Raw genomic sequence first — 72089 nt, 5'->3', positions numbered from 1 at the left:
TTGACTATGATGCTTCGAAACGTCAGAAATCAGTTTGACAATATGTATCTTATCATCAAGCTTTGCTGTGTAATCCCATGCATCAAATTACCACAAATGATGAAATTTGTGGGTAGAGATGACACGTTTAAGACGGTACATTCAGTGGGTTACAGTGAGTGGCAGGAACAGCAGTTAGCCTAAGGTGCTTCACTTTTATAGTCACATGTTCTGCTGTAAGAACAGACACACACACACACACACACACACACACACACACACACACACACACTTGCCTTTACACAAAGAGAGACATATCTTCCAGGGATGAGGCTCATCTGCCTGCCCTCTGGTGCTATACACTGTTTTCAGTGTCTGTCAATAAAAAGATGCTCCAGCCTATATGTCATCTTACTTGTGAGGTATGTTTTTTTCAGCATGTCATACCAATTCTTCTTAAACAGCAGCTGATTTATCAAGGTAAAGAAACATTTATACATGTAAAAATGTAATTTATTATTTCATATTATGTGTTAATAAGTATTCCCCTTCCTCTTTCTGTGATACGCCAGGAAAGAGGCATATGTGAGCTTTTCATCCCTGATGTTTTGTAGTGTAGCTTCTGATATATATATATATATATACATATGTATATATATATATATATATATATATATATATATATATATATATATATATATTTATATATATATATATATATATATATAGATAGATAGATAGATAGATATTTAATATAAATGAGAAAAATAATTTTCATTTTATTTTAATTTGATTAAATCCATGAAACTTATACAAATAAGCTGAAAAAAGCTTAAAGATAAACTAACACAGATGTTTTGACAATGTGTGTGAGTGTGATGTGTCTATCAGGGGACGCACGCTTGTATGTGTGAATCTATATGTTGTTAATCGCTTTAATACCTTCCCATCTGTGCAAGCTCCACTGTCGCAGTGCTGTGTGTATGTGAGTGCGGGGGGTGGGTGGTGGTGGGGGGGTCAGCCAGGTCAGGCCTGACACCGTCTTTAACTGTTATTTACTGTGATTCCACGACAGGACAGATACCAGCTTCTACGACTCCACTGATGTATGTTAAGCGCGTTCCAAATTACCCGCCTGATGGATCTATTGATGGCCTATTCCAACCTGTCACCTAGTCTCCATCAGCCTCTCAGTTATCCCCCTGTTCCTCCTCCTCACCCCCTCTCCCTCTTCCTCCCCGCACCCCCCTCGCCCTCCACCCCTGTGGGTCTGAATAAGAAATGAGGAAGCAGGCAGATAGAGACCTTTGTAACCTATGTGCAGGCTGTTACAAGACAATGGCAAGACACTGACCCGCTGTTGCAAAAGTTAAGCACGATCTGCCACAGATAACCACTGCTAGAACACACACACACACATACACACACACACACACAGGTTTGAGCAGTTATGCCTATCCCCAGCCTTAACCACATCCAGTGAATGCCTGACCCTAATTTTAACCTAACCACAATTCAAATATCTACCTTAAACTTATCCAGTTCTTCACAAATGAGGTCCGGCCTTATTAGGACCAGGTTTAGATCCCCATGAGAACTACTGGTCCTGACAAGGTCTGTGAGGTAATAAATAGGTACACACACACACGTGCACAAAGACACACGCCATTGTCCCCAGAGAGACAAAAAGGGCAATGTAGACCATGACCGTTCCTGCTAACAGCTTAGTCTTATCACACCCTGTCATTTATTATTCTCTATACAAGCTCTTGCTGCAGACAGTAGATCCTGTCATAGGGGAGATGAAGATCCCAGCGGTATCTGTTACAGGTCTTGTAATATGCTGTCACCTGTGAGCTACAATGATAATATCCAGTCAGCGTTGATTGAGGCAAATCCAGATTAACATGCTCATAACATAAACTGAAATGATTAGAGGAGGAAAAGCAACTCTTAAAAAGACTATTTAGTTGTGCAAATCAACAGCTACTCAATTTTAATACTCCCTACAGGCTTTAAAAAAATAAAATAAAAATGAACTATCGCTGCATTTTAGAGTAGAGTTGATGATGGGCCCTGTGGTCCCATTAGCCGAAAGATAAGATGAAGATGGCCAATATGGTGCATGTGTTGTTCTAGTAGCTGGGTCTGCTCTATCAGATAAATACCACACTGAATCTAGTTGCACTAATTGACTCTCGCAGGCATTACTGGGATTAAGTTAGCTAGCGTCCAAAGTTCATTACACAGATAAATGCATCTCTTATTCTGCTAAACAGCCCTCGTGCAAACTTAACTTCTACACAATGCAGAATAAAAAGAGAATGTATGTTGTACGTCTGTGCAGCCCCGAAACACCCACGGGTACAAAGTGCATGTTGTCAGTAGTTAGACAGTAATTAGCATATTAACATATTTATTTAAAATTTTAATTATCTGATAACATATGGGGCACTGAAAATCATTGCAATGTTCGTTGGAACTCAACTATTTGCGATGTTATTACTGTGTTTAGAAGTAAGTTAATACATTATAAGAACCCTCTTATATTAAATGACACTGTGTAAATGTATACATTACCTTTAAAGGTGCAGTGTGGTGAAATTGCATGCTGTAGCTGAATATCCCTAACCTCACCCTTCCCTTCCAAGAGTGTTGGTGCACTTATGTGGCCGAACTGAAGGCCACATAAAAACATAAAGTGTAGAGCTGACCAGGCTCCTGATATAAATAGTAAAGGCTCATTCTAGGGTAATGAACTCATACAATCAGGTGATAGTACACTTGTAAAAAGTGGGTTTAAAGTATGTTTATTGAATTTTCATTTTCTTTGCCAAATGAAAAAAAAATGCCACCTAAATTTTACACCCATCCATCGTCTAACGCTTTATCCTCCACATGAGGGTCACGGGCCCACTGGTGCCTTCCTCAGCCGACGAGCAAAAAGGCAGGTTACACACCGGACACACTGGTCGCCCGTCCATCACAGGACTAACACATAGAGATAAACAACCATTCACTTTTACACCTACAGTCAATTTAGGGGTCCAAATAACCCCTGCATGTTTTTGGACTATGGGAGGAAACCAGAGAACCCGGAGAAAGCCCACGCACTCATGGGAAGAACAGTATATGCAAACTCTATGCAGAAAGACACTAACCACAACAACGCTAACCACTACTTAGTCATGTGGCCCAATTTTACACAATAGACCTTTAAATTAAAGGTGGAAAGAAACACACCATTTGAGTGCAGATGCATTGGATGGAAAAGTATCAGCTGTGGGTTATTTAGATGATATCCATCCCTGACAAAATCACAGCAGTGACATCTGAGTTTATTATGAAAGCAATTTAACATGTGATCTATAGTATGTGAAACACTTGCTCTCTCTATCTCTCTCCCACTGTCTCGCTCTCTGTTTCTGCAGTGATGAGTGACACAACAGCAGGTGCTCAGAGAACCGTGGAGAGTGCTTTCATTTTGCCACTTATACGACAAATTACCCAGACAATGGACCCGGCGAGCCGGGACCCTAATTCAATTCCAACTGTTGACTCTGGGCATTCGCCTGCATGCATTCACCAGCCTTGGGAAAGGAGATTCCCCTCCACAAAAAGAAAGATTGAGGAGGGGAAAAAAAGATAGTGAACACAGTCAAACAAAATGAAAGGTAATATTCTTTATTTGGCCGAATATAGCAGCAGATGAACTGCCCTAATATGAGCACAAATATGATTTAGGGATTCCATGCTTCAGATAGCCTTCAACTCAAAGTGATTTGGATCAATAGTGTTTGCTAGGCACAGCAGAAACTGAGAGAGAAAGAGTGAAGACGAAAGAGAGAGAAAGGAGGAAGGATGGAAAGAGGAGAGACACGTGCATTTCACAGTGAGGGAGCAAAAGAGCACCAAGAACAGAGCTGTAGTCAAATTTCACTGGTGTCAAATTAATTTCCGTGTTATCTGGAAATTCAATTAGAAAGCCCCCTCTCCCTTCTCTCTCTCTCCTCCCTCGTCTCCTCCTTTGTGAGTAAGAGAGTGTCGGACATCCCGGCGTGACAGATTACACTGCTCAGAGTGCATATCAGGCCGAAGTGTTGAGGCCCACTAATCCGCCCTCTAATTCTCAATTAGTGTAAAATGAGGCCATAAATCACGCAGACAGGTCGATCGATGGAAACGTTGTTTTAGGAGTGATTGGCAGCCTCCCCAAAGGTTACTGTTTAAGTTGGTTTAAGGTTACAGCTCTCTCCAGGCGGGCAGAATGTGTACGTGTGTGTGTATGTGTGTGTGTGTGTATGCACGTGTTGGCTTGGCTTGTGGTTGGGAGGGCTGGGGGGGTCGAACTCAATCTATATGATGCAGGGCCTTAGTCCTTTGGGGATACAGCAGAGGGACAGCACCAATTTTTAGCCCATCAGCCGTCCAATTTTTCTCCTTTTCATACCTGCTGTAGTAAATGAGAAACAAATTAAATTTCACCCCACTATCTCCACAGAAACCATTTAAATCCTTTATGGAAACCAAATTGTCCCCAGACAAATCGCCCCTGGTTCTGTGAAAATACACTATGGCGCTGCAACCGAAATAAATTTGTGTCACTCTGGATATGGCATTGTCTGTAATGCCATTCATTGGACGATACTGTTGAAAGAGAGAGGGAAATAAAATAAGGGGCACTTTTGGAGGAACAAAAAGGGTGAAAAAGGCTCCGGCTCTGCATTCTCTTTCTTGCTCTCCTCCCCAGCTTTCTGTCTTTCCATCCCTCTCCCTTGCGGCCACTTTTCCCTTGCATTGTGTTATTAATTTTCGGCCAGAGTTTTTGCATTCATGAGGTTGAGATTGAAATGGAAATGAGGACTGGCTGAGTGAGCAGAGTGAGCAGCCTCAGCAGTGGCCGCAGCCAAACGAGGCCCCCAGTGTGGCGCGGCACACCACCACTCAGCCGACACGTGTCAGAGACAGAGGGGGGACTCGACTGCCACCATCCAGCCTCTCATTCCCCCAGATTACCAGCCCCTGACATCAATCACTGCATCAGGGAAACAATGCATAAAACGGCCCCAACAAGGGCGATGAAAAATCACTGACAGTGCAGGAGTGGAGCATGTGGAGGGAGGGAGGGAGTGAGGGAGGAAGGGTGGGAGGGAGGAAGACATGGAGAGTGTGACAGTGAAAAAGGACATTTAGCAGTAACTAAAAAATATTAGAAAATGAAAAAGAGAAAGTCCTCTTTTTATGTAACAGAAAAAAGATAAGAGGAAAGAAAAACATTTTTAACACTATTTAAATATTTTTTTTTCTGTCTTACCATGTGATTTTATATAATTTAAAAGCATTTTATGTAAGTTCTTTATTTTTTTCCAAAAACAAGTTGGAATGCATAATTAACACATCACCTTAAACATGTAAATGTTAGTCTGACAAACATTATTTTCGTGAATTAACAATTATCTGTAACATTCCACAGATATGGCCTTACATTTGCATGTCATTTTACCTCTGTTTGGGTCTCCACCTGTTCCTGATAAAAATGTGAGGCTTCATGCTCTTTACTAGCTTCTCTCTGCTCCATTTGTGCAGTGGATAAACCTGAGCTCTCAAACTGAAAACAGCCACCTGCATAGGTGGGTTTTATCTGCTTTGCATCAGAAATTTAATCTTTTTTTTAATTGCCATTGGATTTATTGTTTATGAAAGAATGTGATAATAATTATATAATCAGAAAACCATCGGTTGGTTGTGGCAGCTATGAAAAGATTACTAATTAATGGGGTTTGTCAGTGTGTTTAAATGTGTTCTTCATATTCTTAATATGTGTCATGAGTTTTGCCTTTAACCAAAGGTTTATGCGTGTCTTTGTCGCATGAGTTGACTTTATCCAGATAACTCTTTTTATTGCTTTTTTTTTGAAAGGCCTCAACTCTAGTATGGCCCTGGTGGGGTCACCTTTTACGACAATGTCACCTCAGATTCATGTCTGTCCAAATAGGGCCCGTTACTGATGACATCACTACTTAAGGGGCCATTTTAGGGCCAGTGGAATTCCATTTCAGCAGCGCCAGACTGGTCTATTATTATGATCATTATTAACTGTGTGTTCTTTTCTTTCTTTCTTCCCCCAGCAGTTGCTTGGTGTCTGCTTTGTGTCATCCACAGCTAAAAAGCTAATGTGCTGAAAGGCTGGTTCTTGTCTTCCTGAGCTTATTGAAATCATGTGAATGCCATTTGTGCTTAATCCTTCTGGGTGTGCCATAAAGAGAAGAGAGTCGGCGGATCCTGAAGAGAGATGAGAGGACCTCAGGGGATTCACTTTGCTTCACCTCGTCTGCTGAGAAAGAGAGGGAGAGAGGTAGACAGAGCCTTAGACAACTGACAGCCTAACCAAACTGCGTCTCATAATTTGATTAGGGTATGATGACAATCTTTATTTATAGTCAGTCTCAGATGCAGGGAGGGGGCAGGGTTTTTTTTTTGTGGCGTCAGATTCACATTAGATGGTGCTGGTTTCATAGCTGGAATAAAAATAAAAATAAGCAGTGCTCATGTAGCTAGAGGCTAATGACAGACAGCAGCATGTCCATCTGATGCCTGGCCCCGACTGCTCCGAAACACTCGTTTGTCTCATTATGTTTATGATCACTCATTTTATTTAGAAAGGGGTCACCTTCCGCTTAAAACCAGTGAATCGAGTCACTGGAACACCCTCCATATGCATGAGGATTACATCAGAGACAGAGCGGTTGTCAGAGCTTTTGAAATAATAATGCGGCAAATGATAACGCCTCAGGACGCTACAACACCTCATTACAGCTCAGAGTTCTTCTTGTTAAAGAGAAAACAGGCTGGAATGAATAGGAAACATGGCGGCTTGAACAACACTGGTATTTATATTCATCCGTTTACATCAAATTGTTGCTTCCCCACAAAAGCCTGAAACAGCAGCTTGGTTTGAACTCAGGGTTAATGAAAAAGTCCCTAGCGTCAAGTTACCTGCTCGTCTGCAGGCGAACCCGTCTGTCGAAACAAACATTTCATTTGTGCGCCACATGTTTCTCAGACAAGACCCTAGTAAAAGTTGTTCAATAAATTTTACCGTCTGTTTTACAGACCTCCCCTTTACCCCTTGTGTCATTTTTTAATTGAAAGTAGATTCTAACTCGGCTATAAACATCATTCCACCCAATGAGAGCTGGTTTAGATCAAATGGTTGTTTCAGTGGGCCACGTGCTTACAGATGCCTTCAACCTCGCCTTGTCTACCAGGCTCTCATACTGTTAAACACTCTAGCACTCTTTTAAGGCTGGGAGATGGCTGTCACTGTATTTTGTCAGCAAAGCATAATATTTCTTCAGGAGTTCTGAACCTGGCACTCAGCGGGGTAGAAATGAAAATAAGGCAGTACATAAACGGGGGGAGTCAGCTGTAAATCACCTAACACGCAGAGGAGGCAGCAGGTAGAGGCACTGCTGGCTGTCACAGCTCTCCCCTGGAAAGCAGATTGGACACCAGCCATCATGCTTTAATCAAACTGCACATAATAGACATGTCCCTGCTCTTTATGACACACAGACACACACACACAATGCAGCACACACACTCATGAGAGAGGCAAGCTTTTAGATTTTCCAGCTTGTGCTATTTAAATGTGCCTTATGTTTATTTGTTTGGGTGTCAGAGGTTATTCTTTTGTGGTATCCTAAAAGCAATCTTTGAAGCTTTAAAAATCAGCAGTTCACACACACACACGCATGCACACACACGCGCACTCAAAGACACATAAATTCTTCAAAGATCGGTTCTCTTTATTGTGATATGAAGCTGGCGTTTTTTGACATGCTGCGTGTCAAACGATAATGTTATTGTTGGCAAGACTCTTTTATAGCATAATTTTATTCTGACTTTTTCTTTCTCTCTTTTTTTTTTTTAATTAAACTGTAGATGTCTCACATGGCTGTGGGTTTTGCTGCTAAGTGCGGTTTGAAAGCTAACACCAAACAGATGGGGAAGTGTTCATATTCTTGCGAGAGCACAATTACGCAGACCACTGAAACAACAGAGAACCTTATCATAAACCGAATAATAAATTGTCCCATTGAGCGGAGACACTGGGGTTGTGTGAACTGAAAAGGATGAAAGTCCACTGACTCCCCTCAGGTCATAACATTGGCGTGGATTATTTTTTAGTCATACGTTTCACAACAGACTGGGTTTCGAAACCATCCCTCATGTACATTTTTTTATTATAGAATCTGCTTTTCAGCTTATAAACCTGTGCTCGTATTTCTCTGCTCAATGTTACAACTTTCAAAATGACAAAAAAAAACTCACAGTCCATAAAAAAGGTGTGACATTCCCCTTGTAAACCTAAACTAGGTATATATATAAAAATAGAAAAAATAGGATTTCTGCAGCACCTCCTGACTTATAAGACATTAACAAATCACGTGGAGATGTGACTAATGATGTTCTCATTATGTGGGTGGTTCATTCTAAGGCACTTGAAGCAAATGATTAGTGTATTCGCCTCAAAAGCAACGTTGATTGTGAAGAGGTTCTTAGAGCACAAGTGTCCTCACAGGCCCTACGGGTCAAGTCATCAAGTACGACTTTAGACTGTCTTTCTTTTGTCTTAATCCTCCACCTGCTACCAATTTGCTCACGCATCCACTTGACTGTAAAAACCTAAAATCAGTCTCAGACGATACAAAGGAGGAGCAAAGTCAAATTAAATAAATAAACTGGCATTTGCTTTTCTGATGATCCACACGTTTGGCTCGTTAATGAAGTGCTATTGTGATGTCGTATCACCTGAAAAGTGACAATGGCACCGCGGCGCTACACACGTCCCAGAGGGGAGGGAGACAGATGCAAGCCCATTTGAGAGCAGGCGCCGAAGGATGGTAAACCAAAGGCAATTGAATTACAGCTTCATTATCTAAAGCCCGCAAAGGTGGTTTAAAGTATATGAATGATAACCCAATATATTGGACATTAGCAACACAGATTGACATGTGACACAGAGGGAACATGGTGTAGAAAGGAACAGATGGTTCACTCTCTCTTTCTCTCTCAGTTTCGCTGCTGTAACATGGTATATCATGTCGAGGGGTGAACTTTATTGATTGAATTCCTGCCCTCAGACATGGGTCTTATAGCTACATGTCTCAGCACTGCTAGTAGCTGTTGGAAACCTAACACCGTGGCACAGGTTGTGCAGCAGGGTGAGGAGTGGCCTATTTCGACAATCACACAGTCAGTCCCATCTGTCATCTGAAAGAGTGCTTTCCTGTTGCCAAGCTCTTGCGGAACAAAGCCTCGTTATCACTCAGTATGTTTACATGACATTAGAAAGAGCCTTTTTTGTTTGTTTGTCTGACTAAAAACGGACATTCAAAGTGCATGTAAACATTTGAGTCCGATTGAAATTGTTCGAGACTGAGTACGTCAATATGACTTGGATTTGAATTACTACTACATGTGTACGTTCAGTCATGCTGACTGTGTACATTCGACACAGTTCCCACCTCATGGTGAAATACAGGCACATTGTTGGATTCCAATAGCAAAGCCATGAGCTACAAATGTAGCTCAACTTAACTGTGCATGGAAACATGCACTGACTAACAAATAAAAGAAGTGGGGATATCATCCTTACCTACTCCATAAAATGATCGTTCTACATCTGAGATTTTACTCAGCTACATAAAAAAAAAAGAAAAGATTCAAAGCTTCATCATCCCACACACGATAAAGAGTTTATTAAGCCTTGAGAGTGATTATGTTGTTTGTGATTGCATTTTGTTATCCTGATTGTAGGGTAATTGCTGTGGTTGCAATAGATTAAGTTCTTGTGAGTGGACGCAGTTATCCCACTGACCACAGTTTAATCACACAGTGACCCCACTTCTGCAAACAGACCACTTAATTGCACACAGAAGGCAGCAACAAATGCTACATCATTTGGTGTAAACTATGAAATGATGTTATATAATGATAACCATCAACAGTGATCTAGTGTACCCAAAGACCTTTCTCATCAATTATCTGTTATTGGAGCCTCTGTATCCTGTGTATTGTGATATTCGTTTACGTTTGATGAATGTTGCACTCGGCGGGTGTTTTGGTCCCCAGGATATCTTTCTCCCACTGATGTACTTATTAATAATAAATTGAGCGAGGAATGTGTGAGTTCTGCCTCCCTCTTCTGTGATTATAGAGACAAAAGAGCATTTGAAATATCCATCTTAATACAAAGACACTTTATTAGATAAAGCTAACTTGCCCAAGACAAATAGTGACACCAAAGCACTGGAGTATCACCACTGCTCTCATTCTTTCTTTGCCTCTCATTCTTTCTTTTTTTTTTCTTTTTCTCACCTTTGCTAAATGAACAATGATTTGTTTTTACCCACAATGTCATCACACAATGATTGTCATCAGAAAGACAAGACGGCAGGATGTGGTCTGAGGTGGGCTAAATAAAATTTGTGCTGTGAAAACCACCAGAGGTTCTTTGCAGAGTCATATGTCATTCATTCATATTACCACATTTGCCACCAGCCGTCCCTAATTCCCCAATCCCCTGCCGTTCTAACACCAACAATACATAATCTTCATGTGTCAGACATTCAAATGAAAATACAGAGTGTTATTTATGCCTTCATCGCACCTCTCGGATATGTGTTTTTTTTTTTTTTCTCCCGCGCTATCAAAGAGCAGTCAGTCACCTCAGCCATATAAATCTCCCTCAAGTTGCACTTTGTGAAAACATGCCGATTAAGTTTGTGCACCGTGGCCGCCCAGGAAGGCAGTAAATTTCCCTAGTAACAAAGTTAACATTGATTCAGATATAAGCACTTGTCCGCATGTAACAACGATAACCTTTTAGTAGATTTGGAAAACATATTTGACACCCATTAAAATAACGAATGATTTTTCTCCTCCCCAGAGGAAGGCCGAGAAGGTGTGTTTGGACAGGACTGGGGGTTGGTGGAGGAGGGGGTTCATTCACTGATTTCACAGCAGCCCTGCATCCTGACTCCTACGGCTCTGCAGCAGCCTGGAATAAAAAAGGCATAGAGCAAACTGACCATTAAATCAAATTTGAAAAATTGTGCTGTTGTTTGACATCACTGGGAAGCAATAAACTGGACAAATTAATCCCCGTGGTTTGCATTTAAATAAACATCTGCTTCGTGTTGATGTAACACGGTAATTATTCAACATAGTTTACTACATAGCATACTTTATTAGTTACAGTTGTATTTTTTTCTGCTTTTGGGCAGGTGATTAATAGATGTATTTTAACTTTCTACAAACAGCATGTTGGAAAATGTAACCAATTGCCTGTATCTCATTACTCATTCCATCAAAAGTAATCCCATTCGTTTCTTAAACATCCCCTCTATATCAACTGTATTTAACATAGAGAAATAGAAATTGATAAGTTGCAGCAGTCAAGCAGCAGTTTCAACATGCTCACTGACCATCAATACATACAATACATAAAAACCAATCACGTTTCATAAGGTTATATTTATAAGTATTCTCTCCCACACACAGTGATAAGATAAGATAAGATAAGATGAGATAAGATGGGGAAATTTATCAGCGCGACAAAGACAGTTAAAAGTAAAGGTATAATAAACATGGATTTTAACAGTTAGGAATATATAAAATTTAGAACAATATTAATTAAGACAATAACATATTAATAATTTTCAATGTTATGGGGACATTGCAGTGTGTTCTAATGCAGACGCTGATGCAACAATATGAAGAAAAAACATATTTTTCTTGCTCTAATCTGAGGTACTGTTCATGAAACTATCACAATCCTCAAGATGAGACACCAAAAAAGGTTAAAACACCATCAAGCTGATGTAGATGTTTGAACACATGTAACTAAGTTATGGTTCAGCAAATGTGTTCCTTACGAAATGTAACTGTGAATTTTTCGTACAAGACAGTGGTGGTACTTACACCATAGTCAGTACTGCAGTACTTTGGCAGAATACACAGTAATAAAATGTACTAACGCTTCCCAAGTTGCAACAACATATAGAATAACCTTGTGTAAACACATACAAATAAGGCTCCCCACCACCATGATGCATGATTGCTTTAGAATAAACTCTGCAAATAAAGTCCTGATCAGCAGGAATTTCAATAACCACAGCCATTTACACTTCATGGACTTAATTAGATACACCTGAGGTCCACATTTCCACACTGCAGCACCTCTATGTGCAGTGCTTACTGTTTGTGTGGTGGCTGACGTAGTTTTAAATGTCTTACAAATATTACCCAAGATGAAAACCCAAACTCTTTTTATTCCGGCATTCAGTCAGTGGTTTCCATTTTTAAGTGTATACATAAGAGAATACATACACGAGTCCATTCTTTTACAGTTGATTTAGCAAGGAATGTATTTTCATAATGTCACATTCAGGTTAGTTTCGACTTCAATGAGTTATGACAAGTAAAGCTCATAGTCTTGAATTTGTAAAAGTATCAAAGAACAAAAGAAAGAACAAGTATGCCTCTCTTATTTTTCCTCTCCCAAAAAGCAGGAACACATGTCAGCTGGTTGTGTGTTCTTCCCAAGGTAAAATATTTTTCTTAGCAAAAGCACCAAAGTGACAACTCCATCACTGAAAGTAGTTTGTCCTCTGCAGTTCAGTGAAAATATTATGAGAAGCTGAAGAAGTAGAACCAAAGAGGAGGGGGCTGGGATGAGTGACGGACAGCTTTGACACACCGGAGCACTTAGACAATTACTAACAGTTTCTGCCAGTCACCACATCTGACACAACACAAACACAGAGAGGATAATTTTACATTACACTGCCAGGCATGGGTCACTTTAAAGGAACACAGGGAAGCCCGTTTCAGCTTGTATTTCAAGGCCAATCATCCAAATTGGCCCCCACAACAGAAACGGCTGCCTGAGACTCTCTCTCTCTGTTTCCACCATACAACTCCCATAACAGATGATAACCAGGGAGAGGGTGCAGATCTTTGAAGTGCAGCTGTCAGTCAACATGTTTCCAGAGTGGGAGAGGGTGAAATGGTGTACAGGTGTTGGAGCAGACACAGTTGGACCCCACCAGGTCAAGCAGATTCAGAGGAGGGGGGAAGAGGGTGCTGGCAGTTATGGTGAGAACAAGAATCTTGGAGCAAAGGAGCCACAACATTTGTTCAAACTCTGATTTAAACCCAGAGAGAAATCGCAGTGCATTGCAAAGGTAAATTTGAGAATTACTTCATAAACAAATTACAGCATTCAAATGTTCCACTGAATGCAGATATAACAACTAGATGTTTTAGGCCATTTCAGGAAGCCTTATTTGTGTTCTAGTTGGACAGGAATATTGATGGTAAACATGCAGAAACTGCTTAGTTAATTCTCAAGCGGATTCTAAAGCCCCTCTACAAGGAGTAGAGGAGCTAGCATGCACGTCCCTCACAAAAAAGATGCTATTTTAAATTAATTTGTTAATTACTTTTTTCATGAAAACACTTTGGCTGTTTCCCCCATCCCTGGTGTTAATCATATGCTAAGCAAAGCTTAGAGTGGCATCAATATTCTTAACTAACTATTGAAAACAAGAACTATTGCTCCATATTTTGGTAACAATGGAAAATGTTGTTCTTGCACATTTCTCTTCTTTCTCTTTTTGCAGTGGTTTGGTTAGCATCGTGAGAAGAAAATTGTTTTTTTTTTGTAAAAATAGCCTTTTACAGCTAAAGAAAGAGATAATATATATAATATATGAATATTTTTTATAATAAATGACCACTTTCCCATTTTATGAAGTAATTTCATCCATCTTGACTATAGCAGCCTCATTTCTTCTTTTCCCATCTCCCAACAGCTGTTCTGTTGACAAAAATGAAGTGGACAGAATTATGGTGTAGGAGTCACATATGTTAATTCTTATTGTTAGAGTTTTTGGATGTGCTTAAAAGAAAATACAGACATTTTTCATCTTTCATTAATTCACTAACTCGCATCCACCAATGAATACAACATGTCATGAAATAACACACTTCAAAGAGCGTTTGCTTTCAGTTGCTCTCGGCCTCTCATTCAGTTTGAGCCTGCATCAAACATCCAATTGACAGACATCCTTGTCATTTCATCATTGGCAATTCACCAGTGTCCACTTTCTGCAGGGGAATGATTTCCTTTTATTTTTAGACAGCAGCTTTGATAACAAGCAGTCAGAAGAGTAGCCACTGAATGTGTGTATACAACAGAAATAATATAATTTCCCGTAGGTACCAGACAGTGCACATGATGCCAAAATAATGTCGGCTGATGATCCCTCCCACTGATAAATGTATTCAAAAATTGTAGCTTCATGAATCCACTGAGTTGACAGGATTCTCTGAAAGATCACACATTATCTACTGACCTTAAATGACAACTGAATGGTAGTCATCCTTAACGGCTGTCACACTATTCCACGGGCTGACAGCGGACTCCCGCGTATACATGACAACACACGGTGGCTATGGTTAACAGAGCAGTGTCTGTTATACAGGCAATATGTTGTATGTTGCTAATGTTTCTTAAGTCATGTGATGCCATTGTTGGGTGCACTTTGTCTGACCAAAAACCAAAAAAAAAAAGGAGATCCAACCTTGTCTAAGAGCTCTGTTTGGGCTCAGTTTGTAGTGTCTGAGCATATAAATGTGATTTGATTGGCTGGTACCTGTTGCATTTTGTTTATGCCGCCACTTAGAAACTTGAACATTTTTCAACTATGCAATATGCAACAACAGCAAAGTGAAGCAAAGATCCACAATGCAGTTCTGCAAATGCTTGACGCCGCTCCATTCAAAGGGAATGAAGCGTGTTTTAGTCAACATCTCCACTGCATGTACATGTGAATCAGTTGTTATACAGAGGTTCAAGATCTGGGAGTGTGTTCCTAGACAGCGGTCTCATGTACTATACAGTTCTTCTAATGAACGATAGGCTGACATGAAGTCCAGACTGAACCCAGGTGCCGTACATCCTGCAAATATTTTCTGGAATGTTCGTTCCCTTCATAATTGATCAAAAACCTGAACTTGCATAAGGGTCAAATGAAGTGGACACTTTTTAATGAACACCATCCTTTAGACTGGGTTATTAGAATCAAGTCTCTGGCACAGTTTTCTTCATTTCATTTTAATTTATTGGCAAAATTTCAATGAAGCTCAGTGACCAGCTGGAGTTTTCTTTAATGTCGTCAGTGTCCAAACAAAAACACATTTCACATTTACATTTATTACAGTTATTTTAAATGTTCACCCTGAGGTTACAGTGGTTCCAAAGGCAAAGTGACCCTTTTCAGGATGCATTTCTTTGACCCGATTTTACCCTCATGTAACTTCAATGGCTCTAAATTTGGAACAACTCAAGTCACTTGTCAGAATCTGACAGTACTGTCACTTTTGTTCACTCCAGCTTGGCCATGCATCCGGGCTAATTGTTCCCCAGATGTGAACATCCACAGCCATCTAATCACACTCCATTCTGATGCCTGTGTCGGAGTCCAGGTTAATCTGAAATGAGTGTGGATTCCGTGAAGAATCAAAAACATTCTGATTCGCTGACAGTCCTGGTTAGCTGTGTGATTTCAGACTGACTGTGCCATCTCCAATGGACCTGGACCTCCTACTGATGAGTGCTCAATGGAAATTTGTTTGAAAGACACTCCTTAGAGATGTTAGGCACACACATTTGCAAACACACTCACATTCGCCAACACACACACACACACACACTGTACATGCATACACAGACTATCAGACAGAGACAGAGTCCAAACTCATAACTGTCAGTGATAGACAGGTTGATGCTGAGACTTTTTGAAGTGACAGAATGGGCTAGGTTTCCACTGACGACCTCTGCAGATTGTTTTGCATTTTCATCTGTTTGGTTTAGCTTGGATGTTCACTGGGAAATCACAATATTCTATTGTCGGTATTTTTACACAATGGCTGTCTGGATTGTTTGACTGGGCAAATTAATAGGTCTAATGGTCGGAATAAATAGGAGGGCAATGTTTTGTTCCAGCGAGCACTCTGCCAAACAGCTGAAAGCGAAGGTAAGAAGCAATTCCCTCCCTGTGTATACATGCCAACACATGAAAGTCATTTAGCTGTACTTATCTGTCGAAAAACAATTAGGGCAAAGCATAACAGCATCTGCATGCTCGACTTCTGTAACATGTTTTCTGTATCCTCCCTCCTGCCAGCAGAACAAGCATTGGCAATCCTCAAATGCTAGGTACACTTCATGAATTTTACATTACTCCTGATCATTATCATAACGATGCTATCAAAGATATTAGGAGCCTTCATCGCTGTTTTCTCTTACACGGGGATCTCTCTTAGATCTCTTGTCAAGACGGTGGGTATCATCCACCATCATCTAGCATATACCATGCACGAGCACCCTCTCCTAATGAGTGTGTATGCATGTCTGAGTGTACAGTATGTAAATCCTCGCGTTGAGTGATCGAGACGGGGATCGACACTGTCTGTGGGTGTGGGTACGTGAGCATGTGTGTCATAAATCTTTATAAAAGAGGCTGCATTGTCTCCACCATTGTGTTGTCTGATTTATCTGGAAAATCAGGGAGTGCTTTTCTTGCCATTATCACCTTTTTTTTTCGTCTCTGCTGTTTAGTCTACCAAAAATTACCCCCACATTCTTTTTTTATTAGTTTCGACAAACCATATTATTCCAGCTGCTGGGAACAAGAACCTACTATGAGACAATGTAGCTCTGCAAGCCCGCGTGAGGTACAGAACATTTAGATATCATGAGAAGTGGATGATTTGACAGATGTGCAATATGAGGTCGAGTCATTAGTATTCTCATCTAATGGTCTCATCTCTCTCCTGCTATTGTCTCCCCCTCTCCTCCTCTCTTCCTGGACGACGTGGCATCCTCTGAAACAGTAAAATGAGGCTGCTTTCTGTGTTGTCCTTCCACCATCGCAGCGGCTCACAAACGGTCTGTAATTATTTTCTACCGGGGACAAGATCAGTGTGGAGAACAAAGTGCACACAAAACACTCTTGTGACAATTGGACTGGTTTGTGCAGTGGATAAGCTGCATGCACAAGCGCACAGAGAGAGAGTCACACATGATCACAAGCAGACAAGCGTGTTTTCACAGACATACTGTATAATCACACACGAAAATGGGTCGTGGATGAACACACACAGACGCTGAAAGTCCAACTTTTGTTTCTGCTGGTTGTCTTGTTATTTTGTGATTTTCCCCCAGAGAAAAACTGATTTACATATTAAGTTTTCTGCTGATTTAAAAAAAAAAAAAGTGTTGTTCACATAAAATACATTCACTCATGTGTTGTTCCATCATTATTAACAACCACAGGGCAAGATGTGCACCCATACACATACAGCATGTATGTACAGGAAACCAGTCAATCTAACAATCACTCCGCACACTGCAGGTTTCTCCCTTCCATCTGCCGGCAGTAAATTGGATAGTCTCCTATACATATTTTCATATGCTGATGGGCACACTACTGGTGCAGGCATCCCGCTGAAGTGATTTGTGGTGCTCATTTGAAAGTGATAGGACGCAGGCAGCCACTGAACTCCTACTCAGTGGTGGCTAGAATCAGGTTGTCTTTATTGCTTTACAGCTAGCGCAGTAACCTGGGCATACTGATAATGGGCTGTTGTGCTAATAGGCAGATAACACATCCAATCCATCACCGACTCCCCAGAATGTGTGTTGTTTGCTTTTAAATAACAAATGCAGGCCTGTAGCCACTGAAATACAGCCGGCTATTTATAAGAAGCCGTCCATAAGTGAACAATGGATCCATTAGATTGTGCCAAGTTCGTTTTAACTATGGGTAACAGGCGTTTTAAAGCAAGAACACACAGTTGTAACTGACAAATGATGTAGCACATAAAGTCATAAGTGCTATGTACAAAGTTGCTCATTATTCACTCTGAACTCTTTTTCTTATCAAACTGTCAGACTCTGTGGTTGTTATATGACGTGATTATCCTCCTCTCTCTCCTCCTCACCCCACATATCCCCTCTTCTGCCTGCCCCGCACTCCTCCATGATTACCACACTGCCTCGAGCAAGTGAATTTCAATTGGGGCCACCTATTATTTTCCCCCCATGTGATAGTAATTATTTACAAATTTGTGAGCATTCATTTGAAATACAGGATGTTCTATTAGAAGTTATGTGTAATAGTGGGGGAAGGTGGCAAGGTCTTGGTTTTGAATATACTATTAGTGCAATTGGATTAAAACACAGCCACAGGTAGTTAAGAAGTCCAGGTGGAGGAGCCCTGAGACACTGTTAACCCAATCAGATTAATATTACAGATTGTCATGACTGCCTTTGTTTTCCATTTGCGAAAGGCTTGGGGCACATAGCGTTGGTACTTGGTGGATGTGATTACCCACAACATATAGGGTACACAGAGAGCATTGCTTTGGGCACTGCTGTATTCAGTAACCATGAGAACAGGCCGGATTCTCGCCCATTGTATTTCTCAATTTGGCGAATCTTCACGCAAATTACTCAAGCTGGTCTCATTTGGGTGGAAGTACAGATTACAGAGGGAGAATGTAATTGCAGGAGACGTGAGGCCGCTCTCTGGGAAAGCAGTGAGACTGATTGCACAGGAAGAAGTATTATTGGTGATGCATAAGGAGCCACTCTAATGTAGCACTGCTTAAAATTCTATAGAAATCAATCAATGATTCCTCAATGAAATAATATGGAAATCTTATCTTTACATATTTAGGCTGATCATAAATGGGACTGTGCATTTATAATTATAAGATATATACCACTGCAGTTAGTGCTTTTTGACTGACATACGCAGCTTTTGCTACTGTATGGCACCAAGCCCACTCTCGCTCTGAGAGCTGGTATTCCCGGTTAGTCCGACATTCAACATTTTATTCAAGTTTCAGCTCTGTGATTATAATTGACTGATCACTACAAACGTGAAATATTACTGTTCATGTCAGACAGTCAGTCAGCAATTGTGACAGGTGCATGGGATCAGGTTTTTTAACAGTGAAGAACCAAAAGTCAAAAAACTATCCATCACTCAAACTGGCACCATACTGTACAGTTTGATATAGTTTTCAGTATTCTTTGGCTTTCTTCACAAAAAATTACCTCCTGGTTGGCGCAGAGGTGGATTGATGTGCAGCAGTTTGCCATTAAAGAATCTAGTGGAAAAGATTCTAATACTGTTTCAAAGCCTAATCATAGCTTCACCAACTCACTCTCCAAGTACTGTACAAGAAGGGACCATCATGAGCAACCTGATCCCACACACACACACACTCAATTGTGTGAAATTCTCAATTATTCTTGTGATTTACATCGTGTTTGGAGACAAAACAAAACAAGCTATTCGATTTACTATCTCGACAATCCAATATTACGAATCAATATTTACACACATCTTGTCACATTGTAATAGTTACTGGAGTTACAGAATTTACCATAAGAAAAAAATCCGTAGCAATTCCACTGAGTAGTGTCCCTCCCATCTTCCTCCATTTACTCATCTCTATCTCTCCATCATGCGGCATCTGTGGCCAACATGCTGAAGGGTGTAGAAAGAGCTTGTGCAGTTGATTCAATATCACACACCTAAAACAAAACAACAAAAAAACAGCCCAGTATTGCCTGAAAACATCCAATAATAGCCAATTAGATCATCAAAAACTCTGTTGCCAGCAATACAACCTCATACAAATACACACAGCCAAGGATAAAAAAAAATGCTAAGGAACCCTACGGCTTAAACTTTAAAGTTCCTGCTTCAAAAACTACATAAAATAAATAATCTGACTAAAACCATAAGCCTTGGAGACCTAGCTCACTGCCTGATAATAGCCCTCTTTCATGACACTATCCATCCAGAACATTAGGCATGTGTTCTCAGGCCTGGTGGGTGCTATCACATAGGGCAGTCTTAAATGATGAAGGGAAGGCTGACCTCCGCAGGGAACTCAACTGCCTCATGCTTATCAGACTGTAGGGATATGAGCCCACATAAACAATTCCAAAGAGGAGGCACGATTGTTGCAAACAGCCCAGTCGCACTCCCGGGGCAGGGTGTACAAACAAAATGAACACATACATAATCTATACACACATAAACATGGGAATGAGTACACACATACAAAGTGTCTTCGGTTCCTGCTCTTTGGTTCATCATTCAGGCTTTTTTTTTTTCTTTTTTTTTTGAGGCAATTGCTGGTTTCAAACAGGATCTATAAAAGATGAAACAACCTTTGCACTCGTCTCCCTCTGATGTTGGGAGACATACCTGCAGCCAGTGTTATTAGTTACAAAGCTTGTATTGATATGCACCATGCCAAGTGCAGCATGTTGGCGGGTAAAAGCACTATCTGTTTCTCCCACGCCTCTACCCTTTGGACAAACAGACGCACTCTGGGCTCTAGCTGGGGCGTTGTGTGGGATATGTACATCTAATTGGGTCTCAGAATAACGCCAGGGAAGAGGAAGGGTTGCCCAGGTTTGGCATCCTAACTACGCAGGCTCAGTGAGAGAATTCAAAACAGGAGTGTGAACTTGACTGAATATATGCATTAGTGTTCATTTCTACACAAGGGTAATACATATTTCCCCTTTCATGTTCCTGTATAAGCACTGATTGCAATGATAAAGTCAATCCTAACTGATATGCTGCTGAGCAGTCATCATAACAAGCACAACTCAATTTAGCGCCAGCCAATTTCCTGCCTCCCATTGAAAGTCATCTGGTGTGGGTTGTGCTGTTAAAATCACAATTGAATTCATCTTTCATGGCTTCATCTAATAGAAGCCCCCTCTATTCAAATCCAACTCTGTTAATGTGTTCATCAATACAGCATAAGCATGCCTGTAGGGACAGTATAGTAGCTTAAGGGCCGATTGTTTTTCATCAGCGTTCCCCACGTTGTGTAACGGCACCGCTTATTTGCTGTGCAGAGAGATACAGTCATCATGCTCAGCCAGGCAAAAATAAAACACTTAGTTCCTTCCAAAGATGATTATAACGGCACATTCATTTTTCTCTGTGTGTTAATGTGCGTGTATGTGTGTATGTATCTCCCCTGCGGGTTTGCAGGCGTCAATATCACTCTATAAATTCCTGCAACACATCCATAATAACTCTCGATAGGGTTCTCTGCCCTTTACTTCAAAGATGTATCTTTGTGTGTATCTGATTGCTGGCAGAAATCAGTAATATCCATGAGGCGTAGCTGCAGAAGTGAAAGTCCTAATGATTATATTTATTAGGCAAGTGAAGCTGTCACAGCAAGATAATATGATGCTTTACTCAGACGCGTCCTGTAAATAAGGGTAATTAGGTACTCTGTTCTCTTCAAAGCAAACAGCAGCCTTGCTGGATTTACTGATGTATCTTTCACTGGTAGATAACCATCACTGCTGTGTCTGAAATCAAGGGTGTCCATGCAAATGCCTGTAAACACACAGAGAATAGGAGCTCTGGAAAGTCTGGGTTTATATTTATCACTGCTATGGTTATACATACCATATTGAATTTATTAATGTGCATTTATATGAAAATGTCATTTATAAAGGATTTGAAAGTGTGTCAAAATTGAATTGTTTTATTTATGTACATGGTATTTTATTCAAATTTGGGTGCCCATAAACGTTTTATTAGTGTATAATAACGTAAGTGTAAATGTTAACATGATAACCAGCTCACTGATGTATGAAATGTATGGAATTTGTCAGGAAAAGGTGCAATTCAAACAATGGCACAATTCCACAATACGAGAGGTAGATTATGACTATTTGGTCTGTGGCAATTGACAGGAGAAGCATCCATCTGTCCACATGTAGCCTCAGTCTATTTATAAGGCTGCCATTGACTGACAACTACTCCTTAGGCGTACTATAAAAGACTGCTGCTAGCTGAGAGGCTGCATGTGTAGCTATTGATTACCAGTCAGAGGAGCATAAAACATTTGGGAAACTGTGAGATGAGTAGCAATCAGGAAAGCTAGCTTTCCTTCAGGCAATTTATAGACCCATTTGCCTTTACCGTATGAAATATTCTCCCGTTTTTCACCTCATGAGAAAACAATAAGTAACCCATTGTGCAGAGAGGATTTGCTGGAAGTCTGGGTGCCCCCTGAAGGCATTGCTCTTTGCCACTAAAAATCCTTGCAGGTTGAGAGGTCAGATGCGCGCATATGACATATTGTTATTTTACATGGCTGGTGATGACCTCAGTGAGCCTTCATGGGAATTCTTTACTTTTCCTGAATGCATTTATTCCAATTTATATTCATATTTACCTCATTATTCCACATATATATGCTGCGCTCAGTAGTGGAATGAAGTTTAGACGATAACATCGAATTAAAGGCTTTGATTCATCCACAGGGTCACAAAGTCATGTAGAAGCGTGTGATATACAGGCAATGTGATACACAACACTGTTGAACTCAAATGCATATTTATTGATTTTTGATTTGAAAATGTGCAACATATATTTAACTTTTAATTATGCAAGACCATTCTGATATGCATATGAAACCAAAGATCATCACACACAATTAACCAACCATTTTGTTTAATTAACATTTCAGTCAATATAATATGTGATGTTTTGTGCGAAAGGGAAAATCTGCATCATTCATAATCACTGAAAACATGAATTGGTTGGTGAACAATCACTGAAGCTGCAGATCCAGCGAAGAAGAGGAGCACTTATGATATTTCATGAGAGTTTGATGGTGAAGTTGCAGTTTTTATTTCCTTAATCACCACAATGCAAATGAGGAGTCATCGTATTGTGCATGATATGATTAGAGAACCCGTCAGGTCAAATGAGATCATTCTTTCCAGAGCGTGCCCTCAGCCAAGCTTGATTAATTTGGTGCATGTTGTGCTGGCTTATTGTACCAGTTACATCACTTTTTTTTCACTCATTTTGTTGTTGGTCGTGATGAATCACCACTGAACTCAGAAAATAAAAGAGATTTTACAACCCCAGTTAATAAAATAGCACAGGCTCTCTTTATTTATTTATTTATTTATTTATTTATTTATTTATTTATTTATTTGTTATTAATTAATTAATTAACTTACTTAATCAAATCAATACATTTGGCCTTTTTGATTAATTTAGGTACTGCATGAAAAATGAATGACATGATTTATTCCTTCCTTCACTCACTCATTCTTTTTTTAATTTATGAATTCATAGTGTGTCGTGTGCTGAGCTCTTACAGGGTCATTGAAAATCTTTTTCCCAAAAAGTATTTGCCCCGAGTCTCACTGCCCCATCTATCCACATTATATACATACAAATATGCCATTTTGGTGCATTTAAGTTAATCATGGGGCGGTGTTGTTCCATGATGTTGCCATTTGCTCACAAGGTCACTCACTGCAAACCGATACAGTTGATTATGTCAGTGATGCACTTATTATGGACAATATTTTTCTACTTTTGAGTGTTCAAAGTATGACAATGAAACGTTTTGGCGCAGCTCAGCTCTCTCAGATTTAGCCAGGTTTCAGTTTTCTCCAGGTCTTAGCAACAGTTAGATATGAATATGTAATAGGATACGATACGACATGAGAATGTTACAGTATGAGAGGTCTTATTCATTAGGTTTGTCAGACCCTACAACCCTTCCTCACACTTACAGCCCAAAATGGCTTGATGGAATGATCTTTTAACAAGGTGCAAGGACTTTTTAGCTGACTTTGCGAGTCAGTTCTCTGTCAAACAAATGTTTTGTTTGTTTGCACCAAATCAAAACAACAAGCTTCTGAGAGATCTGCCAGCAGAGTGTTGAAAATGAGAAATCATGTCAATGACCTTTGCACCACTTTGGTCCGGATTAGCATGAACCACCCTGGGCAAGTAATTGTGGTAAGTAACTCTGTATCATCATACATTCACACAAATGTTGGGAACATTTTTCTTTTTTTCTTTTTGAGAAAGTCGATTGACATCATGTTTCCTTAAGAGATTTGTTTTCTTTTCCTTTGATTTGCTCTCACTGGGAGTTTTTTAATGGCTAATTTCACCACTCCTCTTGATCCACTCACTGTGACAAATGCCATTAAAACATCACTGTGGACCACCTGCTTCTCAACAGTACAAGACGAACATGCATTAAGATGAGGAATGTGAATTTGAGACCTCCTGGCAATCTGAGCTAACTGAAGCTAATAGCCAAGGAATTTACTCTGATGGTCTGTTGGGATGGTTCGCAAACATTTACTGTTGACATCTGTTTCAATTTCTCATCTTAATCATATTTGCTTTTCCATTCAGATATGTTTTTTGTAAAATAAAAAAAAAAAAAAGGACATAACCTAAAATGTTTGTTCTCACAAGGAAAGCTGTATCGACTTCATGGTCTGTCTGGTAGAATGGGGTGTATTGAAGTGCAGCTCAGATAAACAGGCAGCCCTGCTGGAAATAAAACTGCTGTTTGGTTGAGATTATTGATCACATTAATATGCGATGATTATTTTCTCAGGGTGAATTTGTTGTCTAAATACCAGTTTGAAGTTGTGTGATTAAAAAAATAATATAACAGCTTTGAAGATAACTCCAGTAAGAAGATTTGACGTTTTAAGAAACATATTTTTGAAAACATCTCTAAGTGAAGTGTGTGTTACTCAGCACTTCAATGGAGGACATTTCAAAATTAATTATGGTTTTAAAACGTAGCCGAATATTTATTCGCACCAAACCAATGTTGGAGTACAGAAAGCACAACTGAAGGAAAAACAGTGAAACAAAAACAATGATGCATAATTTATTAAGGCATTTTGCAGGAAAAGGCCACTTGACAGTAGAGTATATGTGTTTTCTGTGACGTGGGCAGTTCAAAGACTGTTCATACACATTTATAACAATCATTGTTTGACTTGGACTATGTATGGAACGTATGAAAGCCTGTGTCTGCCATTTGAAAAATAAAAATATATACAGTGCTACACATTTATGAGACCACCACCAAAGCTCCAGCTGCACTAAATTAACAGCATTGGTAATAATCAAAATGTTTCTGTTTGTGTTATGGGTAATACACCTGCATGTAGAAGCTCTTTAATCGAAATTATTTAATGCAAAAAAAAATAGTAAAGCACATTGTTATTTCCTGATTAAGATGTCAAATTATAGTTATTCACTTGCATTTCTAAACAGAAAAAAAATGTTTTAGTGGTCAAATGTTATGCTTTATTAATTTCTGCTTTCTCAGAGCAGCCCAGTGTGCCGGCTCAAATTTGGTTATAAAAAGCTGAATTAAATAAGTTTTTTGCCAAATAAATAACAATAACATTTTTAGTTTTAAATTATGAGAATACTATCTCATAATTATGAGATGCTAAGTCACAATTATGAGAATACTATCTCACAATTATGAGATACTATGTTGTAATTATAAGATACTAAGTCATAATAATGAGATGTTAAGTCATAATTATGAGATAAGTCATTATTATGAGATAAGTCATAATTATGAGATCAGTCATAATTATGAGATGTGAAGTCATAACAATGAGAATACTATCTCATAATTATGAGAAAGAATCTCATAATGTACACACAGTACACACTTGGCTCTATTACTATACATCTGTACATTTAATTGTATTATTTATTTTACATTTACTGGCAGCTATATGTATATCCTATGTTCTTCAAAATGTGAGGCGACTATTGTACGTTCAATTAAGCACCATATTACACTGATAGTTGGAGACTAGCCCGTATTGAGAGGCACATATTCCTTGTATTTTTAACCTTCAAGCCAAACACACCACACCACATTTAGAAACGTAGATACAATGGTGTCCGCTGGCTGTCACTTGCTCTGCGTCATAATTCTGCTGGAGTATGCAGAATACCAGCTATGAGTTGCAGCCCGAGACACGGGTGGACGCTGGGATGTCATTTCCATTGAAGCAAGTTTATTTAAGCCCCAAAAAACCCTTCAGGAACAAGGCACAAATGATGTTACCCCCGTCTCTGTTACCAATCATTCCTATGAAATATTTTCTGTCATAGCATATAGGTATTTGCATGATGTTTACAGAAGTAAAACAAGTGTGTTTTACAAGTGTGTTGAAATCTGAAGACTTTCTGTGTCCTTCGAGCAGAGAGAGCAGAAGTGAACAAGGTGTGAAAAATGCTCTGGTCAGAAATACTTGGATGGAACTGCAACGACGCTCCACTCCAGAGAAACCCACTCAATCCAGAGCTAACCAGAAGATTGAGGATCAAACCAAGACAAGTCAAACATAGCCACCGTGCACATGTTCCATTTTGCCTACGGCATCTGTATTGTGACTGCAGTTTGTGTGAAACTCAAATAAATCACTATGTGTGTCTACAATAAATGGTTGTGATGGTGGTTGATAAAGGCAACAGTCGAACATGACTCAGGCAAGTTCAAGCAACAACTTCAATAATTCTTCTATGTCACATTTTAATATTTGTTTTGGTTTTAGTCTCAGTATTTACAAATGGAGCTGATAATTGTCATAATGACTCTAAATTGATGGGACATTACACTGCAATAGGACAGAAAATATTGTGTTTTTGTTAGATAACTAACTTGGATTACAACAACACAAGCCGAAACACTGAACTGAAAATAAACTGCTAATGAGTGAAACATAAACAGCCAGACGGAATGTGAACTTAATGCTCTGCTGTTGTTTTGCTTCTTCTTTTTTTTTCTCAATTTTCAAAGTTTAATGTCTTGACACTCTCCGTCTCCACTGAGGGGAAAAAAGACAGTGTTGACCCAGACTTAAAATGTTAGTTTTAATATAGTTTTGCACTGTTGATGACTCCAGATACGTTTATGAGTGATAGCCAACAAAGCAAACCCAAGTCTAGCCCAAACAAACTGGGATGAAAGGCGCCCTTTGATCCGCTGCCGACCGTAGTGACATCAGCACTTTAGCTCGATTGTTTTCAGCTGAGGTTTCTCTGGGTGGCTTCACTTCAAGCTTCAGCTGAAACTGCCGGAACAGAACCAAAGAATTGGATCGCGAAGAAAAAACTCTCAGCTTAACCAAACAGACGATTATTTCCCGAGTTGTTTCAAGTAGCTTCTCGAGTTATTGTGATATAGCACGACTAAAGCTCCAACTTCATGTCTTTGAGCTAAATACTCACTGTCTTTTCAAGCCTGTAAGCTCTGTCATTTCACACCACCAGCAGCTTTAAGTTAAAGCTGTGAGGGCTCACATTCCGTGTGATCATAGTTATGTGTGACATTTCAAAGAGGATTATAAGAATGAAATGTGATAAAAAAAAGTATTTTCAGGTGACCCCTGAACATTTGACCACTGATGCGCTATAGTGTCGCATACCACCGAGACTCAGACTATAGTGAGAGAGACCAAGAAGGACGCATTTCTCTTGAGGATAATGTAAAACGATCAAATCAATTGTTGTGTAATAAATGTTTAAAGGTATTTGAGCACAGCTGCAGACTGGAACAACGATTAATGTGTCCACATTTCTCTCTAAAAACAACAATTACAATCAGATGCAAGAAAAAGTAAAGAGAACGTCAACAATAAACCCAAAATGTCCTCTAAACGTTGCACACAATACCTACACAAATACACACACACACACACACACTCCTCTATTAATAAAGTATTGTGTGTTTGTTACCTGTGGCCAACATAAATAGCTTTATGCGCTTGGACATGTTGACAAAGCAGCCATGGCTCATTGGTGGTTGATTGATGGCTGTGTGCGCCTTGCTAATTATTAGTACACATAAAAGGATGCTGTTATTTCCAGACCTGGCCCAGCAGGCCCCAGCTGGAGGGGTCACTGAGTAAATACGGAGCCATCAGTCTGTGACTATATCACTCAATCTTGATGTATGAGCAAAGAGGTACAAATTAAACCTGCAGCGACATTCGAGGGGGTACTGCACTCAACAGGACGCCATTTGGGCTAATTCCTGTATGGGGTTCAGACAATAGGCCACTATACCACATGGTGTAATTACTTTGTGTACACACATCTGGAATGAAGGAAAAAAAAAACTTAAAAAATAGGGAGAGCAACCGTTTAACTATTTTAGATGTGCAAAATGTGGGTTGAACAAGTGGAAGGAGTGGGCAACAGTGTGTGTGTGCATGTGACCTCTATAGGACCCTTTCTGGCATAAACACTGACCTTGTCAAGACCAGTAGTCCTCATGGAGACCAAAACCTGGTCCTGATAAACAAGCACCTCATTCCTGAGGAACAGGTTAGGTTTAGGGCTAAGATTTGAATGTAGTTAGGTTAAGTTTAGGGATGGGCATTACCTGGTTATGTCTAAGGTTAGGTATAATGCTTTGTTTCGGCCGTCCAAGTGAATGGAAGTCAATGCACAAACCTCTCTCTCTCTCTTTTTGCGCGTGCGTGTATGTGTGTGCGTGTGTGTGTGTGAAAGAGAGACTTTCGTGTGTCATCTGTTCAAAGTTAATCAACACCATATAGGAACAAGGAGAAAAGATCCTCTCTGAGCTCATGAAACAGGCTGCATATTATGTATCCAGTATCCCACAAAATCTCTTGTTTGCCTTCTTTTCCTCCCTCTGTACTTCCAAGCTTCCCCACTCCAGTTACGGCCATCTTGCTTCTATTTCTCGACATTACAGCCCCACTTATATTATCTATGTCATTTTGATGCACTCAGGCAGAGAGAGCCGTACCCAGCTTGAGCCTCCACATTCAGGGTGCATCTGGATTTTATAGCAGCTGACTTTTTTTCTGCTGGTGTGATGAGCTTGGCTGGGCTAACCCAGTCTGTGTGAATGTCAACTTTTGAAAAGATATTGATATTGATCCACAGGTTGAGACAGTTGCTGAGCATCAGCCACAACGTGGTGTGAGGCATGGAGAGAGTGTGTATGTGCATCAGGCCAAAAGTATTCAAGACATTAGGGAAGAGGATTATCTCTTGACAGTTGCTGTCTTTATTTTTATTTTTTTTCTGACTTTCCGAATAATTTATAAGGCTTATTGTCCTGTGTGTGTGTTCATGTTTGTGCTGAGTTACAAAGTATGTTGCCCCAACGGCCTCCATGAATGACACTCAGTGTAACTCGTGCAGCTTAACAAGTGAAAGTATTTTAAAACTTCAGTACAAATATTTATAACTTTATTGATAGTTTACTTGTACAAGATGTACATTCATAATTTGTGAATCAAACGGGGAAAGAAACAAACTGTACGATGATTCATGTTTAGGCATGCTTGCATATGAAATGATAATCATTTTTAATGGGTACAACAAATTCCATGGAGTATTATTCAATTTAACCGTCCCTGAAATGTTTGTAAACTTGGACACGCTACATTTTTTAGGCAAACAATGCACTACAGCCACACCTCCTAATTCAAACACTTAAAAAAAACATACAAAAATAAATGCAAAGCCATGTACAAATGTACACTTGTAGTTCAACTATTTCATCTTTCATAAACCTTTAGACAAAATAATAAATAAAACACCCATATGTTTAATTTAAAATGGAGACATAGATAAACAATTCTAAATGGAGGTCTGTGAACAGAGATGTTGTTGGAGACTGTTAGAGGTACGTAGATCTTAAACAGACCTACATGTATATCGCAGCTCTGACAGCAGTGTTGAAAAATCATCTTTGAATTCCAAAACATGAAAAATTCAAAATTAAAGAAAAACATCCACCATGGCTGGAAGAATTTGTTAAATACAGTCTGAATTGTTTTTGAAATCAACAATGAAATGTCACATATAACATGCAGAAATAAGGGAATTCTATTGTAAACTGCTTGGTTTGGATTACATTGCTGATTTGTGGATTTTATTATGGTGACTAACCAACATCCAATCGTAAAATGGATTTTCTTTCAGGTAAATGGAGTAGCAAAGAGAATTGTTTTTTTTTTATTATTTCTGCAGCTCAGAAAAATGTTCTCATGTCTTCCTCAACAAGAGGCAACTGCACCTGATGCATACAAAACAGTTTGAATACATAGGAGGTTTTGGTGCCATATGGCACCTGGTTTCAAGGAACCTCCCTCCAACTCAACAAAATATACACTGCTGTAGAAAAACTGGCGTGTTTGGCAAAGAAATGTAACACTGCAACAGTGCATGAAAGCAACGGAAAATCATTGGGTCTCTTTATCGTTGACAACTAACTGCTAGCTGTTTTTACTTTTTTGCTATTTACAGTATTGCACTTAAACTGCGCACCATTGCATTTCAGTTTGACTGATGCTTTCTTCTTTTTTTTTTCAGAATTACAAAAAAGAAAAATCGCAATTATACCCTTTGTCCAAGATAATGTCCTTTTTGCTGATCACATGACGATATCAAATTCCCCTCCCCCCTTATAATTAGCAAAGTAGTATCTGCTTGTAGTGCCATTTGTAAACACCCACATACAAGACCTGAAGTGCAAAGGCTATCTTCATTTCTTTACCCAGGATACAACACAACAAACAGAAAGAAAGAATAACGACAGAGGGAGAACGCTGTTAGGGAAAAAAAAGCAAACCAAATCTTGCCAACACATGCCCAGCAACACAGAATAATGTCTCTCCCCTCTGCAGCAACAAGAAAAAAAGGAGTTGTTGTTGCTTTCACTATAGCACAAGTCCATGAGAAGAAGGATATCAAACCGTAATAGAGACCGTTCATTTTGAAGATGTGTGTGTGGGGGTTGGGGTTTGTGGACGTGTTGAATGGCAGTGTTAAAAACAGTTGTCGAGCGGTTGTGTCAGGTGTGGATAGAGGCCAGTCCCAGAATGGTCCTCCATTAGAGCTCATGCACTTGGCAGCAGCAGGGAACACAGTGGTTGGAGACAAATATGGCCTTTTTTTTTAAACTTTTTTTTTTCTTCATTTTTCTCATGAGGTGTGGATTTTGGGGGGGCATAAAGGTGAGAGTTGTTCCAATGCGTCGGTGAAGTGGTGCGTGAGTCTGCTTCCCACATGCTCAACCCCTTTGCATTGTCAACATGGCGGCAGCCAGCGGCAGCAAGGCTCTGCTTTAGGCCCTGCTGCTGCCTGCCAGTTTGCTTTGTTCTAACGTCTTCTGGTGTGACAGGGCCCCGGCCCGGCCCTCACACAGACATCCACATGTGTTTGTACGGTCCTTGGGATGTGATCTGTGCCTGGAGTGGACTGAGCCACTGGCCCCGCAGAAGTCCTGCCTGTTGGGCGAAAAGTAAAAGGTGATTTCATCGGTATTTAATTACCGTTCTCTACAAGTGGTTTGTTTTGGCAGCTGGTTTTGTGACAATTTTCTCACTCCCTCCTCCTTCTTATTTTCTTCCTCCACTGTTCTCCCCCTGTCTCTCTCACACACACTCTCTCTCCCCCCTCTCTGTGTATGTGTTCCTCTCTTTCATTCTCACTCAGTGTTTTTGTTTAGTTTAGTTTTAGCTGTGAGTGTCACGGCCCTTTCACAGGCCCAGTCTTGTGTGAGAGGCGATTATGGGCATCAGGCGAGCGGAGGGGCAGCCCGGTGGGGTCAGAGTCCCAGAGCCTCGGTGTGTTTTCTTGCCTTGAGTCGCAGGTCGGCGATGCTCGAGTTCTTGCTGTTGCTTTTGGCAGCTGCCGCCACTGCTGCCGCTGCAGAGGCTGAGTCTGCGAGAGATGCGATTGGTAGTCCGAAGGGAGGGGGAGGGAACATCAGGTAGGGAGCGTGAGCAGTCAGGTGAGGGTGCAGGTGGGGGTGGGAGTGGGTGACTCCGTCCAACTGGAGCTGGGCTTGGACCTGCAGGACAGCAAAATGTAAAGTTAGTCAGCATCAACGCCTCAGGCCACATACGCACATGTCTGTGTGTGTGTGTGTGTAGGTCAAGGATTCAGGTTTCACAGTCTGACACTATTAAATCCCCCCTTAAATGTTACCCCCTCAAAGCTGTTGCTTACAGTGTGTTTTCTAAGAAAATAGTTCTCTGCTTTAGCCCTTTTTTCATGTCAGCGATTCTAAAAGTTAATGAATCATACATTGCTCTCAGACACCACATCCAATTTAATCATCCAGAATCAAAGTCTTTCTAGGGCCCAGAACAGATTTGTTTAATTCAGACTGAGGACTCGGTTATACCCTTGGAAATATGCAGTCTTGTTATCCTGATTATGTATTCAATTGCATAAATAAACAATTTTGCACTAAAAAGACATTCACATATTTGGACTTATAAATATTTATCCAGACATATTCCTGAGTCAAGGGGAAAAAAGAAACCATAAGGAGCATAGAATATCAGTTTTCACATTCTTGGCAATTATTTTATAAGAAGTAGGTGAAAATTAAGCATCCACTCACTTCTGAGGGAGAGAACTGAGCCTGTTGCCATTTCTCATGTGTTTCAAACACCACAGGAAGAAGTGGGAAAACCAAAATATTTCATGCTTTCTTCTCCAACCAAAATAGAATGATATGAAGTCAAAGTTTTAACTTGACTAAATATTATTTTTCACTTTGCCCCCTTTCATATTGGCCTAAAAAGTACTGAAAATGACTTGTAGGTCTTGAATTGAACCACAAATTTATCGTTGCTCAGCAGCGCTGCAACAGTATCCAAATAAAACCTCCTGCAGACTGCATCTCCACACAGTATCTCATTTACCAACAGTCAGGTGATAAACTGCAGCTGTGACCAATCATTTCCAGAATTGTGGTTGGAAAACATGTGATAAAATCACAGAAAACCGATTCAAAAAGCTGGCGGTTGACTTTTGTGAAGCAGTCTTGTTTGGGGGGAAACGAACGCTGCCCTAACAACTGGGTGGTGAAGTTTTAACATGTCTGTGCATGAGGGTGTGTGTTATATCTTTATTTACACGCGCACGCTCCGAGATTTTAACGACGACCGTGGCAGTTTTTCTTTAAATGTTAGTGAATACTAATGAAGGAAGAGAAGGAGTCACATGACTCAACGGTTTCAGGCCAGATTCAACCATCAGACTACACCTTATTCAACAAAAGACCAGCCATTCACTTGTTTTATATTCATAATGCTGCATTGCAGGCCCACTGCTTGTTTCGACCTTAAACGGTGAGCCTCTCTCTGTATGCAGGCCGCAAGCCTCCACCTCTGCCAGTGCAGCTCAATGCCAATATCCATAAGAGTCGACTCCATTCCTCGCTTTCATCATCTCTTTTATGTGCTGCACCGTTGGCTTAATTAGGCCGCTGCTTTTCACGAGGGGTCAAGCAGACAACAAAGCAGCGGGGACACAAAAAGCAGAAAGCAGCAGATCAAATGTCTGTCCACCTCTCTTCTCCTCTGCCTGTACAGCCTGACCCTCTCCACACAGCCACCAGGTGAAAGGTGCACTGAGGTCTGAGCTGCTCCCTCCCACGCTGACACACACACACATCCACTGGGTGTCTTATCACTCGCGTCTAATAGCTACACATGGCCTAGATTCATGTGGATGTACAAATATAGAAGGCCCACTTTGACTCTGAGAAACACATACATGTAGTTCCATTACAGATTCCTCAGTCGTCACCCAACCGTCTCAGGATGCTGTAAGTAATCAACTTGAAATTGTGCCTGCATGTTTAACTTCTACATATTTGATACAGCCTGATTCATTCATGCCTGTAAGTGCTAAAAACTCAGTTGTTTTGTATCACTTGATTTTTTAAGGCATTTGCCCAACAAACAGCCTGAGACGGTGTTAAGTGACACTTTTTTTTATCAATGTGTTTGTGTTTACTTGTGTTTTTTAGCAAACGTCTGCTTTGTGTCTTTGGAAAGGAGGGATTCCCTCAATTGATTCCTGTGCTTAAAATCAAGATTAAATCAATACAATCTCAGCGTCATCAGCCTCTGCTAAAAATAGGAGAACATGGCCTACCTGTTGGAAGGGCATCCGTAGGGCACCCATATTGACATAGGGTGCTACTCTGCATGCGTCGAGGTGACTGCCACTGCCCAGAATAACACCTGGAGTGAAGGGAAAGATGTCTGTCAGACCGCCAGACAGTTGTTGTTATGTGAGATGAGGAGGTCACAGGTTTGTTTTTTTCCACATGCAGTTAAAAACGGTTAAATATAGTGTCAAATTGTACAACTAAAAATAACCCAGAAAGGAAGAAAAAAGGAGAAAAAAATCAAATATCATTCAGAAGGTACAAGGAAGTGACATTTACCTTTGTGCATTTGGTTTTCCTGTTTTCGACACTTTGCTCTTCTGTTCTGAAACCAAACCTGGCATTGGAAAAGAAAATGATCCATTAGACAAATCAAAGTCTGATCTCATTTGTTTTATTGTATACACCAAATGTTATTTCAATACTTTCTACTGTGTAGCCAGTAAAGAAAATAATCTTATTCTCCATGTGTACAACATAAATATATGTATGTATATTTATATATACATACAATGGTAATGTAAAAACAGAGCTAAAAAAAATAAGCTAGGAAATTAAAAAGATGATGAAATAACCACATGGTCCTTTAAAACTTTATAAACCTCTTATTGAGTCTCACAGTTAATTCTTATGAGAACATAATGGTGTTAGGTAATAAACACAAAATGAGCAATAAAATCAGCAGCAAATAACCACGTTTTCCGTGAGGAAGATGGGGAATATTAAAGCGATAAAACGAATATAAAATGGTGATATTTCGTCAAGTTATTTTTAAAATGAAAAGAACAATACGAGTACAAATACATCCCTCATTAACCTGCACTTCCCAGTTTTGCTGAGTGTCTTTGAAGCTGCAGGGCTGGAGGCTACGCGGCCTATTGTTAATCATCATCAACCTAATTTGCCTCGCTGAATAACATTATCTTCCTCACCCTCGACCTTCGCAGTGATTATCATTTACAAATGCGGAATTAGCGGACCACAAAGGGCGCGCGGGCTGACGATGACGACGACGACGAGGATGATGATGGTGATGATGAATCAAAGGTGCCGTGAAGCCATTTTAAGTCGCGTGGGGCGACGATCAACACTGAGTCGATGAGGCTGCAGCTGCAGCAGCAGCAGAAACACAGTCAATAAAGTGCACATTAGTGACTGAGGACAGGACGTGAAGATAACTACATTTATCTTACAAACGTAGTTATTTCACTATCATATTATCATATAAGATTTAATCATAAATGAACCGTAAGTATGATTTCTACCAACCCATTATTATTAGTATATTTTGGTTATGATTATTATAATTATTAAATTAGGACACTGTACATTGTGATGATTGTTTGTTTGACCGGTGAGTTGTACAGCGGTAAATGACGCTGGACAAAAAAAAAAACATGATGTTTATGAAAATCCCAGGTGATTTTGCATCGACGCACAGTAATCCCAGCTCAGATAAATCAAGACTAATATTAGACGGGCCCCGAGATCAATTCCAATTACGCGCCAGTATGTTAGGCAAAGTGAACTACACTGGTTCAGACAGTTATTTCTTCATTAAGGGCCACTCAATGATGCGCTTCACAAATACCCTAATCTCATTTCCTTTTTGATTTTTTATCAGAGACAGTGAATAATGACATTTAATTTAGCAGCGCGCCAGAAACCCAAAGATATTAGTCCTAACCGAATTACTGCCTGCTCCTCACCAAGCTCTCATAACTTTCAATTAGATTCATTGACAGCTGCTCGGAGCGCAGGTTCACAGCCTGCAACAGCCCCTGCTGCACTTCACTCTCACTCACAGCCGCAGAAGGAAGGGGAAAAAAAACAAGAACGCGTCTCTGTGTCCTGTTAAAGTGCCCAGAAATGAGCATGTTTATTATTTCTCCCGAGGAGCAAAAACGACGCGTGTTTTTGATCACAGAAAACACGCACAGTCAGGGTTATATAGATCAAGCGTGTTTATACCATCAATTAATATTAATTCACACGCGGTGTGCACTTTATTAGTGATAACTGCAGTGCATCGCGGTCCGACCACGTTTTGCTCATATAATAGGAGTGGATGGGCTTATAAAGCTCTGCGGTGGCTTTTATTCATCCGATTAGATAGAGAACAGCAGCAGAGTTGGGCCAGAATTGAGTTATTTCTAATCTGTTTTTATGGGGACACTACATCAAGCCTATGGCAGATATTACAGAGAAAATGAGGAGGGATACGAGTTGACATAAGAGCGCGTCCCCTGAAGCAGCCATTCAGGCTCTTCATTCATTTTAATCATTGGTTGGGTTTTTTTCCCCCACCCACTCACATCCACGAGCCTGCTGGGATCGTATAGGAGTAAAGGCCTAGTGATGGACGTTCATATTGGTTGTTACATCCCGAGTAATTCCCTGCACTTGTTTGATATCGCTGCCTTTATGAATACAGAATTTTCCTTTTTTTTATGATTCTAGTCATTTAAACATCTTGTTGATTACACCAGAGACGACGCTTATTAGACAAATGTGGTTAAATATTCAGTCTAAATTTTAAATAGTTAACAGTGAATGTTCAATGTTTTGGGTTTTTATTTAACAGAGTTTTAAAGCAGTGTCACTGAAATACTGGGTCCTCACGAGGATATTGAAACAACAGTGATAACAAAAAAATCTACTGTGAAGGACCATGTGCTCTGTAAATCCACAGAGGAATATTACAAGAAATATAATCTGCATTGAGACTAATTAGCTCTTAACTTTTATTTTTATATATATATATATATATACATATATATATATATATATATATATATATATATATATATATATATATATATATATATATACATATATATAAATACATATTTACGTATTTAATATGTCTACACATTATGTCACTAAAACAAATGGCATTTTATTTGTTAAAAAAAATGTTTTAAACGTTTGATAACGTGAGCAACGCGAGGCCATAATCAAAAAACTAAATATTTGTTTTACAACAAAGTAAAAATGTAAATAAATGCATTACTGTGTAAACATACCCGGAATACAAATGTCTCATAGTATTAATATTTTCATGTGTGAACATGCTGGAGATTAAAACATTTTCTTTTCCTCCTTTATGAGCTGCATTTATTTTATTTTATTTTTTATTATTATTATTATTTAAATGATGAAACAATGAATGTAACTCGCACAACCTACATAGATGAGTCGAGAGACATGTTCTGGGGGTCGCCAAATAAATTAGCAGAAATGTTTTTTTTATGATTTGTGTGAACACTTTGTGGTTGGTTTATCAATCATATCTCGTGACAGTGTCTGGTTTACCTATTCAAAGGGATATGTTCACAAAAGTTAGACATAAAAATGCTCTTTAAATTGATGGTTTATCATCGTCAAAAAAAAAGTTCGCGCAGCATTGAACTATAATGCCCGTTCTGAAAATGACCTATAATGTCCTTCAAAGCACCAAATGAGGCTGTGACTGACAGAGGACTCCGCCGTAAGAAAGCAGAAGGAAAGTGTGAGTACGTGCAGGAGGGACAGATGCTCACCTGCACTCTGGCCTCGGACAGTCCCAGCCGCTGACTCAGCTCCTCTCTCATAAAGGCGTCCGGGTAGTGCGTCTCGTCGAAGAGCCGCTCCAGCTCGTTCAGCTGCTCCAAGGTGAAGTTAGTGCGACTCCTCCGCTGCTTCAGTTTGCCCTGTGGGTCCTCGTCCTCCGACTTCACGTCCTCCTTTTTCTCCTTACACTCGTAAATCCCTGTTAAACGGCCCATGATTGGGGAGGAAATGGACAGGAGATGCGTTCAAACGCTGGACATGACAGTGTTCCGAGGGAGACGCAGAGCCATAACCATGGGCACACGTTACGCACGCACACGCACACACTCACTTCAACGCACGTATGCGTACCACATGTACATTACTGGGCCCCAGTGTTATGGCGGCCTATAACAGGGGCCCTATAGACCCAACACACACACATGTGATTCTTCTTGGGGCAAAGCACTGACTTCCATTGATTTGGACAGTGTGCAAAGAGTTACCCCCTAACCTTAACCATAACCAGTTAATACCTGACCCTAACCTTAACCTAACCACAATTTCAATCTTGGCACTAAAGTTAACCAGTTCCTCAGAAATTAGGTTCTCTTTTATTAGGACCAGGTTTTGGTCTCCATGAGGACTACTGGTCCTGACAAGGTCAGTGTTTGTGACAGAAAAGATCCCACAGAGGTAACACACACACACACACACACACACACACATTCATTCTTCAAGAGAGGCCTATGGCTGCATTTCCACATTTCCAGCCTCCATAAGTCAGTGTGCTTATGTGTGTCAGTGCCCTTATAAAAGCAATTCAGTCAACACACACCATGTGAGCTTAATAAGGCAAGAGTCGAGAATTAAGCCCGGATTAAAATGGGTAAGATTTAGACCTTTTAACTCATGCAGGTAAAACACAGTGATTTTACTTTAGGTTACATCAAATAACGTGTGATATCTAACATTTTCGTCTGATGCTTTTCTTTTCTCCTTGAAACATTATGTAAAAGTGTATCAAGTTGTCAGTATATACTGTAAATTATTCCATTTTAATTGGGGCTATGCAGCACTATTACCACTGTCATCAGTGTGATGCTGTTATTATTAGTAACAGACGTGACAACTGCTGCAACTACTCATACGTTCAATCGCATTTTGTTGTTTGTAGTTGTTGGTGTAAAAGTTTATATATATTTTTCCCCGCAACTAAAAAGCATTTGATTATACGAATAATAGCAATCATATCCTCATATCCTACACAAAAGCAGCCTTAACGAAAAGTCTGCAGGATATAAGGAGGAATAATACAAGAAGAAAAAAATACATATATACAATTTGACTACACCATTTGATTTACATATCGTAAGTTAAGGATGACACATTTTTGATTGTGTTTAGTAGCAGATTGTTTAGATTTACAAGAAGTCAACAGCTTAAAGTGGAGTTTGTCTGACTTCGGGGTAAATCTTTGACAGTTTTAACATGCTACAGGTAAAACTGTGTGAGAACAGCGTTGTTGTTATAGTACAAGATAAAATATAAAATATGATCTATCATTTTTATAACTGTGTGCAATTGCAAATGAAGGTGAAGTAGCAAATGTTTGCACACTCAAAATAATAATAAAAATAATAATGATTATTATTATTAGCGAATATTTATGTGTTGTCATAAAATGTTAAACTCCATTACAATGATATTGCAACTCATTTTAGACACCGCAAATACAATTGATATAATTATATTATTTAAAAAAAATGAAATGGGATTTTGTTTTTCGTTTGACCAAAGGCTAGAGGTCTGAAAACAATCATCAAACAGTTAAAATCACGGTCAAACTCAGGATCCGCCTCCTGCTTTGTAAAATAATAGTTTTAAAAAAAAGAATAATGCGTAAATGATGTCCATTTACCCGAAATAAATTCGTAAAGCGATGGAAAATAAACTGCTTTTACGCATGAATTTGTCAGAGGGAAAAAAGAAATGTCGATGCAGGACAACTGAACTTGAGACATTTCCCCGACGCGAGCCTTAACTGTGCATTTGTTAAAATAGAAATGACAAGAAACAAGGGGGAAACACTCCTTACCTTCTGTCGCCCTCGAAACACTAAAGTCCTTGAGTTTCTCCTTTTCCAGGTCGACGTGGTCCTTGAACAGATGCACGGGGCAGTGGCTGCTCTCCGTTATGTCCTGCAGGTTTGTCTCCGGGCTGCCCAGCTCCCTCGCCCTCGTCAAGCCGCTCTCCAAAACTTCCCTGTACGTGATCGCCTCTTTGCTGCTCTCCTTGGTTTTCTGATCGAAAGATTTCGACACGAATGCCGTCAGTTCTTCCATGGCTCGGTCTCGGCTCGGCTCGTGCTCAGTAGTGCTCAGTCCTGCGCAGGGAAATCCACCGTGAATCTACCTTGTGCCTCGTCTGTGCAGTCTGCACATACACACACACACACACTCTCACACACACTCTCGCTCTCTCTCTCTCTCTCTCTCACACACACACACACAGGCGGATGTGCGCTCTGGTTTGGAGGCTGGCAGCAGATAGGAGGGGTGGAGAGGAGGTGAGATCACTCCTGCTGTTGTGACTGTGTATTTGAGAGCACACTATTTATACACGGCCACCTCAGCCCAGCCCCCCCACCCCCTCTTTTCTCCGATCTGTGTCTTGAGCAATTACAGGCCGCCTCGACTTTGCAAAATTCAACTTTCAGCAGCTTTTTTTCCCCTCCTCCTCCTCCCCCTTCTTCTTCTTCTTCTTCGTTTTCTTCTTCTTCTTCTTCTTGTTCCACAAATCAATGATGGAGCTGATGGAGGCGGTTAATTGAATTATGGGGTCATTAAAATGGCTCACTCCTGTGAAAAAGCACGTGTATGGCTGTTGCCTATAAGTCGAATTAATTCTGAGTGTGTTTGAGGGATCGCCCCTTTAATAACATACCCTCTTTTTTGGGGTTATTGTTTGTTGAGTTGACAAATGTGCTTTGAAGCTGACCTGCACATACCTGTCTATAGAAGGATTGAGTTCATATTCCTTAATCCTGTGTGCTGCCTGTGTGGTGAGATTCATAAAAATCATGTCATAATGCAAAAGTGGCACATTAATTACAAATATATAGGGTTGCACAATTTTAAATATTTCTTGAAACAGCACAATATTAAAGTTAAACTTACTTAGTATCCGAAAAAAAATAATATGTTTAGGCCATAAACTTTGTTTTTTCAATAAAGAAATGCTGCAGGAAAAGACTCAACAGCGTCACACAATTTATAAGATAGTGTTAATATTTGACTGTTAAAAAAATCCGCGTTCCTGGTACGTATTCACGTGTGAGCCTTCGTGGTTTACTGTTACAAAAATGGGCTGCAAATCAATAGATATCAGCAGTGAAAAAATGCTGCCTCTATTTACAGGGTTTTCATGGGAATAAGTGAGCACATAATGGCTTCACGTTATCTAAGTCGTTCATCAGTCCAGCACACAAACACAAAAGGCCGGGAGAGGAGTGTGATCCCCTGGGTCTGCCGCCCAGAGCGGCCCGCCACTGTGAAAGTCTCATATCTCAGCTCCATAATGACTCGGTTTGATGTCTCTCCATTTATCAGTGAGCGCGCTTCACATCACTGCGGCTGACGCACACGTCGAGGTCTCTCCCTCGTGCCATGAACTGCGCCTTTTGTTGTTAATAGACTTAAATCCTCTTTAAGACGCAAATCTGCGCTCCCATGTCGTGTGCCTCGAAACCACACCACAATAAAGTGGCGTTTTACAAAAGGCGCCTGTGCGTGTATTATGTGTCTCTGCGTGGAACGAAATAATCAACCAACTGGGGCTTGGTTAAAATAAAATTATTAAAATGTCTCTAACTTTTACGCGCGGCTTCACGTTCCTCCGAACTTTGAGGATCTAAAATATTTTCTTTGTCTTTTTTCGTTCAGAGGTCATTTTAATGCGTAATATAGATATTAAATATACCACGTGCGCATCATATAATGCTATTTTTTTCATTATATTACAAATAAATAATAATGTTGATTCTTCTGATTGTTGTTATTTTTTTCTTCAACAAAAACACGTCTAACGACACGACTTCAAAAAAGAATCCATACATCACCAAATCTGTAATCACTGATATTAATAACTAAGCACCCTATGTCTTTTCTTTTAGGGATATTTTTACATTTTGTGTAATTTAATGTACTTTTCAACACATTACACTAAGCTGCAAAAACCGCACATGGTCCAGCTTGATTTATTTTTCCAGAGGTTTAAAACGTAACGCCTGCGATAATAATCTCATCGCAATGTTGTGGTGTCCAATCAGCAGCAGCCTGTACGAGCATCAGACGGAATCCAGGAGGGATGATGCGCTTTACGCGCCGACGCTGGTGTCGCTACAGTTTAGTGGCCAAAAAACTCTTAAAGGGGCCTCAATCATATTTTCACTTTGCGGTCATTCCACCACGAACACACGCAGCACCACCGCCTCTCCTGCTGCACGTGCGCAAAACGTGGCTTGTTGTTTTTAAATAATTCATTAACTCCTATTTATTACCAGTGTATTATGGACAACAGGACCACAGTGTCATAGAGTCATAGATATGTGGTCAGAAAGTAAAACAAAAAAAAACCCTAACAAATAAAACATTCAAAAGAATAATATATGTCGAACAATTATATTATTATTTATGTATGTATGTATTATTAATTTTATTATTCAACACTGTATTCAAACTTCAAATTAAATTAAATGATGTGCATTTTATATAAAAACATCTATTTCTAATTTCTATATTTATTCACTATCAACCACATTACATCATCACATTAATCACAATTTAAAATGTATGCAGCCCCAGTTTTATGTTCAGAATGAAAGGTCCATTGAAGCTACAGAGGTTTGTATCACTTTATTTAATTTATTAATCAAATTAATACAAGGATATAGTCACAATTTTACAGATTATTATAAAATTATAAAACATTAATCACAAGATCTAGGCTTTTTTCCCATGTTATTTAGTGAATCAGTACGACCTCTCTCCCTCTGCATGTTCGCTTGTAAATACACGAGAAACGTAGTAATTGCCGAGTTGCAGTAGGTGCCAAGCACTTTCTTTTACTGTCCACAAGCCTGCTCATGTCCTCATCGGTCATTTGCTGCTCATTAGGGAGCTGAGGAATTCCTTCTCTACCTGCTTGTGATGGCTTTGGAACATTATCAAGACATCAGCAGACTTAAATGAGTCTGTGCCAGCTGCATGAGAGCAGAGAAGGGGAGAGAAAGAGGAGGAGGGGTGAAGGGGAGGGAGAAAGAGATGTGGAGAGGGAGCGAGGGTGAGGGGACATACTGTAGCCATGCAAAGCAATGAGAGAATTAGGCTTGTGTTGCCCTTCCTGACTGTACAAGTAATGTTAACCATTAGCAGTGAGGTGAAGTAGTGCTTGTGTGGGGATTTAGAGATACGGGGAAAGATATACAGGAAGGGTCAGAGCAGCAAATACTACACCAAGCTGTTTCAACCTGTTCCCTCTGCCAGACTAATCCCTCATGTGAGAAGGGATGGATGATCCTAAATGCAGGTCTTGGCTTCTGGATGATTTCCAAGATATTCCGCTGCCGACAACTCCCCACCACCACCCCTCCCCCCTCGCTCTTGAGGCAAGTTATTAACAGAGTCATTCACTTACTCACATTTTGTGAATTGAAATAATATAGATTATGGAATAATTATTTATTATGGAAGTGTAAAAAACTAAACAGATAAATGTTTCTACACAACAATCCTCATCTCTCAGCACCATTGTTGTGTGGAATCATAATATATGACAGATGTGATTGTCTAAATGTTTTACTTGGCCCCAAGACAGCAGAATGAGTTTTGAAAAAAAAAATTACTTAAAAAGCAACTACTGCACCTCTAGAGTCTAACATCATTTCCATGACCATAAAGCTTTTTTTAGAGCAGAGCTTATCTCCAAATATCATCTTCTCATTCTATAGGGAAAAGGGGAGCAGCAGAAAAATGCAATAAAGTGGTACACATTGAATCTGATTCAGCATTGCAGAGGTGCTGTACAGATGTGGTATACAGAAAATTGGATTCTTCCCCTGGTGCAGGAAAAATTGAAACCTTGTCTTTGTGAGGAGGAGGAGGAGGAGGATTTTAACTTGTGGCCACGTTAATGACAGTGAGTGTGTGTTTGTTTATTAGAGTCCTCTGGCTTGTCTGTGGGGTGCTGGGACCTCGTGGTTTGTTACATTGTCTGGTGCCTTCATTTAGGTCCTTTTCCAGAGCTGCAGTGGTCCACAGAGACTCCTGGCTGTTCTGTGTTCAAATGCCTCGTCTGCCATCTAAATTAGGCTTTCGGGGCAAAAAAATATGAGGAAAAAAATTCAACATGAAAAATACCCCAATGTGCTGAACATTAGCTCACACTCAACTGGGATGTTTTGGGAATATGTTGGTTCTCCTTTTTGGATTTTTATTTTTCTCTGTGTATTCTCTAACTGCTATCTACCCACAGGGCACCGGAGCCTCTTGTTGAGGAAAAAAAAAAAGCCGTGAAATTGACATTACACTCTTAAACGGAGTGAATATGTGCAAGGAAAACACAGCAATCCACTGACAATGCTTGAAAGTCAAATATATTCTGCTTCTCTCCCTTTCCATCTCCCTTCATAATAAGCCACAGTGAGCAATTCAGGTTAAATCTACTCATTAATTACCCCTTAAAATCATTTCCTTTCATTTATGGCAGGGAAAAAAAAGAGTGTTTTTCACAAGACCCTGTAAAGATACTGTTGTCGTTGGTGAAATACTCCAGGGAAATGCAACAATTTATACAAATCAATAGTGTTCAAATAATTCATGACTGATCACATGGTGTTTTAGCTCCTTATTTGCAGTAGAAAACCATGTTTTGTTTGGCTCCCAGAGGGCAACATGAAAGACCTGGGGAGAGGCGGGTAGAATTGGGAATGGGGCCGAAGAGAGTGCATGAGGATAATAGGAGGACATTGATCATTTGGTGCACAAGAAGACAACTGAACCTGTGAGTCAAGGCTAACAAGATGTATCATTTATTTATTATTTAGATGTGTCTGGGATTCTTGTTCACATCGTGTTACAACAGGTTTGCATCACCATCTTTAGAGGGGACACAGTGTGGTGACCTGAAAATGCAACTTATAACATTTTCTAATTTCTATGAAAGAGGGGAAGATGAAATAATGTACACAGAAAAAAAAAAACATACACAACTGCCAGTCTGAAGCAGAGTTTGCTTAAATCTTTAAGTGCTGTCCCCTATTGTGTGTTGTGTGGAGCACATGAATCCCAGTTCGGGCAAAGTTAGTCACAGCTTGTAATGGAAATTAATTTCGTAAATGTGGAGATGGATCAAGTTCCCTCTTGGCAGGGGAACTGTCCCACAGACATGTTAACAACGTCTTCAGAGACCAATGAGGCCAATTTACAATAAGTATCTATTTTATGTTGCTTGCTTTGTGTGCGTATGTGTGTGTCTCACCACAGCAGGCTATAAGGGGTCCCTCTGGTGTCAGACCAGCGTTTATGGGGTGATGCTGCACGTTCTCAATCACACAATTAAAGAGTGGTCTGTAGAGGGAAAGAGAGGGAGTCGGAGAGAGACTTACTCTGTTTATAGAGATGGGGAAAGAGGGATAGCATCTTTTACACTGAGTGATTTATGTTGTGGCACTGAGAAAAAGAGGAGTCTTTGATAGATGACTTCATTAGAATTAATTAACAGAACTGAAGGCCTGACACAGACAGAGGAGACAGAGGTGAGACAGAGAGGGAGAGAGTGGATTTGAGGAGAGACTGGGGGATAAAAAAGGTGAAGAGACACAAGGAGGAGGTTCACCCTGGAAAACAGAGAGGAACAGCAGAGGGTGAATGGGTGAATGGAGGACAGATGCAGAAAAGACTTGAGTATAGCACGTATGTTTATGAAATGGGCGTAGTCTTCCGGTTGCAAAACAAATTCCCATTTTAAAGCCTCGGGATACAGTGCATGTGAGCGGTAGCAATTAGTTCACAGATGTCACCTGCAAACAGGCACCTACTGGACAATTTCAGCTGTCAATCAAACAAGTATCATGTATTTTCCTCAAAAAGGGAACACAATTTACAAAACTGACATCATGTGCCATTAACCCTTACAACACAGACTGCTTTTTTTCCATTACTTTGTTAAAACGTCTTGAGGCAATAAGAATGTGAAATATAGAGTGTCTCATATCCTTTTTGTCAGCAAAACCTATGGGAAAAAAAATTTTCACCAACTATATATTTTCACCAACATATAAAGCAAAAACTACTAAAGTTTAAATCAGATTGAATTTGTGAAATCTGGAAATATGTCAAAGTTCGAAGTTCACTTGGTTCATTTCTATGAACAAAAAGAAAAGAAAAATGGCCTATTTTGTGACTTTTGCACAATTATCGCTACTCCCGTTTTTGTTTTGTTTTTGTCTTTTAAAAAAACAATGTGACATAAAATGAATCATAACTTTAACTCAACAACACATGACACAAAAAAATGCATTTTGTAAAGGATGTCCTTATAAGAGTTGTGTATTATTCCCATGGCAATTTACCAAGCGTGCACCTGTGGCACAGATCCGTGCCATGTGAGCACTAAGGGTTAAATAATTAAAGAAACTAGCAACAAAGACCTTCCTCAGGAAAATGTTCGGGGAAAAAAGTGAGAAGACAATTTATTCCATAGACTCCTATACAAATTAAGTTCTTTTTTGAGTCGTCCCCTCGTGGCTAGCTGCTAATTCCGTCCTACTTCCTGGGGGGCTTCACATTTCAAACTGGAATCCTATGGTGGAGAGGTGTTTTCAGACAGCACTGTCCTTCCATGACATAACGCACTGTGATCTGTTTACGAGTAAATCTGTACATGTACATTAAATTCAACACTTGTGACAAAACCACAAAACTCATGTATAAGCTGTATATGTGGGTGTGTTTGGCGTAAGACTGATCTGGCATGTGCCGCGGGCTGTGTCAGTTGGCTAAAGAGCCACATCACTGCCTCTCTCCTGTTAACCTTTGAATCCCTCGTCTCCTCCACAGAGACAAATGCCAAAGCTCCTGTGACTCCAGTCAAACTCAAGCCCACCTATTGCAGACCTCAAAGCTATAGTTTGAAATGTTCAGATGTGGTGTTTAGACACAGAGCACAGGTAAGAGTGGCATGCGATATTTTGGGCTTATAATGGTAACGCCTCAGCTTTGACATCTGAGGCATCTGCTGGACACACTGACTTTAGCGACGAAAGATGGTAAGCAGTCACATGCAGGTGGACAAGGGAGGATTGGATTAACGAGAATGAGACATGCAATTTTTTTATAATTTTTTGTCCATGTGCCAGCCATGAATAGATTTTACATACTATGATTTACCGATCGGCCATTATAAGTCACACATAAACGTATGTTTCATATGATGCCAGTTGAGCTGCTGTGGGCTGGGAGCACCTGTCACAGGACATCCGTCCATCCTCTCGTTGTAGCTGCTGAGATGCAGAGCATCCACCGTGCCAGAGGGGGAGCTGTGTATCTAAGAGCTGGCCTAATTACGTCACTTCCAGGTACCTGGCCAATCACAGGACAGTGGGAAAGCTCTCGTTGGCTGGCCAATCACAACACAGTCCACGCTCTGGGGGTGTGATTTTGGTCTGAAACAGCACGGCTGATGAGAGCGTGAGTGAGGAGATATTTTGATCGGCTCGTTTGCAGCGACTAGGAGGTTTTTAACCATAAAAACAAGTTAATATATGTAAGTAGACCTCCATAACTAACATATATGTGCGATACAAGCATTCGATGTCGCCTTTAAGTCACTTTAAACATGGTATGGTTTAACAAGGCAGGCCAGATGGACTGGTGTAAGTATTTCAGAACCTGCTGATGAACTGGGATTTTCATGGCATAGGCTGGATATAAAAATTGACATAGTGTTTCACCTGGACGATAGCAGCTGTCAATCAATCTGGCCTCCATTCATATGTGCTGTCTTTATCATGTACCAATAAGTGGTACAAAAATCCAAAATCCTAAAGGTAGCAACTGTGACCTTTGACTCCTCAGTAAAATGTTTACTCGTTTTATAAATGAAGTGAGAAATGGGCCAGAGAGTGTATATATACATAAGTGGGCAGCACAGATGCTACTGTTACAAACTGTAAAGATTGTTAATTGTTTTACTTACTCCACCTCTCTCATCCCTTCTACACCTCTTCATATCCCCTCATCCACCCATCCATCCATCCACCCATTTCAGCAGCAATGAATTAAGGCAATAAAACATGGCCAAATAAATGAGTAATTAGTAAGTGCACGGTAATAACCCCTAAGCTGAAAGATGATTCCCCTCTTGATATTAAAGAGATAACACAGCAGAGGAGCAAAAAGCAAATGGCCCAAAGCCTCCAGCTATGCTCCCCTCCAAAGTTGTTTTCCTGGAAAAGTAGGCAATTGACAAACGGTGTAAATGCTGTTAATTACCAGCACCAGCACCCCAAACAGTCATCTCTGCCTGTAACTAATAAGTAATCAATTAGCTAATGAATTGGTCATTAAGTGAAAAGCTAATCTTGGCCGAGGATTTTTTTTTAAAATGATTTTTTATTTTTTTTTTTGCCTATGATCCTGGCTAATTGCCGTTGTCATACGGCCCTCTCAGGTTTCAGCATGCCTAATGAAGCTTCATTAGATCATAACTGGCACTCTTGGAAGATTCACAGGCAAACCTGCTTCCCAATTATTTTTAATTGCCAGACATTCTGCACAAACAAGTGCTGCAGCACCTTGCAGAACAGGAGAGCTCAGGCTGGCTGCGCTATGTTTCCTTCATGACTTCATTTGAAGCGATTAGAGCATGGAGCAGGATCGTCACCGAGCTGCTGTTGTCTGTGGTGGATTTAAAGAGCTCATCAGCTCGAACTGCTGGGTTCATTGTTCTGCTTCCTTCCTCGCTTTGATTTGGACTGTGGAGAAACGCTGCTGCTTTCAGCGTGACTCAATGGCTCTGCATCGCCATCGTGCACAGACACTGATGGACACACTGTGTCTGCCTCTAAAAACCCACACAGATACACACACATGGAAGCAGACAAAGAAAGACTCATGCGTTTATGTGTGGCATGTCGATGCAATTACAAAACACAAATAAATAAACACACTCACATGCAGCCTGCACCATCATACCTGTACATGTGTCAGCTGACAAAAACAAAGGAGAGAGAGCATCCCACCCAGGAATGAATAATTACAAAAAGACAAAAGAACCTTTTTTTTTCTCCCTCCTGTAGCTCCTTCTTTTGTGTGTCTCGTAAACCCCAGTGTAGTTCCCCACTAACAAGATGGAGGATCATTCTCTCCGTGGTGCACAGAACACGTTTCCATTCTGACCCTGTGCGAGTATCTCTCTTTACCATAGAGGCCGTGTGATAAAAACAGAACTGCTGACAGTCTGTCAGTCCTGCTGATGCATTTCAGTTAATATCATGAATTTGCCTATATCTTTCCTTATTTTATTGCTCTAGAAGACAAACGCAAACAATGCATCATCAGTAGCACGAGCTGTTGTTTTGCTACGAGGACAAAAAAGGAAGTGAGTCTAAAATCAATTGCTTGTTCTCAAAATAATATTTGTCAAGCAGACTCATTTTTGCTGCAATGATATTACCACTTGTGAGTATCAGGATTATGTGATATAAACGCTGAATTAATACAGTTTAATATACAAACAGAGGCGTATTCATCTAATCACAGCATAGTTGTTTTGTTTTTTTTGCCATGGAGAAGGCAGCCAATGTTTCTCAATTCCACAGACTGGATTTTGTGGCCAAGGCCTTTTATTTGCATTGATGCCAAACAATTCACCCCAGATGCCTTTGTGTACATACATGTCTGCCTGCACATGTGGGCTGTGCCTATCTCACTGGCACGCTGAAGTTTGATGGTGGTTGGAGAGCACTCCAGATGTCTATCAATATTTAGCAGTAAACATCCCAGACAGGCGGGGAAACGTGGCAGCTGAGAAGATGAGGTGGTGCAGCGATTAACTGGTGACTTTCAGTTTAACTGGTTAACAGTTGTTGTTTTTGTGGTTGTTGTTGGATTCCACTCAACAATAATTGGAATTTCCTTAAGTGTTCTTAAACTGCAGTTACTTTTTATTAAATGTAATGTCCCGACAATTTAAATCGTGGTTTCTGATTTAAAAAAAAATACTTGTAGGAATAAAAAACTGATTATTGGGAGAGAAAATGAAAACAAAGTGGCGTATGACCACCCCCAGTTTGGATTTAGCTCAAATAATTAGGCTAAAAAAATAGATTTGCTTTTACAAACCAAAAATAACCACATATTGGTTCAACATCCTGAATGCAAGAGAATTGTTTCCATACCTTTTCTCACTCACTATCACTTATTTAAAGTTGCAAAGCAGTTTTACACCTTGCGGCACTATATGAATAATGCTGTTTACTTTTTTGCTGTAATGAATGTATCAGTGAACCTGTTAGTGTTAATATTTTAATTGAAATAATGCAATGAACTTATATTGAGTTTGAAGATATTTACTATTCACAATGCTAGATTAATATCTTTGAATTTAAATGACCAGTTATGTATGATTATGTAGCACACACACAGGATTGAGCAACTATTCATTTTAGGACACTGCATTGACTGCCAAAGCAAAGCACTATTCATAATCTTAATCATAACCACTCAATGCCTAACCCTCACATTCACCTTAACCTAACCGCAATTCACATCTTAACCCTAAACTTTACTGGTTCCTCACAAATTAGGTTCTGCCTCATTTTGGTCTCCATGAGGACTACTGGTCCTGACAAGGTCAGTGTTTACACACACAAAACACACACACATTGAATTAAATTACAACACAAGTAATTGAACGTTATGATGCAGTGGAGAGCATATGCTCATTCAGCCAATCGAATCATTAGAAAAGGACACAGTAGGCCCAGGACCTGCCAGGACTGCAGCTGAGGAGAACATGTGAGCATCCGAATTCCTCGTCCCTGAACATGACGGAGATGAAATACGCAAACATAACACATAATGAATCACACATCATTAGTATGACAGTCCTTCATTATGCAAATCTAACATGTGCTCGGTGTGTGGTTGTAGCCAGGTCTGTGCCTTGAGAAGTCCTCACTTGCTCGTCTTCCTGAGCTCTGACATCCATGCACGTCCACAGATTCTGTCTGACATCGGGCCCTGTGGTGAAAAGCTCCTTGACCGGCCTTGATCCACAGAGGAGAGGGTAAGTGGAGGGGAAGTGAGAAAGACAGCAGCAAAGACAACCTGTCAGATTTAAAGGCAAACAGACATTAGGCTTTTCAGAGCTGCAGTTGCTCTCTATGTCTCTCTCCCCCGCTCCATGCTTTATAAAATTTACATGATGCATCAGAAAGGCCACAAGAGCCTCTTTGATTGTGGAAGTATGTCTGAAAAATACATCAGTCACCATCTTTTCTGGCAGAGAAGCCGGGAGACAAAATGAAAATACACTTGGTGCGTTCATGCACCGTCTCATGCTGAAAATGTATGAACAACACAGTACAGACAAAGGCGAAAGACAGACAAATATAGTCGTAGGCAGAGCACACTGAGACACATTTACTCGCATGCAGGCTTCACTCTGTGCGTCTGTGAAACAGTGGGATGTAGCTCCTTAGTGTCATCTCCAATCCCTGTGATCTAAATGTATAAGAATTGATGGTGCCTTCCACCAAATGCTGTTATGGGGGACCTGGTTTGTTTATTTAATGAAGCCAGTGTCACAGCGGATCTGCGTCCTTGCCTTTGGAAACGGTGGCAGGTGTTGGTGACAGATTTCCCTCAAACAGGGCCACTGAATTAACAAATCAAATTAACATAACACTGGCATCAAATCTGGGGGCCTGTTTCTCTGGCACGGCTGTCCCTGTAGTTCGCCTGTACGGACGCTCCCCTCTTGTGACCAGATGTCCCCCCAGTGCCAGCTTCCTCTGCCCAGAAACCACTGAACTGGGCCCAGGCTGGAACTGAAACAAATCATGGACAAGGACAGAGGATATTACTCACTGTGTGAATAAAAGTTTTGCCATCCCATTACTAAAGCTTTTACTTGTTGATGTTTACCATATGTTTTCTGCGTGTGTGTGTGTGTGACACAAATGATGTTTGGCAGTTTTTTTGGTGATAATTCTCTCACTATAGGTAATGAGATAGAGGGGATGTAAGATGATCACTTGCTCATGCCCAGTGACTCTGCTGATGTGTGTGCTGTGAATGTAAAACACCGGCCATTCTGTTGATTGGAGAGTTGGAAAAGATTACGGTGGATTCAAATCACCAAGGGGAATGTGTGGATTTGAATGTATGAGAATGGATGAGGAAAGACCGTGATGGAGTGAAAAGCTGCTTTGTTAAAAAAGCAACTGAGGTAAAAATCTGGAAGCATAGTTTGTGAGAGCAGTTTTTTGATCCATTAGTAAAAAAAGAAAGAAAAAAGATTAGTTTAGCCTCAAATACATAGACAATAGTGAATGTCAATATTTGTCATGTAGAAAGATACCCAGCTATAAAGAATAGCTACTTTCATAATGTTAAATTATTGATGCATCAAAGTGTAAGCAGTCTTTAAACTCTAAATCTATCTTTTATTAACTGTTAGGCAGTTAAATTCACAGTAACGTATCATATTTTATGAGCCAGCCCTTTTTGGATATAAAAAAGCTCCAGATGAATGCAGTGTGAAGTAAAACACACAATATTTCCCCAGACTAGACTGAGCTGAACAGAACTTTTCAGCTGAGTGAATGTGAATGCTGCTGCCTGCAGATGTAATGGAGGTTTATGGAAAAGCAGAAGCGTCTAAGTTGACTGTAAACTGGCTGTCACAGTCATTTATGGCATCCCTATCCATTGACCTGATGTTGTGGATGTGCTGGCAGCATAAACACAGGCAGCCCAGAGACTGTCTCCCACTGCTAAAAACAGTTAATAGCATTTAGCCATATTAAACAGAATATTAATGGATTTGGAATGAGACCACCAAACACCATTAAAACCTCAAAGTGAGTCAGTATGCAGATATAGCTTCCATTACAACCGTTTACCTTGCCTTTTATTCACTCTCTGACAGTGGTAAACAAAAAGCAAAGGCCTTTAAATGAACACTGCTCTCTTATGCAAGCTTTACAAAACATTGATTAATACAGGTAAAAGTGATTGTGACGTTACATATCCTAATCACCTAATCGTGCAGGAGACTGCCTCTGTCAGCACCACTTCAATGACAGTACATGTCCCAAGGAAAACATTTAGCGTGAAGGCACACGTCCAACTGACTCAGTGTTACGCACGCCATCACAAAATGAAGCTGGACAGTGGAGCTCAAGTTAGCTGCGGTGTAAATGACATGAGTTCTGATAGAATGCAAGATGAGGAGGGTTTTTTTATTCATAATTATTGGTTTCAAGCTTCTACGTATGCCTTCACAATTTGTGGATAAACAGTGACAGTTTGGAGAGTTATGCTAATGGATGTGTACAGTGACAGTGAATGGCTCAGTCAATCATAAACACCTCTCATCTCATAATCACAAGCCAGAAGCAGGCCAGGGATGCCTCCTACATACACCACAGCACAACACTGCCAAATATAATGATCAACAACCACTGACAATCTGTGGCAAACGCAAGTACATATGCAAGCGCACACTTTCAGATCAACAAACGGGACTGAAGATTCAAACTTCTCAAATTATGTCGTCACTGCACCGTCGCCAAACATCTTATTTTAGCGTTAGCAAATTGAGGAGATTGGCTGCATTTAATGACAAAAGATAACCCAAATCAGGTGAAAAATGAAAGTTTGCTGATCTATTTAACAAAGGAACACCCAATCTGTCAGAGTGCTCTCCAATTCCTTGCTGCTGGGAGTTTGGGGGAAAACACAGTAGCAGCCACAGTGCCTCCTTCAGCTCTGTCCATTTCCATAAATGCTGCTGGCTGTCTCACCTACACCAGGAACACTGCTAGGCTAAATGCCCCGGTATATAATTTCCCTCCTTCTCTCCCCAGCCATTCTGAACCAAATGTTCATTACCATGCAGCCTGCCTCGGAGAAAGAGAAGGAGAAAACGTCGACGAGTACAGAGCTGAGATCATTGACAGCTTGATGTGACGAAGGTCAATTGAAATAACAGGTTTTTGTGTGTTTATATTCTAAATGGGCCACTTGTGTTGGCTGCTCTTGGCTCTCTGCAGAAGCAGAAAACAGGCCTATGTGGCTATGGGGCTATGTTGAAAGTCTGAGGCCGACACACGTGCGCGCACACGCACACACACACACACACACACACACACACACACACCTACATGCACATATACACATTGCACTGATTTTGCATTGATTTTGCGAAGACTTACTTACACCTTTACCATAACTATTATTTGCCTAGCCCTAACCTTAAGCTTATCCTTATTGTAATAATTGAATAAATTACAGTTATGGACACTTGCATAACAAAGTGCTCAAGATCCGACAGAGTAAAGAGATTTAGTTCCCCGCAAAAATAGTAAAACCTGGACCACACACACATGCACGAGCACACACAAATGCACACATACTTTTACCCGCTGTAATGAGCAGGTTATGCTAAGGCACAGGCTGCTAAAATCTGTAATTATAATCAACCTCTCTCTCCACCTCTCTTCCCTCTCCCCCTCCTCTCCATCTCCCTTCCCTCTCTCCCTCCTTTCTTTTTTCTGTCTACATCAGTGAGCAGGCATTGGGGAATCCTTTACTAAGCACCGCAGGTAATGAGTTTATTGATTAACATGCAGAGATGAAGCAGCTCGCTCAAATTAGTGTTGTTCTACATTATTAGATGGACTCGGGGCACTTCAGAGTGCTACAAGAACATTACTTCATTTCTGTCCCAAACCTCACATTTACATCAACCCTTTTACTTAACATTAAGAGGAAACCCTTTCTGTGTGAGCGTGTACGTGAGTGCGTGCGATGGGAGTGTGATGTTCGTGTCCACATAGTGACTGCTTAAAGACAGTTAAGTTGCACTTTGATCATGATTTGATTTGATGAATGCCACTCTCTGGGTTTTTGTTTTCGTATGCAGGTGGGGTGTGCACACTGTCAGACGACTGTCAGCTCTACATCTGGCAAACCATCTGGATGAGGAGGATCACATGTGACCCACGTACCTGCTGTGTGACCCCACTCTCTGACATACAGTTAATGCATTACAAGTTGTAAGAAGCAGCAACTGATTACAGGGACTTGTGATAAAGAAATTGTTGGATAGAATGAATGGACTAATCAAGTTTCATATTAACCCTTAACCTTAAATGCAGCACAAAAATAAAACATCTTAGTTGCAGGCTGCACTTAAACTCCGAAAACATCCCCAGCTCTCCAGAACTGTTGCTGGAATAGTCTATGGACTTCACAAACTAATGCAAGGCAAATTAAAACTTTTGTGTGGAAAATAATGACAGGTATGACTGCCAAAACTTATTGTATTATATGCACAGATATAGTATATTATAGACAATAAAGTGAGTATTTACTGATCAAATGTTGTAGAGGAAATAAGCAGCGTCAATATTCAAAGGTTTGTTTATTACTTTCAAATGTTCTGTGGAAAATAGTATAGTATAGTGAACAGACAATGAGCCAATAGTGAGTAGGGAGAATATATTCTGTCAGAATCACCAGCCAATACAAGATGCAAAAAATCTTAAGAAAGTCTAAAGAAAAGTTTTTTTTCAACTAGGTCATTGTTGAATTGTAAAGTAAACTTGCAAGATCCAATGGAGAGCAACTTTCTTTACTTTAGTACTTGAGGTGTTTTAGAATTGTGCAGAAAGAAATCCTATAAATTGCACAACAACTGTGGAAATACAAATCTAGGAAGAGAAAATTAAAGTGACCCTAAGCAAGGTGCTAAACCCAAGCTGTGCCATACAAGTGGGCGATCCTTAAAAGCAAAGGGTTCCATGGATAAATAAAGGTGTGTCCAGACAGTTGCACAGAACTTGATGAGAATAATTTCACCTGTAATTTGTCAAAGGATCAATTTCCTTCCATAATGCAGGACAAAGGCTACACAGAAACCTCATCTTCCACGTGACCCCCCACTTTTTCCTCAAAATAGCCTCCTGTCAGTGACACAAACACATTAATATGAATTCATTTAAACAGCCTGTCATGTACTCTCAATGTATCACACACTCATCTTCTAGGAAGGTTACCCTCACTCACCACTCAGCCAGAGGGGAGTCCCTAAAGTCAGGCTTCTACCTTTACCACCTGGATTCTCCCTCTGAAGGTTCCTGGTGCGCAGCATGTCAGAGGTGCTATGAAGATACAAGCGAAAATGGCAGAGCAAAGAAGTGGCGTCAATCTCTCACTGCCGGTGCCTCTCTCTCGCCACTTTGATGTGATGGCTGCTCTTTGCTTTGTGATGTGAAGGAGCTGTCAGATTAGTGGGCCTGTCACGGCTCTGTCTGCTTGTCTGTTGGGCTTGACAGAGCCTGTGATGGAGCTCAGACTAAACAAAAGGGTTATCACTCTCCTAGTTCTCGACCACACTACTCTTTCATTTATGGGGGGAGAGGGAGGAGAAGACTTCCATCCTCCATGCCTAGGGGAGAGAAGGAGGAGAGCATGTCACCCTACAGCCACCATCAAAAAAAGATGTGAGCAGGAGGAAAAACCAATGATTACTGAACTGATCTGTAGCTGTCGGCATATGCATATCTATTGCATCATATTCTTTCAAAATACAGAGATATTAAGTTTGTTCATATTCTGTTCTAAGACAGGTAATTCACAGGACCAAGGTACAGAATACAGACAGACGAGACCGCACATGTTTACAGAGTATATTATAACAGACTGATTAAGATATTTGAACTGTGCAGGGCAGCATTACACCTCTGAGTGTACAACCTGCTGGAAATAATTAGAAGAAGATGATTCTGGAGCTCCTGGGTCATACTTTGTTCATCAATGTGTCTGCATAGTTCGGCTGGTGACATCAAATTATTTTCTTTATTTATTATTTTCATTTCTGCCGTGGTCAGCGGGGTGGACCCTGCGTACGAACGAGAGCGCACCTACAGTTTTAATCTGCTCAGACCTTTGACTACGACACCTTCCAGTGAAACTGGTAACACGCACTTGTTTTGGGCCAAAGAAAACAATGAAGCAGACAGTGACCACAGATGTGTGCTCAAGATTGACACTAAGCTAGGATGTCCACTGGTACCAACACATGTACAATTCAATGCACAAAGAATGTAAGAACAGACAAATAAGGGCAACTTCATTGTGGGAAGTTGCCCAGGCACACCAGACTGATGTGGTTCCTTGTTTAGTAAGAACAGAACCATGGGCAGTATAAGCTCATTCCAGAAATGTGAAGCGGCTCTCTTTGTGGACACAGAACACTGTGGAGCAGTGAAAGAAGCAGTGGCAGGTCAGGATGAGTTGAGGCAGAAAAGAACACATGGTGTAACTAGAAGATACACAAATCTGAGACTATACAATGCGGACAATAAACAGTGTGAACTGGCCTGGACATATGCCACAAGAGGTAACACAACAGTCTGGCAAAGACTGAAGAGCCAGCAATTTATGGTGCATTCTAGTTGTAGCCGGAAGCTGGAATTTCATAGTTCCTCGTCAGCAATTTCAATTGTAACGCTCCCTCAAGTTGGATTTCCAAAGTAGGGGCAACCTCTCAAACCCCGACATTAGATTCCAAGATGACTGCCACTTTTATGAATAGTAAAAACACTACTTTTACTGTTACTTCCACTTCAGTCTCATTTTACATTAAGTCAGTTTTGTACACATAGTACTGTTACATTTTTATCTGCAGACTGTTGCTAAGCTGTTCTGTGTAGTGCATTGTTATTGAATGGTATTGCTAACAACGGCAAGCCCGAGATACGTCTGCGTCCATGTTTCTTTCCAACTGCAAAATGATCAACTCAGAGGTGACACCACTCTCAGGTCTGACTTTGACTTCTGATATAATAAATGGAGCACACCATTAAGCAGGGCAGGAGTGGAGTCTTGATGAGAGGATGAGCTGCAGGTGTTATGTATAGGTGGGACCTCAGGAAATAGGTCAGCTACGCCCACAGAGGAAGAGAATCCTGCCAAACTGTGACATATTTTAAAATTAAAGGGTCGCCAACAGTCTGGAGTTGCGTTAACTGAGAATTCTCCGTCACTGATGGATCTCTTTCTACCATGATGGAAAAATCTGAAGGCTGTCCATCATTTTGTCGGATTGAACACTGTGGGTGATCTACAGTAACTTCAAATAATTCACACACACAACACTGTCATTAACCACTTCTAGACCACCTGTAACAGTGGCGCCGGTAGCACTAATCCTGTACAATTAAATGTGGTCCTGCCTGCACAGCACCACTGACCTGTATAGACTACATCTATGAAAGACCTCGACACCATACTCAATGCAACGGACTGGAGGCCTTGGAGTGCGTGAGGTGCAGCTTTGCCACTGGTACAGAAGCAGATGCTGCGGGATCTCCTCAGGATGAATCGAGTGTTTGCAATCGGGAAATCCCATATTCAGAGAGTCTTGCCGACTTGTGATCACCTCCCTCAGAGAACTGTTCCATGACTTCAAAACTTTAGCTGAAGTGGCACTGGTGATTCCAGTCTCAAATGTGAAAGGGTAAAGTTTCAACATTCAGACTAATATTAAAATGCCTGTGAGAAGTCGACCGACACAAGACAGAATCGCCTCATCAGCAGTCGCTCTCTCTCTCTCTCCCTTGATGCGTGTGATTTTGCTGAAGTGATAACCAAGTTAAAGTTTAAGTTTTCCCTGCAGAGCAAGAGGAAGGTTTAATTCAGAAGGTCAGCTGTGTTCAGTTTAATTTCTTGTAAATAGTTTGCTCACATTTTAATTGTGATTGTCTAATTCTGTATCTATGTATCATTCATATTTGTCGAGACATCGCAGGCCTCCCTTTGATGTCATGGTTTTAAGGTTACCATGGTAAGCATTGGATAAAATAAATATTTGAAAAACCTTGTAAATGTTATTGTGTTTGGGTTGTTTTTGAAAATTAAATACTATTAAATAAACTATGTGTCATAAGCAATAAAAACCTGTAAAAAACGGATAAAAATAGACTATGATGGATTTTTACAACCCTGTCCGTCAAAATGAGGGAGAGCTAAAAGGTCTAGTGCAACCGCTGTACACAGTATTAACTGTACTCAGATGTATGGACTAAGTACATATAGAAGGTCTGTAATGTAAGCCCATGCATCCTCCCTGTTGAATGGACTTCCTCTTGAGCACAGCTGTGACTTGAAATGAGGCGTAGAGAAAGTGATTCATTCTCCGGACACCTGGCTTCTGAAGTATACAGGTGTGTGTTTGTGTGTGCATGCAAGCACGTGTGTATGTTTGAATGAGGTGTAACAGAAGGCTAATGAAGAAAGAGTGATCACTGCTGACACCGCCAGGCTCACACGGAAATATGAACTTCCTGTTTCAAGTAATTCCTATTTCCTGTTTGACTTGTACTGTAATTAAAGGTCGGGGCCTTGACTACAGTCACTGCAGCCTGTTTTACTGTGTGCACCACTGTACTGAGACGTTTGGCTCTAAAATGCACTGTCCAGACTTCACATATCACCATCTGTAAATCAAAAGAAATGATTAGAGAAATTGCCTCAAGCAACAGATAAATACAGGCCATCCAGGAACTTGTAAAACACAGCTGACTTGTTCGATATGCTTGTTTTCGATTACTAACTTTTGGCACTGCTTAGTTACTGTAAATCTCACACTTCAACTGTTATCCAGTCCGTTGACACAGACATGGCTAACTTAACATGACAAACAAGCTCAGAGAAATGCAACATAGATGTTAAGGTTTTGACCTCTGGATGAAAGTAAACTTAAAGTCAGTTCTTGAGTTTCTCACCGTATTTTAACTTTAGTTAAACACAGACCTGAGTCTTGTGTCCAGGGGAACTTGACATTGCCTGACACGCACCTAAAGGGTTGATGAAGACTGTTAAAGCTGCACATTGCGTAAGGTTCTCGTCACCTGAGAAATTATGTAAGGATTTATTAGGGCACTGCTTTCTCATGTGCTGGACGAGACATCTGTTATTTAAAAGTTTTTTTTTTTTTAAAATGAGAGGGAGCAGCTCATGACAGAGACAGCAGGGTGAGAAAGAGAGAGACAAAGAGATTGAGAGCGAGAGAGCATATAGAGGTGGCTAACAGTAAAAAAAAAAATCAAAATGAATTTAAATTCTTATGAGAGAGGAGGAGATAATGAGGTGTTTTGATGTGACACAAAAGACGGAATGATCTAACAAAGGTAGTCAGCTAGGGATGCGCTGCTGCACTACAGGTCAACCTGCTCTCTCTCTCTCTCTCTCTCCCTCTCTCTCCCTCTCTCCCTCTTTCTCTCACACACACACAAACACACAAACAGACACCCAGCTTCGCACAGCTATTCTTCATGACACTTCACTGACTACCATTCATTTGAACGGCCTAAACAAAGCATCAGCCTGAACGTTAGACCTAACCAGTTCATTTCTAACCTTTAACTTTAACCTTACTACAATAGAAATCTTGTGAAATAGAAAGGTCAGTGTTTATGCCATAAAAGGTCCTAAAGAGGTAACATATACAAGTACACGGACACAAAAACACACACATTTGTCTTATAGGACACTAATAGACATAATGCTTACCCTAACCTTACCCTAACCTTAACCATCACAACTCAATGTCTGACTTAAACCTTTAACCTAACCCAAACCTAATTCCAACCCTAAACCGTACTGTTTAAACTACTCATTTCAACATTCAAGTCAGTCTAACCATTAACCCTGTAGAAAATTATTCATATCTGAAACAATGGAAAAAGAATATTTCGCATTATTGTTTTCAAATCATGAATACTATCCGGGAGTTTTTAACAGGGTGAGGATGTTTTGGCAGGTTTTCACAACTTCAAAGGGGTTTAGTTTACATGGTTAGGGTCACGATAATGGGCTAGGAAATGCTGTATGTTCCTATGGTTATGAGTGTCCTCATAGCTATGGGGAAACAAGTGTGTGTGGTGGGGAGAGTAAATCTGAGTATGTCTGCTTTTCGTTTTGTTTGGGGTTTTTTTTACTTAACATTTACATCTGCATCCCTGTCTCTTCTGTCTCTCCAGACTGCTAAGTAAACACACATACACATACAACATATATGTGTTTGAATGTGTATGTCTGTATGTATATATCTGCAGCATTTCCATTTGAAAGCTTCCATCTCAGCAGAGATAATAAGGAGCAGTGTGTGAGTCTCTCCCCAGAGGAGTGAGTGACAGTCTGAGGAAGCGTGGCGATACACTTATTCACACCGATGGAGAGATCAGAGTGAAACATGGCAGACGTTGTCATTGCAGCCTCACGCCACAGAAAGGGACGCTTCCTAACATCGATGCTACAGTCCTGTCTGGCAGACAGTGACGCTCTGAAAACAAACAATCACACAGGACAGCTTGGAAGTGGCAAGAGGACAGATGAGCATGAGACAGGAGGGGAAGGGAGGAGAGTGCTGGATTGATCCCACTTTAAGCTCCTTTTCTAACCTGATTTTGCGCCTTTCACTTTTCTTTCCTTTTTTGTATGTCATCCATTTATCTTCATGGCATTCCGGTGCTATTCCTGCTACAATCCAGCCTCTATACGTGCATTGGTAGTAGAGCTGAAACAATTAATCGATGAATCGATTATTATTGGTTACTAAATTAATCAACAACTATTTTGATTTGAAGCTTTTTTCATGATTAAAACAAGATTTCTGATTGTTTAAGCTTCTTAAATATGAATAGTTTCTTAATTTCTTTGCTCTGAATAACAAATTAATCATTAAAAGTCAATCATTTTGGTTTGTGGACAAAACAAGACATTTGAGAACATCATTTCCAGGTTTGACGAACACCGATCAACATTTTTTAAGGTTTTCTGATATTTTATGGACCAAACGATTCATCGAGAAAATAATCGACAGATTAATCGATTATGAAAATAATCGTTAGTTGCAGCTCTAATTGGTAGCAACATTTAATCATTTTTGAGATATTCCACTGTGGACCAACAACATGGTTCTGCAAGGTGTGAACTGTGAAAAATAAACAAGGATGGGATTCATCACAATGTCAGACATGACCTTAAAGGCCTTAATCAAATATTGGTTTGACAAAGACTACAGCAAATATTTAACATTAAGCTTTGTCTGTCCATTCACTTCAATAAACTGTGCAATCAGCTATTGCACATTCACAGTCCAATTAGATGGCAACAAGAGCATGGAAATTAGCAATAAGTACAAAGACTAGTTAGTTGATTGCAAAACAAAACCTTCTTTTTTGACCTTTTATTGTTCATATAGGACTTTCTTTGGCACTACTATCTGATACAAGCCGGCACAGTTGTTGAGAAAATGAACATTGTGAAAATAGAGCATAAGTCCTTAATTTACCAGATGTTACTGAACATGTAAACTGATTAAAAGGTGTTGTGTTCTCCTCTTCTGCTTCTGTTTCTCTATTGCTTCGGCCATGTGATTAGCATTGACATGTTTCACCAGGGACTCTGTGCTGGTTTCATGACTGTGTTAGGTACGATGTAATAGGGGTCTAATGGGGTCAAGTTCTAAATTGACAGTCCATTCATAAGAATCAATAAATACAATATGCATGACGAAGGAAGGAAGGAGGGAAGGAGGAAAGGAAAGAATTTAAGGATTTAAGGAAGGAATCACCACAATCACAATCTATATTATGCATATACCGATACAAAATGTGCATGTGTGTGTAAAGGAGAGAGCGAGAGAGAGAGAGAGTGAGTGAGAGAGCGATGCCTTAAGTTCAGGCTGCAGTGGGACAGTGAAATAAATCAGGCCCAGCTGATATGTGTTTACCTTCCCTAAACCCCGGGAGACTTTGGGTAATTGAGCATATCAGCAACAGAAACTCTCTCTCTCGCGTGCGCACGTGCACTCTCTCTCACACACTCACAGACACACACACACACACACACACACACATACACACCCTAGTTGCTCACTGACGCATGCACTGCCCTTGAAAGAAGTGGTGCACTTATGAGTTTTTAGTTTCATTTTGTTTAGTTTATGTTCCGTGAATGGCGTTAAAGACAGACCTGTTGTGTTTGAGATGGACAAATTTGGCTGCGGTATGAAATTAAGTAAAACCATACTCACAGTGTGGTTCATAAGCAAATAGATTTAATATTTGACAGTAATATTCTATATCCATGCTACACCCAGAAGCCACTTGAATTAACTTAGCAGATACAGATGGAAACAGGACAGAGGCGTCAAAAAAAACAATTGGTTAGTCGATTAACAGCACATTCATCTGCAACTATGTTGACAATTATATTCATATTGTCATTTATTATTTTCAGAGAAATATGACTTTTTTATTGACACTCAAGCCCAAATTATTTGATTATTTTAAAAATAAACAAATTAATCTATAATGAAAACAGCTATTAGTTCACGCTTAAAAGACTGCAATTAAAAAATGTTGCTCATTTAATCCACATTATGTAAAATGTATTAACATGTTTTAATTTAAAGGTGCAGGTAGGTGCATTTCTTACCTGCAGAAAGGCGACCTCACCCTCTATTTCTGTCCTAAGTGACGCTAAACTAACTAGTGTAGCATCAAAAGAGGAGCATCGATTATTATATTGTATACAGAGTAGATATATGCGTCGAATTGTAGGAATATTCCTGTAACCACACTTCAGAATCATAAACAGTGTAAAGTGGTTTTCAAAATGCTATATCACACTCACCAGCCACAGCATTATAACCACTTACCTGCTGATCAGTGTATTAAAACCTATGCATTAGTGTATTTGAATAAATGCATGGATTTATGTGTGTATGTCAGGGATTTCTGTGTGTGTGTGTGTGTGTGTGTTTCTGTCAGCGTGTGCATGTTGATGGCATCCCTGTAGTCGCAGCTCTGCTGCTCTTGTAATGTACCCATGTAATGGTGTAATGAAAATTCATGATGAGAGCATGTTAACTGCATTAGCCAGTCTCCCGAGTTCCAGCACATGAATAAAACGAACAAGGGGAGGGAAAAAAAAAAAACAGGGAAACTCATTTTGATGCCTAATTATTTTTGGACTTGACAGCCTGGCAGCGGCCTGGCCTGTGTATGTATATATGTGTGTGTGTGTGAGAGAGAGAGTACGTGTGTGAGTGCAGGTCGTCAGTGTTGCTGAGTAGATGCACAGCGGTAAGCAGGGCCCTTCATTATGGGCCATAATGAGTACATCCACCCCAGATACAACAGCCTAGGAACCTTTGTTGCATTGTTTTGTTCCAACACTGTGAGCAACAAATCAACACATTTTACATGGCTCAAGCACCTGCATTTCTTTTTCTCTAAATATGTAACGGGCACCTCTTGCTGTGGTGTATGTTTCCCCACGCACTTTCCTTTCATTATGGTTTGCACACATATTTTGACGTGCGGAGATCATTATCACCTGCTGTAAGACCATCACATTAGTGGGAAAAAATGTGTTTTATAATAATTTTGCTATCATACACATGTACAGACCTGCTGACTGCAGCCATTGTTCTAAGTGTGCATGTTACTGCAAAACAAAATGTTATATTTCAGACAATTTTTAATGTTAGTGAAGTGCTCCTTTACAGATTTTAAGCTTATTTTAATGGCATTAGTGTTTGTACTTTTGTTACTGCCACAGGTTATCCAGCCTCATGAGTGCATAAGCAGAAGACTGTTAACTTGAGGGTTGAGCTGCATTCAACCATAGCGGGTATTTCTTTGTGGTTAGTGACGCCAGTCTCTGTAATCCGTGCACGGTTGTTGTTGGTTTAGTGGAGTCAGAAGCTGTTTCGCTCAAAACAAAAATAGAATCTCCTGGATACTGTGGTTTGTTTGATTTAGCAAGCAATGTCTCAGAGATACAACCCGAAAAGCCTAACTGCTGAATATGATGAGGATCGGTAGACCGTGAATGAGAGAGTTTTTCTTTTCCTTTTTAAATAAATCACTTCCTTTTTGCTTTTCATACTCCTGGAAATGCATATGCCCTTCCTAAGGTTAATTTAAAACTGACCAAAGGTTTCCTACCTTGGATAATCACAAGCACCTGGGTGGCAAAAATGAGTGTGTATGCGTATGTGTAGTAATCAACCCCATGGGGACAGACTGAATCCTTCCTGCCCATGATAGAGATGCGCTTCAGTGCAAAGGATATAGGCACAAGATTCCCGAAATCACAATCTTCCAGGATTAGGCGTGCAATGAAAGAGAAGCTGAGCATCTGGATGGCCTTTATTGGTTTAAGATTGTCCTTATCCTTACCACATTAACCTCCTGATTGCTTAAACAGACATTATTAGATGCTTCCACTGGAACAAAAAGAGAAGAGGAGAAAATAGAGGCTAACAGGCAATCATGCCCACCGGCCCATGTCGGGAATTGGCCAAGGACACAAAGACACACAGAGGGAGTAAGAGAAATGAAAAGGAGGGGAGAAAAAGGAGAGGAGGAGGCGGGAGGAGAGGGGGAGAGGGTGTTCGATCGTCGATTAAAGTGCAATTGTGCAATTTCATTCCTGTTCCAGCACAATGAGGAATGAGATTAAGCTCAATTTGGACCTGTTCAAGAGATCCCCTCACCTCTGTCTGAGGTGCACTGTGCTACACTGACACACACATACACACGAGCAGGCACACGCATGCATACACACACACACACACACACACACCTACACACCCCTGGAGCCCCTCACCATGTCAGCACCCCTCCAGGGAAATCAGGCGTCTGGAGACAGGTCAGCCCTGGCCCATGTATATATTCATGGGCTTAATCTGGCATCATTTCTCTCTGCTGCCGGAAAAAGAAATGTATTTAATTTACACAATCCCCATTTGGCCTCCTCGCCAAGGAGAAATACATAGGGAAAGTAGGCCCATAGTCAGGGCTTCACCCCTTCAGCATAAACTCATTTGCAGGAGTGTGTGAATATAAAAGTTTGTGCATGTTTGCGTGTGTCTCTATACTGTATGTCAGCACGCGCAGCAGTATTCTGTCTGTGTACTGCAGAGAAGAGGAAAAAACATCTTATCATATTCCAGACCTGTACAGTACACCCAAGCAGTGGCAGCTGTGCTAGTCAGTTTGAATGGGAGGATGGGAGTTGTACCCAACAGATGCTGCGTGTGTGTATTAAACAGATTAATTATTAAAACATGCTTGACAGATGAAAAGTGGGTCCTCGGGCTATAAAGGAAAATGTTTATTCTTCTGCCATAGACTGTACTACACTTAGCTTCTGCTCTCAACTTATCCAGCGCCTCAATGAAGAGAGTAAACACTTTCTCTACTCCGTGTGGTTGGAATCACGTACATAATCATTTGAAATGGCCGCCTGGGATAAACCTTCAAATGTGAATTTGCGTTTTGTGATTGGGGTGAAATATGATTAGCGTGCAATTCTGGCATGCATGCGTGTATGTGTGTGTGTGAGTGTGAGTGCGAGCGTGAAGTTAAGTAGCCCGAGGACAAACCCAATCACCTTTTTTCCCCACAGTGCACCTAATTAAATCAAGTAATGTTATCCCTGCTCTTGCTGCCCACATGTTTCTTTTTCTTTTCACCTCAAAAATTAGTAATTGTTCCTCACTACTACTACTGTGAATATTTGACTTCAATATATTGAATCAGACATTGGGAGTGGCTGCTATGATTATCAATTACATTCAATAAAGCTATTTCCTATCACAAGCCAAATTAGAGATAAATGATTCTCACTACATCACTGCAATCTCCATGTCGTGAAAAAAAAAAACAGTGTCAAACCAGTGTGGTTGTTAGGCAGGTCACTCATTTGTACAAAACTGCTATTGTGATGTATTAGAGCACTTGAATGTGTGCATTTCATATCAAGCTTGTTCAGACACAGCAGGGATTCGAAACTCAGGCTACTTTGAGTTGGTTATATAATCTGAATCTTGTACATCTTTTCACTTTCTTTATATTAATGGAGATGCCAGTTTTTTCCCATGCCACTTATTTGGCACAGAATAGTGATAAAAATCGAAGCTATTATCTGCATTTTGTAAAAGCCCTTACATTTGGAAATAGTATTAGAATTTATTCAAAAAGAAAATTTATAATGAACAAAAATGTTGGTCCAGGCCTTTTAAACTTTTCAAACCACTGACTGGACGCTCTTGATTCAACCTGGATTACTGTTTACTGTTTTTTAATTACTACCTCCCATAAGCACCAGAGGATTGAGGGATACCAGTCGGGCTCCCGCTGCCTCATTTCTTTTGTTTTTCTTAGAAATTGTTACAAATGATCTAGATTTTATTTTCCTAAAATGGTGTCTACTGCTTTTTATACTTTAAATATTATAGGTGGTTGCATTCAACAATACTGAGTTTTCTTTTTGTGACTTTTCTTTAGTGTCGGACTGAGAGAAATGTAAAGTTGGTCTGATGCAAAGTTGGACTCAAAACTAAACTGGAACATACCACTTTCATAAAAATGTGGTGCTTGCAATGAAGTACAAATACAGACAAAGGTTAGTGTCCATGAAAAATATGTTAACGCAGGTTTTATTACAGCAGAAACAGACTGTCTCTCTCGTGGCTGTAAGATTCCTGCAAATATACTGTACATCCACCAGAATGACTCTATAAGACAAAGTCTGAGCAGTGTTTGCTTTACTTATTTTAGACAACAAGAGAGCAACGCATCAAAAGAGAGTCCCAGGAGAAGATGGGAGTGGGGGTGGTGAGGGGTTTGCAGCCAGACACATCTGTCTATGGCACAAGGAAGAGGGAGTGAGACATACCACCTGCTCACGCCATTTCTCCACTTCTCATCATTCTGTGTAAATAGGTGACAAATTATTCAGTCCTGGATCTGGGCTTGCCAGCCCCTTCAGAAGGCGGAGGCCAAGGAAAATGGACCAGTTACCCTCCCAGCATCCTTTAAAGATAACTCCACCCTCACTTGCACTCACATATATGTACATACACACTCATACACAAAACATTATAATTTCCCCCATCCCCCCCAAGCATGCTACACATACACTCACATACACGCATACACACAACAGACACGGGTTGCTGGCCCCCCTGTTGCCTCATCTGTCAGTCCCCCACAACCAAACAGACACACCACCATCACATGCACACACACACTCACTCCCAGGGGAGAGGGTCTCAGATGCAGATCATCAGTATTAGCGAGCGGCTGAGGGATTAGCATCCCCCTGCGATGACCTACAGGTGTAGCCCTGGGATAGAGCAGACACTTATCTTCCAGAGCATCAGTCGGCCCTGACCCTCGGACCTCACCAAACACACCGCACAGGAGAAACAGCAGGGACAGAGAGATGGGGGAGGTGTTACAGGGTATAGTGGTAAGGAGCTACAGTATAGGGAACATGTGGAGGTATACTGTGCTCTGACAGGTACACACAGATGAATAATAGAAGGATGGGCTGAGTAAACCCAGTCAAAGAAGATTTATGAAGTTAAATGAAATGCCTGTCCTTAGATTAAAAAGCTTAAGTTAAACATTGGCAGGTGGTGAATAAATCATATGCATGTTGAATTATTTTAGTTCGATATGCTGAAAATACCGTCTCACCTCTTGGTCCCACCGCCAGGCATTAGTCTTTTCTATTTTACAATAATTGCAGTTTCTAAATGTTGAACATCTAACATTAAAGACTCACTGGTTTCTTATATTCAAATAAATAACCAAATACTCAATTTTAAAAGTAAGTACTTAATAACTTAAATCATCATGTCTGCAGTTGTAAGCATTGTGGGAAAAAGCAACTGATTAAGTTGTCCCTCATATAACGTGTAACTCTAGAAAAAATATATATTTCCAATATAAAAATTGCTCCTAAGAAACAATGTTTCAAAATTTGTAAACAAAGAGTTTACAAATTTTAAAATAGGTTTTCAGGTTGTTGTGAAATGTCTTCATGAGATTGCATTATGTTGAAAAAAGTTTGATGTCATCATTGTTGTTATCATAAATCACTACAAGAGGAAATTAAAATCCCACATAAACCGGTATTTAGGTCCCTTGTTAAGTTATGAAAGTGACAAGGGCTGCAAAAGGCTTGATTATCCATATGTTGATGAAAAATTACCTGTGTTGTCTTGGTTTTAGTATTTGCCATTATTCCATTATTCTTCCCTTGTCGTTTTCCTTTACGTTATCACATTTTTGACTGACAAAGTCAAAACAATGTGCGGATTGAGGCAGACAAGCAAAGGGCCTTTGGTGGTTGACACTCATGTTTTGTTCACTGTAATATCATCTGAACCTGGCTTATGTTGTTGCCTCCCGTCGGACTCGCCTCGTTCTGTTGACATTTTGCTGTTATTTGTACACCGCAAAGTGGTCCATTTTCCCCGCATCAAAAGTGCTTTTACGCGCGTGTCAGGATGTCTTTGGTGCTTACCTTCAGCTCCTGTCAGACAGCGAGAGCAGGGCCTGTGCTCAGGAGCAGAGGGGGGAAGGCTGCTTTGTGCCCTGAGCGTTTTTAGTTAAGGCGAGAACTGGCTCAAAGGCTGTCAATGCACCCACAAACACACATCAATACATATACACACACACACGTACACACACAGACACATACACATCAACAAGCAGTGTTTTCATTTCCAGTAAGAACTAAGTGTTTGAAATGAACTCGGATTCATAAAGCATACATACACACGAGCGCGCACACTATGCTCATTACACAGGTTCCTAGCCCGTGTTTGTCTTTCTCAAAGACTATGGAAACGTGAGGGTGGTGAACGCAGCCCTGATCAAAGAATGTGGAGTTAGGACTTAAGACCTGACAAAGAAAAACAACCCACTGTGTGGAACAATGTGCATGCAGCAAGAGCAAAGCAACAAATGAAACCACCATTCTTTAAGAAATCACAATTAAGAGGAACTGTTCACACGTCTTCCTGTGTTGCATGATAAAATACACCAGATGGAAATGGCAATCTGGTGCTGAATGGTCTCTTAGTTTGAGCTTGTTACTGTGGCGAGGACAACAGGGTCAAACCTGCACTGTGAACTCTGCAGACACAGGGGATGCATTTCATTAGAGGGCTTTTTGAAAGCTTGTAGCCTCCAGTCACATAATTATTTATCACACAGCTCGAAATAAGATTTCTACTCTTTTTTTATAGCAACAAATTCACATTTAAATCTAGATTTCAGATGTGTGAATGGCTACTGAGGTGCGGTGAGGTGAAATGACATGACGTTATAAGTTAAAGTCTATAGCCAAACAGTAGTGCTAGCTTTATAAACATAGCCCAAGAAAAAATATGAAAGGATGCGAGTACAGCTTTTTCGTAGACTGGGTTGTTCTATTTGAAGCTGCTGTCTTTTTGGATAGAGGAAACAATGTCAAGATATAAGGATGCCTTCTCTTTGTGCCCTCAGTCACAAACTGTATAAAGGCTGACGTTTAAAGGCTTGATTCTTTAAAGACACCATCCATGAAGGATGACCTTCAGAGGATCTAATGGTTCAAATGAACCTCCTCCCCTGATATGATGCTGTTCTCTCACAGCAACAAACACTAACGATTTATTTGTACAGTCCCAAAGGTCTTGTTAAATCAGAAATGTCCAAGTTTATCACTGGAATGTTGTCACCACTGTTCATACAACAAAGTAAACCCTCGGAGGCTCTATGATAAGGTATTTATTTTCATTTACCTTCTGAACTCAATCATGTCCTCAAAATTAAATTGCGTTATTCAAGTTTTTTCTTTTTTTTTTTTCTTTTTTTAAACACTGTGGTTTAGACTATGGCAAAAACACAGGGGGAATGAGGTTAATAAAACAACATTATTAATAAACTTTCTCATATGTCACTTGAACATAACGTTATTATTTGAGCAAACAATTCCACTTCTAATAAAACATCATCACAAGTTGATGTTCTTTTTAGAGCTGCAAATGACAGTTATTTTCATAATCGATTAATCTGTCAATTATTTTCTTGATTAATATCTGACAAATATTACATTATCATATTAGGATTTCCTGGGTGCATCAAGAATCAATTTAACATCCCAGGACTGGATTATGTTATACTAAGCACAATTGCGTCCTGCAAATATGTAGTTTGCCCCTGTTTAACTATTTTTTTAACTTCTTTTTGGGAGTTCATCCAGAAAAAAAGAACCTTCATATTGTCTTCATCCATGCGCAACATTACATATGCAAACTGGGGAAGTGATTTAATCTCTTCATTCCAAGTAGCATGTGCTCTGTCAGTGGAATTTGGGAACTCAAGCATTTCTTCCCAGTAAATGACAGCAGTGTACCCCTGGTGTGTTGAGACTGCCAACCACTAAGCAGTCCTGGCATTCTGCAGACAGGCCAGACTTGTGGTTGTTGTTTTGCTCGCTCCTTCTCAGTCTTTGGCTGCAGGCTATATGCAGAACACAGACAACTAGCCTGTTCCCACACCAGGACCCAGCGCTGGAGGTGCTCGACCCCATACTTCGCTCCCAGTGCGTTAGTAGAAAAGAGAGGGTGAGCAATGTATGGAAGAGGAACTAAGCAGGAGGACTTGAGGAAAAGGGACATATATGAAACAAAGACAGAATGTGTTTGTTCAGATGTGCACAACTTAAATCTGTATTTAAACACAGGCATGAGTCTCATTCTGAAGGTTCACTTTCTCTCCCTCTGCATTTTTCTTTTCCTCCTCTTCATTCCCTGCTTTGGCTTCTGCCATCACAAAAAAATGGCTGACCACAACCTCACGTTCTCTCATGTCATTCTCCACAAAAGGAAAGTTCTAAACTATGTTTGGGTTTCCTCGGTGAACCACGAGCAATTGTGACTCAAGCTAACCATCCCCTGTCATATTCTTTCAATTAGACGTGACAGAGATGCCAGAGTATTGTCTGCAATGAAGTCTTTTTATACAGCAAACCCATTGTTTCTCTGCCCAACGACTAGGTACAAACCTATTCTCAGCATTTAAAATGAGCATCGAAACATCAAACCTGGAATTTCAGTTATGTCCTTAGACCAATTTCAAAGACACATCTTTGGCAACAAAGCACAATCTTTAAAGAGGATGACATGATTGTTCTTCACACAGGGCAAACACAAACTAACCTTTAATCTCCTTCTAGTATCTGACATTTATTTATCAGGACTCCAGCTGGTTTATTATGTTTCTCCTTGTCACAAACACACACATGTACGACCAGTTAGCGGCTACAAGCCCATGTTCGTCCTGATCACTCAGTGTTTTTTATGTCCCACTGTGGCTTCTCTCTTGGTCACTAAGCTCAGACAGTCTGAGGCCTCTCCAGCTCAGGCCTGCTCATATATGCAGTTTTAATTGAGTGATAATGAAGAGA

General features: G+C 40.3%; 1 protein-coding gene across 3 annotated transcripts; it reads right to left on the bottom strand.

The window, feature by feature from the left end:
• Positions 1-29190: 29190 nt before the first annotated feature.
• On the bottom strand, positions 29191-40045 carry shox (short stature homeobox). 3 transcript variants are annotated; one of them, XM_044049099.1, is made up of 6 exons: positions 39566-40045; positions 37479-37687; positions 34216-34273; positions 33921-34030; positions 31606-31818; positions 29191-31252 (listed from the first exon to the last, which is right to left on the bottom strand). In XM_044049099.1, the coding sequence occupies exons 1-6, from the start codon at positions 39810-39812 to the stop codon at positions 31163-31165; spliced, it is 927 nt and encodes a 308-aa protein (XP_043905034.1). In that variant the 5' UTR covers positions 39813-40045; the 3' UTR covers positions 29191-31162. The 3 variants fall into 3 exon arrangements, with proteins under 3 accessions (XP_043905034.1, XP_043905043.1, XP_043905051.1); XM_044049108.1 differs by having other exon boundaries at positions 33921-34009; XM_044049116.1 differs by lacking the exon at positions 29191-31252 and having other exon boundaries at positions 31515-31818.
• Between the last annotated feature and the right edge of the window lie 32044 nt (positions 40046-72089).

Source organism: Solea senegalensis, linkage group LG2, assembly GCF_019176455.1.
Source record: "Solea senegalensis isolate Sse05_10M linkage group LG2, IFAPA_SoseM_1, whole genome shotgun sequence".
NCBI classification, from domain to species: Eukaryota; Metazoa; Chordata; class Actinopteri; order Pleuronectiformes; family Soleidae; genus Solea; species Solea senegalensis.
Note: the sequence above shows the minus strand (reverse complement) of the source record. Positions and strands in the feature narration are given on the sequence as shown.

Excerpts from the sequence above, each read along its gene's own strand:
- shox (XM_044049099.1), bottom strand. The coding sequence starts at position 39,812 with ATGGAAGAACTGACGGCATTCGTGTCGAAATCTTTCGATCAGAAAACC. Across the intron at positions 34,274-37,478 it reads TGTCCGAGGCCAGAGTGCAG|GTTTGGTTTCAGAACAGAAG; the intron begins GTGAGCATCTGT and ends TTCCAATGCCAG. Across the intron at positions 31,819-33,920 it reads TACGGATGCCCTTCCAACAG|GTCCAAGCCCAGCTCCAGTT; the intron begins GTAGGCCATGTT and ends GCTGTCCTGCAG.